We start from the raw sequence: 72089 nt of genomic DNA, 5'->3' as shown, positions 1-72089 counted from the left end.
TTTCACTCAAGGCTAGTGCTCTACCACTTCAGACACAGTTCTACACCTGGTTTTTGCTAATTAGAGAAAAGAATTTCTCAGTTGCATTTGCCCAGACTGACTTAGAACCATGATCCACAAATCTCAATTTGTGTGTAGCTAGGATTCTAGTAATGTGCCAACAGTGCCCGACCTTGGACCCAACTTATTAAGGCATCAAAAATATGCTTGGGTAATGTGATAATAAACTACTCTTTATAAAGTCAAGTAGGTGGAAAGAAATAAATACGTTTGGAGATAGAGCTGTGTAGATTTAATAAAGACTAAGCTGTATATTGTGGCAGATGACAATAATCCCAGCACTCAGGAGTCAGAGGCAGAGCGACCTCAAGTTTGAGGACAATCTAGCCTACATAACAAGTTCCAAGACAACCTGGGCTACACAGAAAGACATTATCTCAAAAAGTATGGATTGATGAAAAAATATGGATTGGTTATCATACACTCAGTTTCAAATGACAGGTTGAAAACTACTACCCTAAGGGCAGCACATTGAAATCTTCAAAGACTGTGGTTTTTTCATTTTGTCCCTTTTACATCTCTTTTTGTATTCTCTGTTCTGTACTATCTTCAGACCTTTAGAGACACAAACCAAGAGTCGTAGAACAGAATGAGGTTATGTCCTAGTTGTGCTCATTTGTTATTCTCCACTGGCTGAACTACATCCATTATCTGCCTTCCTCTACCTTCTTTGTGACTGAGAATCAATCTTATTGCTATGGACTGCATCACCTGGACTACTTTGCTGTCTCATTCTGTTTTGACATAATTTATGTGTCATATAATAAAGTTTAGTGCTATTTACTAGCACATATATTCTAATTACTATGTTTTATACTTACTGAAAATAAAAAATGGGAATATTTACTTAAATGAGCTACCGTAATGTAAGGATCAAGGAACACGAAGTAAATATGTGCCTTACAAATTATAAGGAATGAAGCATACCAGTGGGATCAAGATAACTAGAGAGCAGTACAGAATGGTTCTGAGCATCTCGATTTCATCAGCCTTCTATAGATTTGGAGTCTACTGTTTTACTTTTTTTCTCTTTTGTTATTGAATTGTTTTTCTTAAAAGAAAGCATTACCAGAAAGCCTGATATGGAAAGTAAAAAAAGCTCTGGAAAAGTTGAAATAGAAAGTCCAAAGTCTATGTAGTTGTCACTAGCAGATCCTAAAATCAGTGATTTGTGATGTGTAGCCCAATAGTATGGGCTTAAAATAAATTCCCAGGGACAAGAACTGCACTTTAAAAATAGAACAGAATAAAAAAGAAAATGAAATATCCTCATGCAACACACAAAGTGTATGATTATTTCATTTCACATATGTGTGTCCAATAGGACAGATATAAAATATATTTCACAAATGGTCTAGATATTTGAAGATCACTTCACTTGGAGACTCTATTGAACTCAATTTGTAACAGCATGTTTTGATAGCTAGTGCCAGAGTTGTATACAACCAGATATAATGAAGTAGATCATGAACAAATGCTTGAGTGTTAGCCCAGCATAGCAAAAGCTTCATCTGGTCAGGAGATAACTTTGACTGGGTCCTTGAGGAATGAATGGACTTCTCTGATAAAAAAGTAGTCAGAAGTGGAGTGTGGAAGAAGGCATTCCTAGTACCAGGGAAGAATGGTGTAAGGTTTGGCAGGGTATATGGAGTAGGTGGTAGCCTTCATGAGAACCAAGGGATTTCTCTGTGATTTCTCAAATGGAACTGAGAGATGTTCAGATATATTCCTATCACTAAATCTGATAACAAATGCTTTCATTCTCTATATTCCTGGATCCTCTCCATGACCTTGGAAAGAGGGGTATGGGAGCAGAAGATGAATCTATGGCTTCAGGGAACGCAAACCAGTTCTTGTCAGTAGCACCAGCAGAGAAGTCTCTAGTAAGCATCAAGGGGAGAACAGTATGGAAACATAATTTGAAGGACAAAGACTTAAAACTGAAATGATGAAGTTGATGCTTTCTTTTCATAATTTTTGTGTAAATGGGGCCAATTATGGAAAGGTTTGGCTATGCTGGATCTGTAGATGGAGCCACACTCTTATGCCCTCCCAGTAGAAGAGGCACTGGTTGTCATGGCTTGAGAACCTGGTATTGAGGGTCCACAAGTTTTAGAGTTGGGTAATTTATTTTATCTTTTTGAGTCAGTTTCCTCAACAACATTTGAACAATGAGCTACCTTTTAACTTAATATCATGTAATACATGCTCTTTTGAGTGACCTTCCATGAATTTCTTTTCTCACTTAATCTACAGAACAAGTTTTTTTTTTTTTTTTTTTTTGTCAGTCGTGGGGCTTGAACTCTGGGCTTGGTCGCTGTCCCTAAGCTCTGCAGCTCAAGGTGAGCACTCTACCGCTTGAGCCACAGGGCCACTTCCGGTTTTCTAGTGGTTTATTGGAGATAAGAGTCTCAAGGACTTTCCTGCCTCAGATCTCAGCCTCCTCAGTAGCTAGGATTACAGGCGTGAGCCACCGATGCCCAGCCAGAATAACAAGTTTTATACATGAGAACGTTTCCTTTTTTGGGTGAAGACAGGGAAATGCGTTAACTGATTTGACCAAAGTCACACAACTATCAACTTCTAGAGCTCTTAAATTTTGCTATGTCTAGAACACTTATAACTGATCAAACTTTGTCAAAGTTTTTTAAAAACTACAGACATCTACAATGAGCAATTATATTAAATTAGTAAGAATATCTCAACCAGGAAATAATGAGACTAGAAAAACTCACTGCTGAATCCTACCAAACACTTAAAGAAGAACTAATGTCAATATGACTCAAGTTATTTTACCATACAGAAAGGAAAGACCTATAGACCAATTTCCATGGTGAACATACCAATTCTCAATAAAATTCTTGCAAACTGAATACAATAGCATATTTAACAGATCTTACATCCTAATCAAGTTGATTTCATTTCAAAGATGCAAAAAAGGTTCAATATATGCAAATCAATAAATGTAGTATGACCCATAAATAGTAGAAAAGACAGTAAAAATATTGCAGGATCACTTCTATAGACAAATATGAAGCATGTGACATAATTCAATATCCTTTCACAATAAAACCCCCAAGGAAATTAGGGAAAGGATCATACCTCGGTATAAGGGCTGTACACCTTTATACCTATAGCCAACATTACAATGAATGGAGAAAACTGAAATATTTCCTCTAAAATCAGGCACTAGACAAAGGTGTTACATTCTTTACTCTTATTCAATACAGTACTTGAATTCCTAGCAAGAAATTAGGAAAATAATATAATTCTGAAAATAAGTAGAAATCAAACAAAAGACATACAATAACCTCTAAAATGAAAACTATAAAACACTGAAGTAAGAAGCAAGAAAATGGAAAAATCAACCATGCTCATAGATATATTATTAAAAACGATCTATAGATTCAACCTAACCCCTTTCAAAATTCTGATGACATTCTGCAGAGAAATAGAAAAGGTAATCCTAAAAACCTATATGGAGATGTACAGAGAAGTTACAGTTACATATGTAAGGTAGTGAGTACATTTCTTGTCTAACCTGTCACCCCCTCCCTCATTTTCTTCCATCCCTCCAAGTTGTACAGTTCATTTCCAGCATATTGTCTTGTGAGTATCTATCACATTGGCTCACCCTTTGTCCTTTATCTCACCATTTTATTGTTCCCTTCCCTTTCCTTAATTCAGATAAATGTATATACAATACACATCACCTTGACAATCAAATTAAACATTTTAAAAAGATAGGGGCTGGGAAGGTGGCTCAGTGGTAGAGTGCTTGCCTTTCAGTATGAAGCCCTGGGTTTGATTCCTCAGCACCACATAAGCAGAAAAAGCTGGAAGTGGCACTGTGGCTCAGGTGGTAAAGTGCTAACCTTAAGCAAAAAGAAGCTCAGGGACAGCACCCAGTCCCAGACTTCAAGCCCCAGGACCAGTCAAAACAAAAAAAAGGGAAGATAAAATGGACAATAAGTACATGCAAAAATTCAACATTCTTATCTATCAGGTATATGCAAATCAAAACTTTACTGAGGCTGGGCCCTAGTGGCTCATACCTATAAGCATAGCTACTCAGGAGGCCAAGATCTGAGAATCCCAGTTTAAAGCCAGCCTGGATAGGGAAGTCCATGAGACTCTTATCTCCAATTAACCACCAAGAAGCAGGAAGTAAAGCTGTGGCTCAAATGGTAGAGTATTAACATTGAGCAATAAAGCTCATGGACATCACCAGGTCCTGAGTTCAGACTCTAGGACAGACTGACACAGACAGACAGGTAGACAGACAGACACACACACACACACACACACACACACACACACACACACACACACACACACACACACTAAACTGGCTTGAAACTTGATCTATTGATTCTCTCAAGTAAGAATGACTACCATTAAGCCAGTAACGATGATGTCAAGGAAATGTGGAACTTGAAATCCTCATACATTATTCATGGAAATATAAGTTAATATAGCTCTTATGGAAATCAGTATGGAAGATTCCACATTAACTAAAAGTATAACTACCACAATAATTCTGTTGAACCACTTCAAGAAATGTATTGAAGGAAGGTAAGTCTACACACAATACTAATACGTGCATATCCATGTTTTTCTGCAGTACTATTCATAATGGCCAAGCTATGATTCAGTCCATGAACAGACAAATGGATACAAATCTCTCTCTCTGTCTCTCTGTTTGTCTCTCTCTCTCACACACATACACACTCACATACACACTGAGATATTGTTCAACCACTTATAAAACAAAATGTCATTTGTAGGAATATAAACTAGATATTATCCAATTAAAGAAAATAAGCCAAACTAAGACAAATATTCACATGTTTTCTCTCATATACAGAATGTAACTAAAAAATATAAAAGTGGAAGGAGATTATTTGTGTGGAGGAAAAGGATCAATAGTGGGAGAGGAGTATAATGGGGGCATATATGATCAAATTACATTACATTCATATACAAAAATGTCATAAGCAAACCAATTATTTTGCATCATTAGTCTAGTAATAATAAAACACCAAAAATTTAATAGGATTTCACTAGAAATTGCAATAAAACTGCAGATCAATTTGGAATTAATTTACATCTTTATTATATTGAGTCATTCTAACCATGAACATAGTGTCCCAAAGATGAGGTTTTCTTTAAGAATTTTGTAATTTTCGGCATCCTTTCTTGTATATGTTTGCTAAATATATAACCAGATACTATATTTTCTTTGGAATTACTTATTTTCTTTGGAATTATTCTGTCTGTAAAAATGTAAACTGGCTTCCATGTGTAGATTTTGTACCTTGAGACCTTGCTGAAGTCATTTATTATTGTAGAGATTAGTTTGTAGATACATTTGTTGGTCTAGGAAAACAATGATTTCATCTATAGATTAGAGCAGCTTTGTTTTTATTTTTCAATATATTTCTTTTCTGTCTTGTTTCATTGGGTAGAATTTTCATTACCGTGTTGAATGTGTGGTGAGGGTAAAATTTTTGCCCTCTTCTCAGTCAAAGGGGAAACATTTGGCCTTTCATCAAGTATGATGTTAGCTGTGGAAGTTTGGACCCACTCTTTAATGGCTAGTATTAATTTGTTGAGCATTTTTACCGTGAGTGGATGTTGGATTTTGTTAAATAGTTTTTTTGGTAAGTTGTGAGGCTTGAACTCAGGGCCTGAGCACTGTCCCTGAGCTCCTCTGCTCAAGGTTAGCACTCAACCACTTGAGCCACAGTGCTACTTCCAGTTTTCAGGTGGTTAATTGGAGATAGGAGTCTCCTAGACTTTCCTGCCTGGGGTTGGCTTTGAACTGAGATCCTCAGATTTCAGCCTCCTGAGTAGCTACGATTATAGGCTAAGCCACCAGTGCCCAGCCAAATTCTTTATCTGCATTGTTATTACATATGAATTTTCTAAGTTAGTCTTTTGGTATTAGAATAGCAATGATTAATCTTAAGTTTTGAAACAGTTTTGGCTACTTGTAATGAATTGAATTTGGCTGCCAGCCTTCCTTTTTTCCTTCCTTTCTTCCATACAATCTTTTGTCTGCTTTTGGTAACAATTGAAAGTGCTTTGCTCTCTCCTAATTTTTGGAAAACAATAAAGAATAATATGAGTTCATTTTCAATGTTTGATAATAATTGTGCAGTGAAAATATCTTGGCCAGACATATAATTTTCTGAGCTGTTGGATTATTAATTTTATGTGTTTAGTAGTTATATAACTGTTGAGAATACCTGTTTAATCTTTATAGAGACTAGGTGGTTTGTTATTTCCAAGGAATTGGTTCATGTATTACATTGTCATATTTACAGGTTACTTATTTATAGCATTTTATTAATATATTTTAAATTATGAGTTATTACCCTTACATACTTAGACAAAGGAGTCAACATTCAACACATCAGTTTATGAATACAATGCTACTTGACCTATGAAACCCCCTTTTAATATACTTTTAATAGTTGTGAGATGTGTACACATATTTCTTCTTTTATTCCCAGTGTTGTTAATGAGACATTTTCTTTTACATTCGCAAGTCTTGCTACAGGTTTTTATTGATGTTATTCCAAAACACAACTGTGTGTGTGTGTGTGTGTGTGTGTGTGTGTGTGTGTGTTTGTGTGTGTGTGTGTGTGTGTGTACTTGTCCTGAAGCTTGAATTCAGGGCCTGAGGTTTTTTGCTCAAGGCTAGTGCTCTACCACTTGAGTCACAGTTCCACTTCTGCCTTTTTTGGTGGTTAATTGGAGATAAGATTCTCATGTACTTTGCTGCTGAAGCTGCTTCAAACTCTGATGCTCAGATTTCAGCCTCCTGAGTAGATGGGATTACAGGTGTGAACCACTGCTGTGCAGCAAATAACATTTTGATTGTTGATTGTTTTTCCTCTGCTTTGCCTATTTTAATTTCATTGGTTTCAGCTTATTATCTCTCATCCTTCTTCCTTAGTCTTTTTTCTCTAGTTTCTACATCTAAGAATTTGTTATGTTCCTTTGAGACTTTATCTTGTTTCTAATGTAAATATTTGGTATTATGATTTTTCCTCTCAGCACTACCATAGGTGCGTCACACATATTTTGCTACAGTTTACTTATTTTTATTTTTTTTTTCTCAGTCATGGGGCCTGAACTCTGGGCCTGTGTGCTGTCCCTCAGATCTTCAGCTCAAGGCTGGCACTCTACCACTTGAGCCACAATGCCACTTCCGGCTTTTTCTACTTATGTGGTGCTGAGAAATTGAACCCAGGTCCTCATGCAGGCAAGGCCAGCATTCTACCAGTGAGCCACCTTCCCAGCCCACAGTTTATTTTTATTCTGAATGATTACATTGTATTTCGGTCCTTTGAGATTTTCTGTTTGGCATATAGATTATGCAAATATGTGTTAATTTCTATGTATTTATGTGCTTTCTTATTATTTTACTGTTATTAATTTCTTTTTTTGCTCTCAACCCTTAAGTTGGAGCTTTTTTTTGTGATACAAGATATCATTTTCTGTTAGGAAATGTTCCATGGGAACTGAAAAAAGCATATTCTTAATGTGTACTCAAAATAGTGAAAAATAAGCATATTCTATTGAATCAGTAACATCTTGTACTGCTCAGACCTCTGTCCCTACTGACTTTTTGTCCATTAGATCTGTCAGTGGCTAAGAGGGTCTGAAGTTCTACCTATAATTGTGGATTTGTTTCTCCTATCAGGTGGTATGCTTATCTTTAAATCCTCTTGTTTAATATGTACATATTTATGATTATTATATCTACCTGGTAAATAATCCTTTTATCCTTTTTGTCATTATGTAATATCTGTCTTCCTTACCTCCACAGAAGTGATTTTGCCAAACATTAATTCAGTCCCTCCTGTTTTTTTAATTAATGTCAGTTTGTTATATCTTCTTCCATCCTTTTGCATTCAAGTTACCCATATATTTGCAAGTATGTTTCCTGTAAATAGAATATATTTGATTATGTTTTTGTCTACTCTGCCCATTTTTATCTTTTGACCAGAATAGTCAGGTGATTTACATTTAAAGTAATTATTTATATATACATTTGAACACAAATATGCCTTTTATAATATACAGTTCGAGATTGAACCCAATGCATGTTAGGCAAACACTGTGACTCTGAGGCACAGCTCCCAACCTTGTCTGTGTTTTTATTGTTTCTTCTTTGTTTCCTTTTTGCTCATTTCCCTTTTTATCTCTGCTTGTCTTCCCATGGGTTCCTTGAACATCATTGGAATTTTATACTGGTTGATTTATAGCAGGCTTTTATTTAGTATAATGCATTTCATAGGTTTTTATAGTGGTTGTTCCATATATTACTATAAATCTTATCAGTCTTTTTACTGATATTAAGCAGTATATTATGATTTCAATTCAGGTGTAATAACTTACAATTTAGTCATATTACCTCCTCTTTTACAAATTGCTACTAGGTTGATTCCTTCTGGTAATCTGGTATTATAATTTTTGTTTTAATCATACATTTTAATTTAAAAATCATGAGGTGGAGGATAATACAATGTCTGAACTCAATTTCTGTTGTTTCTTCACTAATCTTCTAGGACTAAAAAAATCATTTCCATTTTGCTTGGAGAACTTCCTTTTCCAATATTTAAGGGTATGTTTGCTAGTACAAAACTCTTCTAGTGTCCTTTGTTTGACTGTGTCTAAATCTTCTTTTTATTCTTGAATAACAGATGTAAAAAAGATAGAATTATTGAATGATAGATAGTTCTTACACTTCATCACATTAAAAACGTCAGGTTTTTCTGACCTCCATGATTTCAGATGAAGATCTGTTGTTTGTCAAACTAGCCTTCAGTTAATGCATTCTTTCTCTGAGTTGGTTTTAAAGAAATTTTGTCTTTGCTTATAATTCTTAGAGGCTAAATTATTTTTGTTTTTCAGTCACGAGGCTTGAATTCTGGGCCTGGGTTCTGTCTCTAAGCTCTTCGGCTCAAGGCTAGCACCCTACCACTTGAACCACAGTGCCACTTCCGATTTTCTGGTTGCTTTTTACTGGAAATAAGAGTCTCACAGACTTTCCTGCCTGAACTGGCTTTAAACCTCAGTCCTCAGATCTCAGCCTTCTGAGTAGCTAGGATTACAGTCATGAGCCACCGATATCTGGCTTGTTGGTGAAATTTTAATTACAATTTTTTCCTGATATACTTTAAGATATTCCTGTTACAAGGTCATTCTATTTTAGTTACTCCTGTTAAGAAATCTTGTTTCTTTAAGTATGCCAATTCTTGTTGCAAATTGTGAACCTGAGTTTGTCCAGTTGGAACAGAGGGGCAGGGCCTGCAGCATTAGGGATAAAAGGGGAGCAGCCTGCATACTCTGGATACTTGCTTGGTTGATTTTGGGTAGCAGCACACCAATCTACAGACTTTGCCTTGCCATGTTCCTTTCAAGTTGAGGTTGCTATTCCTGTGACCGGCCCCCAACATCCCAAGGTATATCTAACAGTGAGTATTGTCTTTGAGCTTGATCACTCAAAGCTAGTGCTCTAACACTTAAGTCAAAATTTTACTTTGAGATTTATTTTTTTGGTTATTGGAGATAAGGACTTTCCTGCCTGGACTAGCTTAGAACCTTGATCCTCATATCTCAGACTCCCGAGTAATTAGGATTATAGGCATGAGCCACCAGCGGCTGGCTATCATAGTTTTCTTTAGGTTCTTCTTCTTGTTCACCCTTAAGTTGAAACATTTAGTCAAATTTGGGGAGTTTTAATCTATTATTACTTAGTTGTTTGTGCTGACGCATGATAATTGCATGTTTGTGAGGTGAGATGTGATGTGAGATATGGGTACATATTATACAATGACCAAATCAGAGCTATTTAGATATCACTTAAAAATGATCACTTCTGTTTTGAAAATTGTCACATTACTAGTAAACTATTATTCCTGTCTGTATCCAACTTTGTACCCATTGAAAACTTTTTCCAACATCCCCTTCTTTAGTTTCCCTAGATAATGGTAGCTATTGTTCTACTTTTCACTCATCTGAAAGTTTTTATCTTTAACATATATGATATACTATAATATTTTTCTATATCTAGTTTATTTCACTTAACATAATGACCTCCAGTTACTTTCTGGTTGTCACAAATACCTTGATTTCATCCTTTTATGATTAGTTTCCCATTGTGTGTGTAGGTGTATCATTCATACATTGGCTATTGAAAATAGCACTGTAATGAACAAGGAAGAACATATGGATTAGATTTTCTTTAGACATATATCCAATGGTGAGATTATTGGATAATATATTAGTTTGGCTTTCTAGTTTTTGGGGAACATTCATACAACTTTCCATAATAGCTATAATAATTTTCATTCTTTCCCAAGAGTATGCAAGGTTCAGGGTTCTTTATTTCATCATTAGCATTTTTCTTTCTTGGTAGCCATTATAACTGGAATGAGGTGAACACAAGTAACTACTAGTGCCAAAGGCTGGTACTATAATCCTAGCTATTAGGGAAGCTGAGACCTGTCAGCAAAGTCTAAAAGACTTCATCTCCAATTAACCAACAGGAAGTGTGCCTAAATTTGTAGATCATCAGTCATAAGCAAGCAAGCTGAGAGCAAGAGGCCCTGAGTTCAAGCCTTGGAGGTAACATGAGGGAGAGAGAGAGAGAGAGACAGAGAGAGATGGAGAGAGAGAGAGAGAGAGAGAGAGAGAGAGAGAGAGAGAGAGAGAGAGAGAGAGAGACAGACAGACAGACAGACAGACAGACAGACAGACAGACAGACAGATAGACAGACAGACAGACCAACAGAGACAGAGAGGAGGGAGACAGAAAGGAAGACATAGGAGAAGAGGAGGTGGGAGAATAGGAAGGTGGGAGAAGAGGAAGGGGGAAGAGAGGAGATGGGAGACTACTTATAAACAATTATATGCCAATGATTTGGAAAACTTAGTTGAAATGGATACAAGTTTGAATCAGGAGCAGAGAATCTGAAGAGTTGAGTTCTAAGTAACAAGATTGAATCAATAATAAAAAGTCTCTTATGAAAGGAAAGTTTAAGACCTGATGGCTTCATTGCTGATGTCACCCATTTTTTTCTTTTTCTTTTTTTTGCAGAGCTGAGGATTGAACTTAGGGCCTTGTACTTGTGGGAGAAGTACTCTTCCACTGAGCTAAATCCCCAACCTACATGATTATTTATTCTAATACATTTTTAGCGTCATTTTGATTTCTCTTTTAGAATTCCAATGAGTGCCAATGTAACTTTCAATTTTTCACATGTCCTTGAAAGTCTACTCATTAGTTTGTTATTGTGTGTTGAGACATTTTTATAATGGCTCTTTCAATTCTTGTTAAAGATTTTTAACATCTCACTCATTGTTTTGTTAAATCAGCTGGTTTTATTTTTTCATTAAAATTGTGATTTTTTTTTTACCTTGGGATTACATTTTCTCGTTATTCTTTTTCATATATATATATATATATATATACATATTATAAAAATGTTTTACAGAGGGGTTACAGTTACATCAGTAGGGTAATGAGTACACTTCATACTGAGCATTGGTACCTCCTCCTTTGTTTTCCCCCTAACATCACTTTACTCCCCACCTCCCCAACTCTCTCTACCCCCCACATTGTAAAGTTTGTTTTCATCATAGTGTCCTGTACATCTCCTCATCACAATGGGTCAGCCTGCATCCCCATTTAAGCATTCTGCAATATCCCTTCCCCTCCCCAAATTACAAAAATGTATATACAAGATGCAGAACACCAGCATCAAATCCAGTGAAAACAAGGGTTATACAATGGGAGAAGAACATACACAAGAAACAAAAGAATCACATAGTGTATTGTAAGTACATTAAAAACACTAGCAAGAAAGAAAAAACCACTTGTGTTCCTGTCTTGGGGTATATTTTGCTTAACATTATTTCATGTGGTTATATGTACATAGCCTTTGATCTTCTCTGCTTGTTCTAGACATGTATAATCATTGCAAACAAGGGAAACCATGGGACTTATGTTTCTTTGGGCATGGCTTACTTCACTTAATATAATTTTTTCCAAATCTTTCCGTTTCCTAACCAATGAGGCAATGTCATTCTTTCTGATGGAGGCATAGAATTCCATTGTGTATGTGTGTGTGTGTGTGTGTGTGTGTGTGTGTGTGTGTGTGTGTGTATCACATTTTCTTCATGCATTCATCTACTGTGTACTGAGGGGCATCTGGGTTGGTTCCATATCTTAGCTATGATAAATAATAATGCAATAAACATGGTTGTGCTAGTAACTTTGGTATGACCTTGTTTGTGATCATTTGGGTAAATGCCCAAAGTGGGATTGCTGGGTCATAAGGGAACTCTATGTGGAATCTTTTGAGGAACCTCCATACTGATTTTCAGAGTGGTTGAACAAGTTTACACTCTCACCAACAATGCAGTAGGGTTCCATTTTGGCCTCTCCAACATCTGTTGTTATTAGATGTCTTGATTACAGCCATTCTAACTGGGGTGAGTAGAATTTCAACTCATCAAAAAAATCATATACCACGATAAACAGGATTCATTTCAGGGATGCAAAACTGGTTTGATATATGGAAAACACAATATAATTCATCATATCAATAACAGCAAGTATAAGAACCACATAATTATCTTAATAGATGCAGAAAAAACATTTGACAAGATCCAACACCCCTTTATGATGAAAGCTCAGGAAAAATTAGGAATCCATGAACATTCCTCAATATAATAAAGGCTGTATATGACAAACCTACAGCTAGCATTATACTTCATGGTGAAAAGTTAAAGCCGTTTCCTCTAAATTCAGGAATGATAAAAGGGTGTCCACTCTCTCCACTTCTCTTCAACCTCATATTAGAATGCCTAGCTAGGTCAATAAGACAAGATGTAAACATAAAGGGGATCCAAATAGGGAAAGATGAAGTAAAACTCTCCCTCTTTGCAGATGACATGATCTTGTATTTAAAGAACCCCAAGGACTCCACTTCCAAGTTACTTGAGCTGATCAGAAACTTTGGCAAAGTAGCAGGGTATAAAATTAACCCTCAGAAATCAATGGCTTTTCTGTATGCCAACAATGAGAAAAGCATGTCTGAAATTAGGAAAGCAACCCCTTTTGTAATAGCCTCACAAAAAATAAAATACTTAGGAGTTAACAAAAAAGGTGAAGGACCACTATGACAAAAACTTGAAAAACCTAAAGAATGAAATTACAGCAGAACTAAGCAAGTGGACAAACCCCCATGCTCCTGGATTGGGAGGATTAAGATCTTGAAAATGGCAATACTGCCAAAGGTGATCTACAAATTCAATGTGATACCTATTAATATTCCATCCTCATTCTTCAATGAAATAAAAGAAGCAATACAGAAATTCATATGGAACAATAAAAGACCCTAAATAGCAAAAACAATCCTTTGTAGAAAGAACATCACTGGAGGGATATCAATTTCAAACTCTACTACAAAGCCATAGTAATCAAAACAGCTTGGAACTGGCACAAGAACAGACCTGGAATAGGACTGAAGATCCAGAAATGAACCCACAGACCTATACCAACCTACTCTTTGACAAGGGAGCTAAAGAAGTAGAATGGAAGAAAAACAGCCTTTTCAGTAAATGATGCTGGAAAAATTGGTTAAACACTTGTAGAAAACTAAAGCTAGATCCTTATAAATCACCTTGTACCAGAATCAACTCCAAATGGATCAAAGACCTCGAAATAAAAGCAGACTTCATGAAAACATTACAGGAAGGAATAAGAGAAACTCTAGGGCTCCTTGGCATGGACAGAAATTTTCTTAATAGAGACCCAGAAACACAACAAATCAAAGAAAGGTTGGACAAATGGGATCTCATGAAACTGCAGAGCTTCTTCATGGTAAAGGACATAGCTAGCAAGATCAATAGAAAGCCCACAGACTGGGAGAAGATCTTTACTAGCCATACAGAGGACAAGGGTCTCATATCTAAAATATACTTAGAACTCAAAAAAACTAAATCCCCCAACAACAAATCCTCAAAGGAACAACTTAAAGAGAAACTTCTCTGAAGAGGAAATAAGAATGACTAATAGACACATGAAGAAATGCTCAACTTCTCTAGCCATAAAAGAAATGCAAATAAAGACAATGTTGAGATTCCACCTCACCACAGTTAGAATGGCTATAATTTATTACTTTTATGATGGATTATTTTTCATTGTATTTTGGACATTTTTCCAGTTATATAGTCTTATTTAATTATTTTGTTGTAGAGGTAACTACTTGTTTTGATTCTCCATGTGTCTATGATTGCAATGACAGCTTAATATTCAGAATCTTTATATTATTTTTTTTTCTTTTTTTTTTTTGTGATGGGTTCTACTGAGTCTTTCTGATGTGGTTGAAGGGGCTTCCCTAGTTGTTGCTTCTTTGTTTTGTAGAAAATCACTGCCTCTGGAATTCATAGTTTTCTAGGTTGGATATGTGTTTATTCTGCCTGGATGCCAGGTTAGCCTTATAGGGGAAAAAAACCTTTCCACTTCTCTACTTGTTCTCAGGAGGGAAGATAGTTTTAAATAGGATCCTCTTCTTTTGCTGTCATTAGGAATCAACAACAGAAACACACAATCTCACAGGTGATGGAATCTGCCACTTTTAAAATTATTAATAAGTTTTTTTAAATTGTGAAAATACCATACAGAGGGGTTACAATTACATGAAAAATGTAATGAGTACATTTCTTATCAAGCATTGTAGCCTCCTCCTTTGTTTCCCCTATGATCCCTGAGCTCCCATCTCCCCCGCACCCTCCCCACCAAAGTTGTAAAGTTCGTTTTTTTTTTTTTGTCAGTCGTGGGGCTTGAACTCTGGGCCTGGGCGCTGTCCCTCAGCTCTTCCGCTCAAGGCGAGCACTCTACCACTTGCGCTACAGCGCCACTTCCGGTTTTCTGGTGGTTTATTGGAGATAGGAGTCTCACGGTCTCTCCTGCCCGGGCTGGTTTTGAACCGCGATCCTCAGATCTCAGCCTCCTGAGTAGCTAGGATTACAGGCGTGAGCCACCAGCGCCTGGCCGTAAAGTTCGTTTTTTGACATAACGTCTTATACATCTCATTATTGCAATGGGTCCATCTGGGTCCCTATTTAAACAATTTGTTTTTTCCCTTCCCCTCCCCAAATTACACTAACATCAAATACAGTGAAAACAGGGGTTATACCGTGGAGGAGGGACATACAAAGCAACAAAGAAATCATCTTATAAATATGTTAGAAACAATAGCAAGAAAGAAAACCATTTGAGTCCTTATCTTGGGGTTCATTTTGCCTAACATCAACTTATCTTTCTGTTTGTCTCAGACATATACTAGTTATTGCAAATAAGGGAAACCATGGGACCTATGTTTCTTTGGGCCTGGCTTACTTCACTTAATATAATTGTTTCCAAGTCTTTCCATTCCCTAACAAATGGGGCAATGTCATTCTTTCTGATGGAGGCATAGAATTCCATTGTGTATATGTACCACATTTTCTTGATCCATTCATCTACTGAGGGGCATCTGGGTTGGTTCCATATCTTAGCTATGGTAAATAATACTGCAATAAACATAGTTGTGCTGGTAGCTTTAGTATGGTCTTGTTTTTGGTCATTTGGGTAAATGCCCAAAAGTGGGACTGCTGGGTCATAGGGGAGCTCTATGTGGAGTCTTTTGAGGAACCTCCATACTACTTTCCAAAGTGGTTGAAAAGTTTACACTCCCACCAACAATGCAGTAGGGTTCTCTTTTGTCCACATCTCCTCCAGCATCTGTTGTTATTAGAGTTCTTGATTATAGCCATTCTAACTGGGGTGAGGTGGTATCTCAGTGTTGTTTTGATTTGCATTTCTTTTATGGCTAGAGAGGTTGAGCATTTCTCCATGGGTCCATTGGCCACCCTTCATTCCTCTTCAGAGAAGCTTCTCTTTAATTTTTTAGCTCATTTATTTATTGGGCAGTTGTTACTTTGAGGATTTGTTGTTGGGGGATTTAATTTTTTGAGTTCCAGGTATATTTTAGACATGAGACCCTTGTCCATTGTATGGCTAGGGAAGATCTTCTCCCAATCCGTGGGCTTTCTATTGATCTTGATAGCTATGTCCTCTGCCATGCAGAAGCTCTGCAATTTCATAGAAAACATTTGCTCATTGAATATGGAACTAGAGCTAGTCGAGCTTGATACCAAAGCTGCTATTGAGAAAATTAGAATGGGTCTCCAAATTAAATCTAAATATGTAAAAGTCTTTGATAGTATATTGCTTTCCCATCTAGATGTGTTCCTATCAACTTCACTGTCTCCTCTTTCTTCTGGTACCGATAATCTTCTCAAACCCTCCACACACCATCCTCTTTTGAATGGTCACCTTCTTTAATTGTATGCATTCATTCAATTGTCTTCCCCTTGTCTGTTAAAGTGGAAGATTTAAACTGGATTGGATAGTGGTCTATTTCTGACTTTTTATTTTTGGTAATTTAATGTTTTCTTATAGGAAGTAAAAGCATAGCTATTGTCCAATTCTTATGAAAGGGTCCCTGAAAGTTTAAGCAGGTGATCCAGAAGTCTCAGAAAAACAATTAGTTTTTATTTTCTACTTAAAGATCATATCTTATTTCCAGAAGTTAACAGAGATCTATATAGCTAACATCTGTTGACTCTAAACATAATGAAAGGACTTTACTAAATGACGTTTAATTTACATCTGGAAATATTCTCTTTTGATATTTTCCTCATTCTTCTGTGATATATATTTTTTAACCACAGTTGAGGTCCTTACCTGACTAATCATTTTTTATTTACATAACACCACATACTCCATTTTGTTTCTGCTTCTTTTTTATTGTGAAAATACTGTACAGAGGGGTTACAATTACATGGGCAAGATAATGAGTGTATTTCTTATCAAGCATTGTAGCCTCCTCCTTTGTTTCCCCTTCCTATCCCTTCTCAATCTCCTCCCCTCCCTACGCAATCCTCCCCCCCCCATCAAAGTTGTAAATTTCGTTTTCGACATGACTTGTGCATCTCATTGTTGCAATGGGTCCACCTGTATCCCTATTTAAACGATTTGTTTTTTCCTTTCACCTCCACAAATTATACTGACATCAAATACAGTGAAAGCAGGGGAGGGACATACAAAGCAACAAAGAAATTATCTTATAAATGTGTTAGAAACAATTGCATGAAAGAAAAAAAACATTTGAATACATATCTTAGGGTTCATTTCCCTAACATCAACTTATCTGACCTTTTCTGCTTGACTCAGGCATATATTAGTTATTGCAAATAAGGGAAACCATGGGACCTATGTTTCTTTGGAAAAACTTAGAAAAATTATATTAAGTGATGTTTCTGCTTCTGTAGTAATTTGTTCTCTCTTTCCTCTTCTCTCTTTCTCTCCTCATCCTTTCTCTCTGCCTCTGTCTCTATTTTGGTCTCTGTCTCTGTCTCTCTTAGATGGAACCTAGAAGCTGAATGCTGGTGGCTCACACCTGTTATCCTTCCTACTCAGGGGCCTGAAATCTGAGGATTGTGGTTCAAAACCCTGCCAGGGTCTGGGAATTTGGCTTAGTGGTAGAGTGCTTGCCTTGCATGCATGAAGCCCTGGGTTCAATTCCTCAGTACCAAATAAACAGAAAAAGCTAGACGTGGCACTGTAGCTCAGGTGATAAGAGCGCTAGCCCTCAGTAAAAGAAGTTCAGACACAGTATCCTGAGTTCAAGTCCCAGGACTGGCAAAAAAAAAAACCTGAAGGGTCCCACACTTCCGTCCCAGGGACCACACAGAGGCAGGCAGGCAGAGGAGAGAGATTATTATAAGGTTTATTAGAGGAGCCATATTTCCCCCAAGAGGGAGCACATGGCCTCCATCCCCATCCAGGTAGCAGGAGGGTCTGAGTGTCAGAAGTAAGGTGAATGGGAGCCCAGGTGGATCTGGGTAGAGAGATGGAGGGGCCATGTGTATGGTGGGAACTCCAGGAATGGGAGGGGGCCCAGGTGTGGGTGGAGCTGAGGACCAAATGTGAGCATAATACTAACACAAACAAACACCCCAAACAGGCCATGCAGGGAAGTCCATCAGCCTTGAGCAAAAAAATCAAGTGAAAGCCTTAATCCCTGACTTCAAGTCCAAGTACTGGCACAAGTCAGACCCAGAGAGACAAAGGATGCAAGTTTTCTCTCATATGTGGAACTGAAATGTACAAGTAAACACATGAGTTTGTATGCAAATTTACACCAATGTATTAACTGAAGTATGGTTTTTGCAGGGGAAAATTCAAATTATGTAAGTCATTAGAAAAAGTAACAGTCCAACAAAATAAATACCAGGAAACTGACAATTAAGAGGTATATGGGGGAGGTCAAGGGGAGGGGCGTAGGTGAATGAAGAGAGGAACTGGGAAAAATGCCGTCATAATACACAATGCATAATAAGAAAATATTGAGGGTTGGGTTGGGTTGGAAGGGATGGGTAAGAATGATGAAACCGATGACACTGATTGATGCATTCATACTCATAAATAGATTGGTTGAATGGTAATTCCTTTGTACAACTACTTGAAGATAATAAAAGAAAAGAGAAGATGGAATGCATCACCTTGTATAAGTCAAGAAAGTAATCTACCTCTAGGAAACTTCCTTTTATGGTTCCTTGTCATTATTCTACTCTTGTAATGGTAAAATGTCCTTTAACCTTTTCATTTGGTCTATGATATTTTGTTGAAGAGCTATCAATTTTAAGGTGACTTAAAACTTTCAGATGATGATCTCATTTGTGGATCTGGGGGGTTTAAGCCCAATGTCATGAGGTGAAATGGAGTTCAGGAAGCATTCTTGGGCAAAAGTCCAAGTCACATTCACCAAACATTGTTCCAGAATGATGTAAGGGAATCTTGCCAGCTGCTGGCTCCTATTTGTCCCCTCTCAAATGGGGCTAAGACCAGACCCAGGTTTCTTGGAATGCTTCTCAGATCTTTATCTTCTTTAAACTGAAATACTCTTATCAAGGCTGGTTATGTTACCAAGTTATAACATTAAAAAATTTGCAAACTTTTTTAAGTCCCTACCTGCTACCCCCAAGATCATATATAAAATATTCATGTACCTACTGGAATGTCAGATAATTTCCAAATTTTTCTCTCCATGTAACCAACATCAAATGCCTCTACTTTAAGCTGTTTTCCTATGAGTCTAGCTCTCCCTCATATTCTTGCACTGTCAGGAATAAAAGGAACCTGAGCCAGAGGAACCATGTTATTCAGCATCATGGAATGATTTAGTGTTGGACTAAACCAGAAACAGGATTGTTAACTCCCAACCAAAGCACACATCCAGGTAAATGTTTATCAATGGGTAAATGATGGCACAGGCCCTTTCCAACTTTTTTTCTCTCTCCTGTACCCACTTGTAACTTGCCAGGATCTTGTGATTTCTTCCACTTGCTACTAAGGGGAGAAGTATGAGAAGAGAAAACCGAGGAATAATTAATATACAAGGTATAGGTTAAGGGGGAAACAATTCTCTCGCTGACTGGGTTTTGTCGGACTACCAGGGTCTGAGCATTTTGTCTCAGGGGTCCCTGGGATAGTCCAGCCTAATAATTGTAAGGCTCACCCTGGGAAGGTGAGAGAGGCTCCTCCCTCCTCAAGGCTAAGTCTCTGCCCAGTACCTGTGGCACCTAGGTACCTGGCACACCTGGACCTGACACATCTGGAGGTCATATCCTGGGCCACCCATTGGACCAGGGGAGGGTTCCAGGCCCTGAGGTCTCAACGCATCCAGTGTGGTCATACCTTCCCTCACCTGGCCCCAACTTCTCCCCATCCCTTCCCTACTTAGACCCAGGTCAAATCTCAGCTGGCCCCTTTCCACCATGCCTCTCCACCATGCATTTCAGAGACAGCAGTTTGGTAAATAAACTTCTTTTCCTGCTTGAATACTGCATGGTGTTCTCTTCATCAGCTACCTAATGAAACCTACCTATTTAATATACCTTACAACAGTGACTAAGTTTAGCTCTGCAGGGCACCAGATTGCCATCTACAGGATCTGAGAAATGTAGTTTTGCCACCTGGTTGACTATGAAATCCTCTGGAAGATAATACAATTGGGAAGAATCTAAATAATCTTTTCTAACCATTAGCATATATACTATACACCAAATAATATGAGAATTTTATTAAGGATATTTAATTCATTAATTTTTCTCTGCACTCAAGTAATGTTAATAACCCCAACAAAAATACAAATATTCCAATTAATGGTTTGTCCTTACATTGTACAGTCAGTAGAAGACATAATTGGGACTGAAATCTAAAGGGCTGACTGCAATGTCAGTAATAACTGACATTTACAGTAATAAGAACAACCATTCATAGAATTTTGTACTATGTCCCAGACACTACAATAGAAATTTTGAGTGTTGTGTTAATCAAATACAATTAGTATGTCATTACACTATGATACAGGGGAGTAAATGGAGGCTCAGAGAATAAAATGACACTTGATAAGCTCATATATATATCATGTATTGAGCCAGGACTTCAAGCCAGGTCTGTCTGAAATCACAGCCTAAAATTCTCTACCATGCTGCATCTTTCAGAAATTTGAGAGCTTTAGAGGTTGAATGAGACTTTCAAAGGATAGGCAATTCTGGGTGGCTTTGAAAACATATTCCAGGGCTTAAATGTTCCATCTCTGATATAATTCTAAAAGGAAAGAAGAAATTCAAGAAATAAATATGGACTTTTCACAATGAAATGTAATTAAATCATGGTAATTCAAAAGTGAAATACATTAAAGAAATTCACAGCATAAAAATTAAGTGACTTTGCTGTCTAAATTCCAGAAAACTGATTAGTCCTAAACTTCTTTCTGACATTCCAGAAATATTTAGATATAATGAAGTTTATAGAACTTGGTGAACTAAAGATCAGTTCCTCGCCTGGAGAAAGGTGCTCATTGTGCTTTTAGGGGACCTGGAGTGATTTGTTATAAGTGAGAAAACTTGTTGCTGGGTTTTCACTACTTTATTTGGCTGATCCTTTTATTTTGAGGTACTAGGATTTGAGTATAGGGCTGGGCAGGTACTCTACCGCTTGAGTCATGCACCAGCCTCCTCTCCTTTATGCTTTATGTTTGGAATAGGGTCTTGGATTCTTGCTCAGAAAGGACTGGACTATGATCCTCCTACATATGCCTCCCATGTTAATAGATTACAGATGTAAGATTCCACTTTTGGTTTGTTTATTGAACCAGGGTTTAGATAACTTTTTTCAAGGTCTAGCCTTGAATTTTGATCCACCCATTTGTGCCCTCTGAGTACATTAAAACCATCAAGCCTATGTTTTTCAGTTTGTAAAGTATCATCTATTACTTCAACTTGCATAAGATCAGCTCAGGTCAGAGGCCAGCTGTGCTCTACCTTTTTTGAGTAGAACCTAAAATAGAGAGAGCTGTTAGTTCTGTTTGCTTACACATTTCCATCAATTTTGAGAAATCCACCCCTTTCAATTTCTGCAGGAAGTTTTGGGTTTCAGTATGATCCTCTAAAAATTATGGGTGAGAATTTCATGGTCTTATTAGCTTGAAGACTTGTGCCTTGGATTTGCACAAATGTGCTTTACTAGCTTAACATAATTTCCAGCCCCTAATCACACCCAAGAGGTAGTAGATAAATGAGCAAAATCATCAACAGTCTAGTAGGCACAGTAGAAGAGAGCAGAAGCTCAGAGCTTAACAAAATTTCCAAAGCTAGCTCATCTAAACTCTAACATTCATTTCAAGGAATTCTACCCAATTTGTCTTCAAGCCCTGCCTGTACACTTCTAGTTATAGAAACTCATTATGAGACAGCTTTTTTATTTTTATTTTTTGTGTTTTTTTATCGTGAAAATACCATAAAGAGGGGTTACAATTACATGAGCAAGGTAATGATTACATTTCTTATCAAGAATTGTTGCCTCCTCCTTTGTTTCTTCTTACCATCCCTTCCCATCTCACCCCCCCGCCCCGCTCTTCCCCCTCCATGCCAAAGTTGTAAAGTTCATTTTTCAACATAACGTCTTGTACATCTCATTGTTGCAGTGGGTCCACCTGTATCCCTATTTAAACAATTTGTTTTTTTCCTTCCCCTCCACAAATTATACCAACATCAAATAGAGTGGAAACAGGGGTTATACCGTGGGGGAGGGACACACAAAGCAACAAAGAAATCATCTTATAAATATGTTAGAAAGAATAGCAAGCAAGAAAAAAACATTTGAGTCCTTATCTTGGGGTTCATTTTGCCCAACATCAACTTGTCTGACCGTTTCTGCTTGTCTCAGACATATACTAGTTATTGCAAATAAGGGGGAAATCCATGGGACCTATGTTTCTTTGGGCCTGGCTTACTTTACTTAATATAATTTTTTTCCAAGAGACAGCTTTTTTATAAAGGTCTTCCTTGTGCAGAACAGAATACATCTCAGTGTGGCATCTATTATGAGTCATAGCCTGTTCCTCAGGACCTCAAACATCATGCATTTTCTTCCATTTTCCCTGTACAGTTCACTCAATGATACCATATGAAACCTGAATTCTCACCTATTATTTGTACTACTGAAACATTCATATTCACTGTAGGTTGTCTATACCATTTTGAAAAATGGAAACAGGGCTAGGAAGGCAGCTCAGTGGTAGAGTGATTGCCTTGTATGCACGAGGCCCTGGGTTCGATTCCTCAGCACCACATAAGCAGAAAAAGCCAGAAGTGGCTCTGTGGCTCAAGTGGTAGAGTGCTGTCCTTGAGGTGAAGAGCTGAGGGACAGCACCCAGGCCCAGAGTTCAGGCCTCATGACTGGCAAAAAGAAAAGAAAAATGGAAACAGATCTGCATACAGGGCCTCTTCTGGGTAGGACAAAATAGAAAATAATGTCACTTTTGTTTTGAAAACATATCTCCATTGTGGCAGCCTAAAATTAATTTCCTTTTTCCTTCATCCATTCCTCCTTCCCTCTCCCCTTTTTTTCCCATCCCTCCTCCTCACTCCTCACCTCCATTCTTTATTTCCTTATTTCCCTTTGTTTTTCCTTCTTCCTTCTTTTCCTCCTTCCTTCTTTGCCTTCTTTCCCTCCCTCCTTCTTTCCTTCCTTCCTTCCTTCCTTCATTCCTTCCTTTCTTCCTTCCTTCCTTCCTTCCTTCTTCCTTTCTCCTGGAAGTCACTTCACTTTTTTAACCAGTGATCTGATATTCAGACTGGGAACTATAGATCAAATATGGACTACTCTCTGTGAAGTTATGTTGGAACACAACTATGCTCACTTGTTTATATAATGTCTGTTGTTGCTTTAATGATACAAGGTCAGAACTACCTGCTACAAAGTCAATATGCTTTCACAACACTTAAAATATTTACTATCTGGTAATATAGAAAATTCATAGACCCCTATTCTTGACTAGCAGTGAGATTATTAATAAAGATTCTGTTGTCATATCAAACACATTGTTTAAAAGTAAAATAAAAGAGATACAAGTGATATGGAATGATTTTTCCAAATTCATATACATTGAACATGATTAGAGATGAGTTCTGAACCCAGTCTTGCATGGTTCACTTTCTATCTAGTGTTTTTTTTAGGGGGGCGGGAGGTCCAGTTGTGGGGTCTGAACTCTGGGCCTGGGCATTGTTCCTCAGCTCTTCAGCTCAAGGCTAGTGCTCTATCACTTGAGCCACAGCGCCACTTCTGGCTTTTTTCTTTTTGCTCATGTGGGGGAATCAAGCCCAGGGCCTCATGCATGCAAGGCAAGCACTCTACCACTGAGCCACCTTCTCAGCCCTCTATCTAGTGTTTCTTCATCATGTGGACCACTCAGTGTAGCTACTTCAGGCTTGGATGTACTGTGTTTCTTTGACTCCAGAGGATCTTTCTGATCCAGTTGGGGTTTTACTAAAAGCCAATTACTCCCCAGGATACTCTCTTGATCTTTCTATGGTCAGCATGCATGTGGTTGCTGGCATTTTTATCTCCTTGGCCTATGATCAGGATAAGCGTTCTCAAAAAAAGAAGCCATTCAGAGGCCTTTACACTGCTGATGTAGGCAAACTGGGTTAGCTAAACCTCAGGGCACACTGGAGAAGCAGAGGAGGAACCAGTGAGCTGACCAATTGAGTGATCTGTCATTTACTATCCTTGAATCACTTGTCCTTGAATCTGACAATCTTTCTAAGAGAGAGAGGGAGACAGAAAAGGAAGATAGAATAGATTTTATAAGCCAGGCACCTGTGGCTCATGCCTGTAATCCTAGCTACTCAGGAGGCTGAGATCTGAGGATTGTGGTTCAAAGCCAGCCCAGGCAGGAAAGTTCGTGAGACTCTTATGTCCAATAAACCCACTAGAAAACCGGAAGTGGTGCTTGCTGTGGCTTAAGTGGTAGCATGCTTGCCTTGAGCTGAAGAGCACAGGGACAGTGCCAAGCCCAGAGTTCAAGCCCCACGACCACCACCACCAACAACAAAAAGAATAGATTTTATAATCAAGAATAAGTACCCTCTTTTCCCTCTTTTTTAAAAATCAATTTTCTTATTAATTAGTCCTGCCTTTTGGAGCGAATAATTTATTTAGAAACTTTTGTGGTCATTAAGAACGGCTATAAACAACTTTCTAGGCATTTCTGCCCATCTTCTGAGAAGACCTAGCTGAACTTCAATGAAGGGCCCTAACTCTAGAGCCAGTCCTAATCCAGGACACATAGATAAATGGAAAAGCAAGGATGTAGGGAATGTAAGCCTCAGGCCCGAGCTCATCTCAGTCCCACAGCCAGTCACAAATGGCCTCAACACTGAACTGTAGGAATGCACAGGAATATTGGAATGTAAGTCAGGATAAAATAATAAGCACTCACACACCCATGTTTAGGGCAGCAGTGCTCATAGTCAAACAATGGAAGTAGTCCTTATGCCTTGGAACTGATAAATGAATCAAGAAAATGTGACACACGTGTGCACATGCACACACACACACACACACACACACACACACACACACACACACAGAGGAAAATAATGCAGGCATAAAGGACAATGAAATTGTGTCATTTGCAGGGAAATAGATGGATCTAGAAATTGTCATAATCAAATATGCCAGAAGGACAAAGGTAACACATTTTCTTTTCTATGTGAATGTTAAACATACAACATAAATAAATATATGTAATTAAATACAAGATTATATACATATGTGTATGTACATATGCACATATATGTATATATTCACACACACATATATATGATCCATATGACTAAAGCTTGATGTATGTAGGTGTGAAATACACTGGTGAAACACCTTTGAAAAACATACATGCCATTTAAAAAAGAATATTAAGAAGTTGAAATATGTCTGGCCTGGGTGGGTATGGATACTAAGATGAGAGTGCGAGGGAAAAGGGAAAAGGTGGATATAGTCATAATTTGTGTTCCTGTGTGGAAATGAAATATGGAAACCCAAAGAGATTGGCTTTGGAAGAGGGAAGGGAATAGAGGAGGAATGAGAGGGTGGTCTGATCAAGATTGTATCATATCCATAAATGGTCATGCTAAAATTAAACCCCATTGATACTAGTATAAAAATAAGCAAGACATTATAGGTATATATCTACCATATGAATTGGATTATAACTAGGGATACAGGTGGACCCATTGCAACAATGAGATGTACAAGTCATTATGTCGAAAAACAAATTTTACAACTTTGGTGGGGGGTGGGGGAGAATCGGGTGGGGGAATGGCGGTGGGGTAGAGTATGGGAAGGGGAAACAAAGAAGAGGCAACAATGCTTGATAAGAAATGTACTCGTTATCTTGCCCATGTAATTGTAACTCCTCTGTACGGTATTCTTACAATAAAAAATATTAAAAAAAAAAAGCAGCAGAACTCCTTGGGTCATGAGACACCATTGCATAAAACTATCATTTTTCAAATCTGGAACTAATGATCAGTGAAGATAAATGTTACACTTAGGGTCCCATATCACATTAATTCACATGCACAAAATTACCATGTTATTAAAACTGAATATTTTTTTTGTTGGTCTTGGGGCTTGAACTCTGGGCCTGGATGCTGTCCCTCAGCTCTTCAGCTCAAGGTGAGTGCTCTACCACTTGAGCCACAGCACCACTTCTGGTTTTCTAGTGGCTAGTTGGAAATGAGTCTTCCAGACTTTCCTGCCCAGGCTGGCTTTGAACCACGATCCTCAGATTTCAGCCTCCTGACTACCTAGTATTGAAAACTCCATAAATTTTTATCGAACATTTGTCTAAATCCTCTTTTTATAAATAAGAATACTGAGGCACTATGTCCAGGATATGAATTATGCGTGATTAATTCATATATCCTCACACCCCATATAGAATTTCGCACAGAACAAGCATTCAAGAAATGTTTACTGAACTAAAGCAACATCAAAGCACGAATTTTTTTTTTTGGTGCTAATACCAGGCCTTGACCTGAGGGCCTGGGTGTTGTCTTTTAGCTTTTTGCTTGAGGCTAGCTTGAGCCACAGCCTACTTCTGGCTTTTTGCTGACAAATTAGAGATAAGAGTCTCAGACTTTTCTGCCAGGGCTGATTTCCAGCTATGATCTTCAAATCTCAGCCTCCTGAGTAGCTAATGTTTCAGACATGAGCCACCAGCTACAAAAAGGATGTTGGACTTTTTGTTGGCCTATCTCTTATTTTATAGGATAGGTCCACAGAGAAAATGATGTGTACTAACCAGGATGAATTAGAGTGAAGACTCCACCCCATGGGCTGGGAAGGTGGCTCAGTGGTGTAGTGCTTGCCTTGCATGCATGAGGCCCTGGTTTTGATTCCTCAGCACCACATAAGCAGAAAAATCCAGAAGTGGCGCTGTGGCTCAAGTGGTAGAGCACTAGCCATGAGCTGAAGAGCTGAGGGACAGCACCCAGGCTCAGAGTTCAGGCCCATGATGGAAAAAAAAGACTCCAATACAGCCATCCTGAGATTAGGTAATGTGCCAGTCTCATTCATATATGGCTCTCCAAAATTTTTTTCTCTATATGAGTCTTGTGCACTTGTTTGTCTTCCTCTCTTTCTTTATCACTCACCCTGTTCTTTAATTTCTCTTTTCCTTACTACCTTTCCTCTTTTCTCCTTTCTCTAACATTTTCTGTGCATGGTAAAACTATACACAGCGTACCTCATAATGTATGGATCCATTTTCTGTAAAGAAATGTCTCACATTCTCCAAACATGTAAGGAAGCATTTACAAATGCATTTCTACTGATATATGAAGGTTACAATTATATAGAAGGGTTTGCCTTTGTTCTGGCTCTGGTGAGACAGTATGAGCTTACTGGGAATGTAAGGTAAAAGAGGGCATCTTATTATCAATAGTATGTCCAAAACCCTATCATGTTTGGTAAAGCATGGCTGGTACATAGGATTACAAGGATTAAAGTAGAGGAAGCTGTAAGGGGTAGAAAAATGAGTGAGACAAATTTGTTTGGGCTATTCATTATAGATTAGGAATATGTCATCTGCTTGAAGGTCAATAGAAAACAAAACAGTTTTTAAAACAGAGAATTGCTGTAATCCATCCTTTATGGAGTATGAACTGATCAGGAGCATATCTTACCTCTATTACAAGCTATCCATAGCTGGGCCCTGGTCACTCAATCCTAGTTACTCAGAAGACTGAAATCAGAGGATCAAGGCTCTAAGCCAGGCTGGGCAGAAAAGTCCCAGAGACTCTTTCTTTAGTTAACCAGCATAAAGTTGGAACAAGAGCTGTGGCTCAAGTGATAGAGTGTCAGCCTTGAGTAGAAAAGGCTATGGTGGAGAATCTGAGCCCTGAATTCAAGCCCCAGTACTGGAACAAAAAACAAAGAAGATATTCTTGATTCTGCTTTTACAAACTCTTCCTTAAAGATCCCTGAGCATAGCAAATATTGAGTCCAAGATTCTCCCTCAGCTTTTGAGCATTTCACTGGCCACCCAGATATTTATCTCGTCTTATGCTCTCCTCCTTTCCTCTCAGACTCAAAGTTCTGGTGCAATGGAACATGATGTATGAAACACACATAGGAAAATAATAGAAAACTTGGCTGCTAATGCTGTTTTATTTATTACAGATGTGGCCATAGGGGTTCAGAGGCAAAGAATAACTTCACAGAGGGCAAAGTTAGGAGTGATGGAACATAATGGTCTAAAACCATTTCTCTCAAAGAGTAGAATATATATTTTCCAAGGAAGTGTATTATCAGTATAGGGAGTCTTTGCAATTCCTGTCCTGTAAGATTTATTTATCATTGTAGACCAACAGACATGTATCTTGGTTTCATTTCCTGAAGGGAAAATTTTATTGTAGTTATTCTGTTTTTATCTTGCCATTATCTTTAGAGTATTGGCAAGAAATAGATAACTTATCATTTTGTTAATAAACTACTGGGCCATGGAGGGTCATACCTGGAGTTGATGGGAATGACTACAAGTTGCCCAGAGATCTTGATAGGTATAGTAACTTGATAGACCTTTGTGTTGTATGCCTTGAAGAGATGAATATGGTCTGTGACTGTAGAAGTGTACATGAATGATGAGGGGTGGATGAAGTGGGTAGATATGGCCAAGTTTGCTGGTTATCCAACGATCTTCATTTCCCTCTACTTTTAAGAAAACAAACCCTAAAACTTAATTGGGCATCTGGCCACATACTGAGAGATTATATTTTCTAGTTTTTCTGAGAAATTATCTTTATTTTAAAGAAGAAAAGAAGTATTTTAACAAAAGTTATCTAGCTATTAAGTTAGCTGAGCTGGGATCCAAGAAAAGGTTTCTCTTATGCTTATGAGCTTTTATTTACAAGTCTGAGTTAATTTTGGGAGGGGGGGCTCAGTGGGTGGGGCAGGTGGACTTAATCAGAGACTAAGGAGCACTTACTTATTGTAATATTTTAATCTTTCTTCCAAGTCCAAATTGCTTAACTAATTTTTCTCCAGATGGTGATTCTCAGTTGTATACTGACTCTCATAATGCAAATGTTTGCAGGACATATTTCATTACTCTTGCCTAGGTGGGAATTCTGAATCTGGAAGAAAGAGTGTAACTTGCCCACAGTCACAAAGAAGTTTTAATAAACACAGCTATTGCTAGGTCTGAAACTTCAGCCTGGTCATTATTTTTCCTCCAGTTTAGCTGCCATTCTAAACAGTTAGAACTGAAAGGACCTTCAAACTAGTGAGTTCAACATCCTCAAAACATATACCTGATAGGTGTTATGCACGCGTGTGTGTGTGTGTGTACACACACACACACACACACACACACACACACACACACACGCGCGCGCACGCACTCACAAAGTTTATTTAGTGACATAAACTTTTGAAATTCCAAGTTAAACAAGATTCAAGCAAAGAATAATGAATTTTCTTCTCTATTCTGCTGTATTCCTATGAACAAATTGCTAAACATCTTTGTCTGTTTCCTGAATTCTAACTAAGCTACTAAAGGTACCCACTATTAAAGCAACATTTATGAAGCTTAGTTGTTCATAGGATTAAGGAAGGTAACAGTTGAAAATTTATTTCAAAATTAAGTATATATAAAAAATATCACATATAGGCCAGACATCAATTGCTCACACCTGTAATCCTGGCTACTAAAGAGATTAATATCTGAGGATCACAGTTTAAAACCAGCCTGGGCATGAAAGTCAATGAGATTCTTACCTCCAATTACCTACCCTCTCCCCAAAGCCAGAAGTGGGGCTGTGGTTCAAGTCGTAGAGCATTAGCCTTGAGCAAATAAACTCAGGGATAGAGGCTGGGCCCTGAGTTCAAGCCTTAGGACTGGCACCAAAAAATAAAAAAAATAAAAACAAAACAGAAAAAGAAGAAAGTGAACATCACATATCAATAAAACATTATTAAACAATTGAATAGTACCTGGTGATGATCAACAGGTATGGCTGCACACAATAACATGGATGAGTCTGACACCTCAAATGTTATGTGAATGAAGTCAGAAAGAGTACAGACTATAATTCCATTTGACAAGTATTCAGAAACAGGCCAAGCTAATCTGTAGTGAGAGAAGTTGAAATAATGCTATTGCTGGGAAGAGGTAAGGTTTATTACTGGAGAGCTTCCAGGATTGTCATAGCGTTCTATTTCTTGAAATATGTGCTGATTGCCTGGGTGTGTTCATTTTGCAAGCCCTTTTAAAACTGGGCCCTCATGATTTGTATGTTTTCAATAGCATCTATCAATAAAAACTTTATTTTAAAATAATACTGTCGAGAGCCCTAAATATGTTCACATGCATTATAAGTCTCTAATAGTGACAGATGATACTGAAAACTTGACCACAGATTTAATTTTAAAGGATAACAGGTACACGAGATGAGACAAGAGTTGAACATGACAAAACTCTTACCTTGATGGCAGTATTGGCCCAGAGGGAAGCAGACAACTCTCGTCACATTTTCGGCATGCATTCAAGTAAATAAAGCAATTTTTTAAACCAAGTAGGAAGGGGTACTAATAACTCCTGCATTTGGCAGGACTGAAGATGTCACCACACAAAAGAAAGCATTAATATTGATATATTGAACTGAAACCCCTTTGTACAACTACTTAAAATAATGATAAAATAAATGGAAAAATTAAGTAAATCATAAAATCCAGACAATAACAAAAAAAGAGAAGAATGACAGATGGATTTAGAAGGATGGAGAAAGTTTAGTCTTATTAAAGGCTAGCTGTCAGAAAAGAAGAAATTGAATAAATTATGGCTCAGAGCCACTGTTATTCATATGGAAACAGTGGAATGGCTGCTTGGTTCTCCTTTCAGCCATTTCAGAGTTGGAGAGTAAGCTGGCCTGTGTCTACACAACCTTTGAAGATGGAAGGTTTTTTAAATTATTATTATTATTACTATTACTATTTTGTCAGTCACAGGGCTTGAAGTCTGAGCCTGGGCATTGTCCCTCAGTTCTTTAGCTCAAGGCAAGCACTCTACCACTTAAGCCACAGCACCACTTCCAGTTTTCTGGTGGTTTATTGGAGATAAGAGTCTCATGGACTTTCCTGCCCCAACTGGCTTTGAACTGAAATCCTCATATCTCAGCCTCCTGAGTAGCTAGGATTACAGGCATGAACTCCCAGCCCCCAACTGAGATGGAAGGTTTTCTGATGTGGTTTCTCATCTTATACAAAATGAAAGCCAAAGTCCAGCATGATCTTAACTTCACATCTCACCAATCACGTTAGTCTTCACTGATTCTGCTACCTGGGATGCTATTTCATCCCATAAATGTATCAACTTGCTTCCTTAATTTCTTTGTTAAGTAAAGTATTTCATCCAGTAAGGCTTTCTCTGGGAAGTCCATCTAAAATTCCAACTTTACCCTACATACACAATTGTTATTTTACTTTGTAGTCTATATTATTAACATATGTTTATTCTTTCAAAATATCATTGTAGTATATTTTACTTTGGTATGAAATGTGATTGATGCTTTTGTCTAGTTCACTACAGCGTTTTTAGAGCCTGCAATATAGGATGTATTCTGAATTATCTGTCAATAGAATGCATGGAAAGTAAGTAGATTTGAAACATAATGAAGCTGATGAAGATGCACATGTGTGAGTTGGAAAGCATACCAGGTAGCAGAAACAACATATATGAAGGCCCAGAGGTTAAAGAGAGCATTAGATTAACTACAATTAGTTCAGTCTGGCTGGAAAATATTAATGTGAAAACAAGAGAGGACAGCAATGAGATAAGGGTCATATTTTACAGCACACTGCAAAAATCTATGAAAAAGTATAATCTTTGTCCTGAAGGCAACGTTGAGCCAATGATAAGTTTTAAGTAAGGAAGAGACAAGATGAGATTGGCCCTGTGATACTTGTAATCCACTGACTGATTTACACAGGTGAAGATATAAATTTGCATTGCCATTTTTATATATGGTTTAGAAACTGGGGTTTCATGTAATAATAAGCATACCAACTCAAAGGAACTTGGCAAGGCAAAGTTTACTTCTGTGCAGAAGGATGCAACATTAGCCAAAATCCTGGCAAGCAAGCAGATAGGCTGCTTCCCTTTTATCCCTAAAGCAGCAGGCCCTGCTCTCTTGTTCAAATTGGCCAAGTTCAGGTTCACAATCTTCTCATGATTGGCAATTGGTATTTGAAGAGGGCACAATGTCTTAATTACTCACACCTTCTGCTACTTTCTTGAACAACATGAGGTGTGTCTTAATGACTCACACATTCTGCTAATTTCCTTACTTGCTGATATTGCCTTGGCAGAATAATCATCAAGAGCAAAGACATCAGCCAAAGCAAGAACTTTTAAGCAGCCTACTTTTTAGAAAAGATGGTTTTTCTCATACTATAACTAAAACACACTATTATGATCAGAGAAAATTAAATCCTAAAGTCAAGTTTCCTCACCTGTTAAAGGAAGAAAATGATAAAAACCTACTTTATACAATTATCACAAACTTTACAAATATCAAATGGAGCCATATGACTTGAGGGTGTAAGTGATGCTGGGAAATATGGGGGAGAACAATGGAACCGGTGACATTGACCAAGATAGTTGTACTTATAAACCTATTTGTTGAATTAAAACTCCTCTGTAGAACTACTTAAAGATAATGATAAAAGCAAACAAAGAAACCTAAGCAAACTCCCAGTTCAAATGCAAGATACTCAGTGTTTAATGTTTCCTAGTTTTCCTTTGGTAAACTAGTACAGTGCCTCAAATGGATATCTCTTCATTGCATACGATTTTCAGGAAGTCACTTCTCTGTAACTCTCAGCTTTCCTCCCTCAGAAAGGAATTGTAAAACATGACAATTCCCAATTGAGGAGCTGATGAATTTGATGCTATTTTTTTATGCCTCATTGACTAGCTTAACAGGGATGTAGTCCCAGAGGAATAGTGATGCCAAGTGTAGTTGAAGATACATGTGATCTGCTTCTCTTTGTAATAGTCCCTCCCGGCTAAGATTACAACACATAGTGCTAGAACAGCCATTACACAGTTTTTATTTTTAGTTTTGCTTTTCAAAAGATTTTGTTAGCATAAATTGACTGCACAAAAGGATTTCATTGTGATGCATATAATATACTTTGACCAAATTCATTACATCTATATATTTTTTCTTAATGTTTTTTCTCTTCCCTCCTTTTAAATAGTTTTAGTGGGTTTCATTTTGCTCTTTTCATATGTAATAATGGACTTCTATCATATTCATATAAATCTTGTCACTATCTACACTGCAGCATTTTTATCACCAAACTGTAACAACCAAAAGAGAGCACAAGGATTTAAGTGGCTCATTTGAAAAAATGTCATGGTGTGACTTCAAGATTTCAGCCATAATTAGTGATAGTAATGTTGGAGTCAGTCCTGCACACATATATTGAATCTTATGACCAAGACTAAATGCTTGCAAGGATCATCAAAAACTATAAAACAGCAAAAGTGTTTTGGTCCCAGCCCCAGAACTGCTGACTTAATTGATCTGAAGTTAAACCTATGCTTGTGTATTCCTTCTGCTCTGCCCCACTTCCCATGAATTAGATTGTTTTCTAGTTGCAAGTAATTAATTAATTAATTTGTTGGTCATGGGGCTTGAACTCTGAGCTTGGGCAGTATTTTATTTTTTAACTTTTTATTAACAACAGTTATTTACATACAGGAGTTTAATTTTGACGTGTCTATAGATTAATGCAATGTACCTCGATCAGATCCAACCCATCACTCTACTTCATCCTCCCCATCCTTTCCCAACTAATCTCAACAAGCTTCATTGTTCCATTTTTACCTATCCTCTCCAAATACCATACAGGGCCTGTTTTATATTAATGCCATTTATTTTTAATTACATGTTAATTGTTCAAAGAGGTTTCATTGTGGTATTTGACATATGTATATACTGGCACTTTAGTAAGTTTGACCCCTTCACTGACTCCCACCTCCCCCTCTCCCTCATTATTCCACATCTTTCAAGGGGTTGTGTTTGGAAATCTTCACTCACAGATATAATGTATTTCAATATTGTAAACCCTCTAAAATTCTCTTTTCATAACCCTTCAAACAGATCCATAATTTATATCTATCTATCTATCTATCTATCTATGAACCTATATGTGTTTACACATATGTTTACCTTTTAGATGTAGCATCCACATATAAGAGAAAACATGTGACCTTTGTGTTTCTGAACCTGGCTAGATCTACTTAAAATGATAATCTCAAGTTCTGTCCATTTCCCTGCAAATGTTATAGTTGCATTCTTTCTTATGACTAAATAATACTCCACTGTCTATATAAAACATTTCTTAATCCATTCATCAGTTGAAGTGCTTCTGGGCTGTCTATTGCTTGGATATTGTGAATGGTGCCGTAATGAACACGAATGAGCAAGCATCTCTCTTTTATCTTGACTTACATTCCTTCAGATATATGCTCAAGAGTGCTATCACTGGTGTGGAAGTTCTACTCCTAGTATTTTGAGGAATCTCCATAGTAGTTGCATTTATTTACCTCATTTACATTGTTAAAAACAATGTGGAGTTTTTTCCTACATTCTCATCAGCATCTCTTGTTTTATTTTTGTTGTTGTTTGTTCTTTATGATCATCATGCTGACTGGAGTAATATGTAACCTCAACGCCATTTTGATTTGCATTTCCTTTATGGCCAGAGATATTGAACATTTCTTCATGATTCATTTGGACATTTGTACTTCCTCTTTTGAGAATTTTATGTTCAGTTCATTTGCCGTTCATTATTGGGATGTTGATTATTTAGGAGTCTAATTTTTTGAGCTCCTGTGTATTCTAGTTATTAATAGCTTGTTAGGTGCTGGCAAAGATATTCTTCATTCTGTAGGTTGTCTCTTCAGTTCAGGGACTATTTCCTTTCCTGTGCAGGAGCTTTATAGTTTGATGCAATATCACTTGTCAACCCTCGTTCTTATTTGCTGAACTATTGGTATTGTAGCCCAAGAAGTTATTTCTTATGCCAATATGTTCCAGTGATGTCTCTGTTCTTTCCTGTAGTATTTTCAGTTTCAGATCTTATAATAATTTCCTTGATACATATTAAGTTGATATTAATACAGGATTTAATTTGTCTTCTACATGTAAAAATCCAGTTTTGCCTGCACCACTTATTGAAGAGATTATCTTTCGTTCTGCTTGTTTTGGGCTCTATTTTGAAAAGTCAGCTAGTTACAGCTGCATAAATTTATTTCTGGGTTTTCTATTCTGTTCCATTGATCTTTGCCTCTGTTTTTAAACCAGTACCATGTTATTATTTTTGTTAATACTGTGAGACTTTAGCAAGATTGCTTTGGCCATTCAGTATCTCTTGTGATTCCATAAGAATTTGTTTGATTTTGTATTTTTGTGAAGAATTTAATTTACAATTTTGGTGAGTATTGTATATAATGTGTAAATTGGCTTTGGGTAGACTGGTTAATTTTCATGCCATTAATTCTGGCAACCTCTGAATGTGGGAGGTCTTCGATCATCTGTTTTTCCTCCCTTCAGTTACCTTCTTCAAGGTTTTATAATTTTTCATTGTAGAGGTCTTTCATATCCTTGGATAAATTTATTCCTTGGTGTTTTATATTTTTAAGATGATTGTGAATATAGTTCTTTTCCTTATTTTCTTCTCAGTCTGTTCATTAGTGATATACAGAAATGCTATTATTTTAGTATGTTACAAAAGGTGTTTAAAGATCTGGAAGTTTGAGGCTGTGTAAGAAACATATATTACTGACAAAAACAAATACGAGTTTTGGGATATCTGAGACAAGCAGAAATGGTCAGATAAGTTGATGTTAAGTGAAATGAACCCCAAATTAAGGACTCAAATGTTTTTTCTTTCTTGATATTGTGTCTAACATATTTATAAGATATTTTTTTGTTGCTTTGTATGTCTCTCCCCCACGTTATAACCCCTGTTCTCACTGTATTTGATGTTGGTATAATTTGTGGAGGGGAAGGGAAAAAACAAATTGTTTAAATAGGGATACAGGTGGACCCATTGCACCAATGAGATGTACAAGATGTTATGTCGAAAATGAACTATACATTTTTGGTGCAAGGGGTGGTGGTGAGGGGGTGGTGGTGGGAGGGGAGGATGGGAAGGGATGGGAAGGGGAAACAAAGGAGGAGGCAACAATGCTTGATAAGAAATGTACTCATTACCTTGCCCACATAATTGTAACCCCTCTGTACGGTATTTTCACAATTAAAAAAATAAAAGAAAGTTTGAAAAAAACCTAGAAAATGGACTCCAAAAGCAGGTGGGAGTGATTATACTCATACCAGGTAAGTACATTTCAAATAAAAACTAGTAAGAAGAACAAATTGCTCATTTCACATTAGTGAAGGGAGCAAGCCATCAAGAGTGCATAACATTTTTTTTTCATTTTTTTATTGTGAAAATACTGTACAGAAGGGTTACAATTACATGGGCAAGATAATGAGTACATTTCTTATCAAGCATTGTAGCCTCCTCCTTTGTTTCCCCTTCCCATCCCTTCCCATCCTGCCCCCGACCCCCCACCCAATCCTTCTCCCCGCCACCAAAGTTGTAAAGTTTGTTTTTCCACATAACGATATGTACATCTCATTGTTGCAATGGATCCACCTGTATCCCTATTTAAACGATTTGTTTTTTCCCTTCCCCTCCACAAATTATACCAACCTCAAATACAGTGAAATCAGGGGTTATACCATGGGGGAGGGACATACAAAGCAACAAAGAAATAATCTTATAAAGGTGTTAGAAACAATCACCTGAAAGAAAAAAAAAACATTTGAATACAATTTTTTATTGTGAAAATATTGTACAGAAGAGTTACAATTACATGGGCAAGATAATGAGTACATTTCTTATCAAGCATTGTAGCCTCCTCCTTTGTTTCCCCTTCCCATCCCTTTCCATCCTGCCCCCGACCCCCCACCCAATCCTCCCCCCTCTAAAGTTGTAAAGTGCAATTTCGACATAACGACTTGAACATCTCATTGTTGCAAAATGTCAGTGCACCTAACTTTGCTAAACGAACACTATTGAACTTAAAAACACAGATTAATTCTAATGGATTGTAGTAGGAGATTTTAATAATCCACTCTCACTAATAGGTCATCCAGGCAAAAAAAAAAAAAGCCTCAGAAATAAATGACACTATAGACCAAATGAACTTGAAAGACATCTATGGAGTATTTCATGCAGAAGTTATACAATGTGCATTTTTCTCAGCAGCCTATGAAACTTTATCTAAAATACCTTGTAATTTAAGACATAAGGCAAGTCTCAACAACTATTGGAAAATTGGAATAACTCTGTGTATTCTTTCAAACCACAATGGAGTAAAAATAGAGCTCAACAGCAAATGAAACTACAGAAAATATTCAAATACATGTGTTGAATGATGAGCAGAATAAGAACATATATATATATATATATATATATATATATATATTCTAAAGTCACCTCACACTGCTTCTGTTATCTCTGAAGGTATGGCTTTGATTAGAATAACTAGTCTAATACTAGACAGATTCTACTTTAATAGGTATTGTCACAATGTTGTATCTGACCTGGAAAGGCAACCAAGAAATCAATGGCACTTGAACAACTCCAAAGTTATCAGATGATAATGAGCAAACAGAATATGTGGAAGGGCATATGGGAGAGACAAAAGATGGTACTTCTAGCTTTGAAAGATCTGGGTCTGACTCATTTAAAGAGTGTCAGTAAGACAAATTTCTTTTCTTTTCTTTTAATTTTATTGTCAAGGTGATGTACAGAGGGGTTACAGTTACATAAGTAAGGCAGTGATTACATTTCTTGACTAACCCTCCCTCTTGGGGGGGGGGGTAGGGAAAGAGGAAGATAATTTTCTATACGTCTTGTTTATCCAAAGGGAGAAAAATGAGATGAAATTATGAAAACCACAAATAAAAAATCATTGGTTTCACTTATAATAAGCCTAAAGAGCAGAAATGATTTTTTCAGTGTCACACAAATAGACAGGAGGGACAGAATTCTAACTTAAGTCTAACTAAATTACAAAGTCCTCCAGCTGCTTACTATAAAATCTTAGGAGCCCATCCAGAGGAGAATTTAGAGCTCAGGGAAAGTTACTTAAAGTGGTTTTATAGCTAAAGACAGTTACCTGGCATTTAGTGAAGTCTCAGTAAATAATAATTTTATCATTAGCACAGTTAATATTTCTTGGTTATTCGTACAGCTGGGAAAAATCTTAGTAACTTCCTTTCTTCTCAGCATATTATTTTCGTATAGCATTTAAAAAGACAGACATTGAAGGGATCCAAATGTGGAGCCACTATTTCCAAAACTATAATATACTACAAGTATAATGCTACACTCCTAATATATTACCAGGTCTTCTGTGGAAAACAAAATATTTCCTTGACCAAATAAATTTTAAAGTACTAAGTTAAGCATTAAACATGTGCTTTTATGCAAAGATTGCTCAGAACTATTTTTAAATGTGTTTTTATGTATTTAATGGGAGAAAAGAAAACACAGGCTTTTCCAATCATATTTAGCATGACTTTGTTCATGGATACTTTTTCACATTTGCAGAAACCCACTATTCTACAGAATGAAATTTGTAAAATGCTGCCCCAAACAATTGCCTCAGATTTGTAAGAGAGATTTTGCCAATCTTTCCTGAGTCTACAATTTCACTGCTTGACTGGCAGACAGGTGAAAATGAGCTAGGAGAGTGTCAAATACTTATACTGGACCAAGTTCACAGATGAGTCAATCAAGTTCAAAATCCTATGAGTCTTTCAAAAGCAAATTCACCAGCTGTGCTCCAGTAGCTCATACCTGTAATCATAGCTACTCTTGGAGGCTGAGATATGAGGATCTTAGTTTGAAGACAGTCTAAGCAGGAAAGCCTGTGAGATGTTTATTTCCAGTTAACTACCAAAAAAGCTGTGGCTCAAGTGATAGAGTGCTAACCTTGAGCACAAGGGCTCAGGGACAGAGTCCAGGCGTGGAGTTCATGCCCCAGGATGGGCAAAAAATATATGGTTTAGCAGAGATAAGAAAGGGTAATCAGGAATTAATGGTAAATGAAAGAAGCCAAAAATCCAGGACACTCATGTCTAGGAGCACTTAGAAAAAGAAGCCAGTCCAGGAATAAACTAGAGATATTTCTGGAATCAACACACACAAATTTTACCTATTTGTTTTAATTCCATTTAATAGCTTGATGGAAACATGACTATCTAGTGAGAGAGACATCTAACACTGAGGGAATACTGCCATTTGAAGACTGCACTGAGAGAGTTTTAAGAAGCTCTTATCTACTAGTAACATAACAATAAAAAATGAGAAATGTAATCCTATGTTCATGGATTAGTTAATTTAGTCCTTTTCAAAATATTAGTTGCATTCTTCACTAAAAAAAAATCTAATTTATATAGAGCCACAAAAGCCTTGAATAGTTGGCACAATCTTGAGTACAATGAATGAAGCAGGACCATCATGAAACCTGTCTAGAAGATACCACAAAGCTTTAGTAATCAAAATAACATGGTTTTGACATAAAAATTAACAGAAAAATAGAACAGAATTTAGATCCTACAAGTGAACGCATACACCTACAGCCAATTGATTTATAAGAAATGGATTGAGATCGTGCATTAGAAATAAAAGAGGTTTTTTAAAATACATATTGTTGGATAATTTGGCCATCCACATGGAAAAGAATGAAACTAGACCCCCCCCTATCTTTCAATGGTTATAAAGTTAATTTAAAATGAGTTAAAGATGAAAACTTAAACATGACACCAAACTGAAGGTATAGATGAAAACACTTAGAAATTCTTCAGGATATTATACTGGGCAAGGATTGTTTTTTTTTTTTTTTAAAAAAGATCTCCATAACACAGGAAACAAAAGTAAAACTAAATAAATAGGACTGCATCAAACCATGATTACCTCTGCATTGCAAATGAAACCAACTGTAGAGTGCAAAGAAAATCTATGAAATGGGACAAGATGTTAATATCTAGAACTTTTAAGGAACTGAAAGTCTCAATAGCAAAAAAACAAACAAAAAACCCAATCTCCTTGCTGGAGATTTTGGCATGTCTCCTAAGTACCTGCTTTATTCTTGCTTTGCTTTCTGTCAGGTCTATTCTTCTATTTGTTCCCATCCTGGGGTTTGAATTCAGGGCCTGGTCACTGTCCCTTAGCTTTTTGGCTCAAGACTGGTGCTCTACTACTCGAGCCACAATTCCTTTTCCATCTTTTTGGTGGTAAATTGCAGATAAGAGTCTCAAGGACTTTCCTGCCCTGACTTTGAATTTTGATCTTCAGATCTCAGCCTCCTGAGTAGCTAGTATTATAAGCATGATCTACTGGTATCTGGCCAGGTCTCTTAGGTAAACTTCCCATAGCTTTTAATTCTAGTACACTTATTTTATTTGTGCCTCTGCTTGTTTCCCAATGTTATTGTGTGCCTACCTCACAACTGAGCTATTATGAGCTATTAACTTTGCTCATCCTTTATGAGATTTCCATGTTCCTGAAAACAACTCACTACCACTCTTTTTACCTCTTCCAGGTTGCCTACTTAAATATGTTCCTCTATGTTTATGTTCATCTTCACACTTATAACATTGTGTGGAAAAGTATTCCTACTATGATTGTCTCAATCACTGTAATTTATTATCTATCACTAAGTGTAGGGACATTGACAGATGGATGAGTGCCTTGAGTCAATGGGGAAGCCTTCTGCTCATCTCACTTGGTAAGAACATGTCTGTAGCCTATTATCACTTCATTTAAATTTAATCAAACTTATGGATATCAGAGATCATCAATATTCTCCTTTTAGAGAGAGGGAAATATTTTTGTAGCAAGAAAGAACATTGTATTCACCAGAATTCCAAAGAGGTTAGGGAAGGCAGACTGGTTTAGCAAGATTGCTACCAGAGTAGGGAACAGAGTGTAGATGATAGGAATAGTTTTACCAGGAGGTGGTGGAGAAGGTCACATTGAAGACTTAGAAACCTTTGGAAAAGAGCCAAACCAATACAGCATGGATTATATAGAAATGGAGATGAATGAATTTCAGGTATTTCTTTTCATATATATGTCAAGATATAAACACAGAATATTTTGCATATCTCCTTATAAGTAAAATATATTCAATATTTATAGAACTGACTATAGGTATTCTATACATATTTACTTACAGAAAGATAGACTACATAGATATTATTATATAAAAAATATTTTTAAAATAGTGTCAGTGAAAAGTCCAGCACTGATTTCAGCTGATCTGGAAAAATGGTCACTTATTTTTTAACTGTCCTTAAGAATCAAAAAAGATAGCTTCAAAGATATTATAGAACCTACATTTTAAGGCAGATCATCTTGAAATCTCAAAACTTAATAAAATTCTGGCTATCAGTATTTTCTCAAATGTAGCTCAAAGCACAAATAAGATTTATTCTGATTTTTCATTTTAACCTTCCTACCAATCATATGGAGATACTATTGTGTCTCATCTCACTTAGAATGGCTATTATCAAAGAGACAAAAAATGCTGGCAAGAATGCAGAAAAAGACAGTTTTATTCACTGTTATTGGGAATGCAAATTAGTACAGCCATTATGGAAAAGAGGTAACAGGTTGTTCAAAAAGATAAAAATCTTGATCTGCCATAAAATCCTGCAACCCCATTTCTGAGTATTTGTGAAAGGAACTGAAATCAGCATATCAAAGAGATGTCTAAACTCCCATGTTTATTGAAGCACTATTCATAATATCTAAGATAAGGAATCACCCAAGTTGGACGAATAGATAAAGAAAATGTAGCACATATACACAATGGAATATTATCCAGCCATGAAAGAATGAAATCCTAAGCTGGGCACCACCGGTGGCTCACACCTGTAATCCTATCTACACAGGAGGCTGACATCTGAGGATCACAGTTCAAAGCCAGCCTGGGCAGGAAGCTCCATGAAACTCTTATCTCCAATAAACCACTAGAAAACTGGAAGTGGTGCTGTGGCTCAAGCGGTAGAGCGCTAGCCTTGAGCTGAAGAGCACAGGGACAGGGCCCAGGCCCAGAGTTCAAGCCCCACAACCAACAAAAAAGAAAGAAAGAAAGAAAAAAGAAGGAAATCCTGTCATTTTCAACAACATGGATAGAACTGGATAACACTAAGTGAAATAATCCAAGTATCTAAAGACAAATACCATATATTCTCACTCATTTGTTGAAACTAAAAATGTTGATCCCATAGAAAAAGAGGGTACAATATTGATTACTAGAGTCAATGAAAAGGAGAGGTGGTTAGGAGCTAGATAATGGGTATGGAAATATCATTACAATAGAATAATTAGCTGTTGTACTAGAGCCAACTATAATTTCAAAATAGCGGGAAAAACCCCAAAGATTTCCAAGACATAGAAATTGTAAATGTATAAGAAGAGGAAAATGCAAATTATCTTGATTTTTTCATTATTTACTATATTCATTTATTGAATTATCATACTATGCCTCATAAATATACTCAAATATTATGTGCCAATTAAATTTTTGTGAAAGGTTTTTGAGACAGAGGTGTACTATAACCCAATGTGGTCTGGAACTCATAATCCACTTTCCTCAGCCTTGAGAGTACTGGGATTGTATGCATTCTAAATTGAAGGCCCATGCAAAACTGTTTAAGGATAATAAAAATAAGTAATTTAAAAATCATATAAAGTTGTGACAGGGAATTACCTTCTTTTCAACCTGGGTGCCATTCATTTATTTATTGTCATTAGCATATATTACTTGTATAGACTAATGGGTTTCATTGTGATTTTCCACACATGCCTGTATCATGCAATGATTATGTCCTTCCACCCCTCTTCTAGGTTCACTCCTGCCAGTGCCCTCCTAGATCCTAGTAATTAGTCTTCTACTTTCAGATTGACTTTTGAGTTTCTCTATGTGAGAGAGAATATATGATGTGTCTGTGTCTAATTTATTTTATATAACAACTTTCTTCCTCTTGTCTAATTGCATAATCTATCTCTTCCCATAAAAATACTTTCATTAGGTAATAATGGAGATACATTTTATTCATGTCTTTTTCTATTTTGATATAATTCTAGTATCTTCACACATGTGGCACACACACACATATACCCACCCTCTACCCCCAACAAACACAATCCATATTCCAGTACTGAGGTTTCCATTTATATTGATTTTTTTAATGACCTGATTTTATTATTCTTATGGAAAATTAAAACTCCATTGTGTCCGGGAGGTTGTGAGTCACACCTTTAATCCTAGCTTCTCAGGAAGCTGAAATCTGAGGATCATGATTCAAAGTCAGCCTGGACAGGAAAGTCTATAAGAGTCTTTTCTCTAATTAAGCATCAAAAAAGCCAGAAATGCAGCTGTCATAGACTGAGCCTTGAGCACAAAAGCTCAGAGATAGTGCCTAGGCCCTGAGTTCAGGTCCGAAGACAAGAAAAAATAACAACAGAAACTTCCATTGTGTTCATATACCATGTCATTTATCCACTAATCTGTTGGTGAGTACGTAGGTTGTTAACATATAAAGTCTTTCATCATTTGGTCTAAGCTTAGGTGGCTAGCTTGATCTCCAACCACTTCTTCCATCCAGACACTTTACTGGTAGAGGCACAGGAATCTTTCTTTCTCTAGCAAATTTCTCCTCAGCACTAAAAGGACCAAGCTCAAAAATGGACTGTTCTACCAGGCTTTATCCTCATACTCTATCACATATTAAAGGCTACCATTGAGGGCAAAAGTGTTTCAAAAATATGGAATGTTTTGGATATGAAGTAATTTAGACACAAAATATTATATCTTCATTGGCGATTGTGCAAGATTCCAATTGAGGTCTGAAAAAATATGACATATTCAAATATTTTAATATTTCAGTATAAAAATATTTAAATAGCAGGAATAAGGATAAATAACCATTGATCAGATCAGACCAGGCTACCAAAATTAGCCAAGTGATATACGTTTTAATTTTTGAAAGTTTTGAATATTGTAACTGATAATTATGCACTGTAGGTCTATGTTTCTGGGATAATTGTATCACAACCAAATTTATTCCACAAAACCAACAATAGCTTAAGAATAAGAAACATACCCATGACAACAATGAGATGTACAAGCCGTTATGTCAAAAAATGAACTTTACAACTTTGGTGCGAGGGGAGGAGGGAGCGGGGAGGAGTGGGGGGCGGCGGGGGGAGGATGGGAAGGGATGGGAAGGGGAAACAAAGGAGGAGGCTACAATGCTTGATAAGAAATGTGCTTATTATCTTGCCCATGTAACTGTAACCACTCTGTATAGTATTTTCACAATAAAAAAATAAAAATTAAATAAAAAGAAACATACTCATAGTCTATGCTATTTTATAACTCATTATAATGCTTGAGTGGTAATTTAGAAATTTTGCTTTATTATTTATTTATTTTAACTATATTTGCTGAAAACTGTGTACAGTAAATCCACAAATAAAGTGGGCTTATTGTATGCCTGTGAAGCCAAGTTATATGAGTAAAAACTATTTAAATAGACTTCAAATACAATTTAGTTATATGATGACTGCACATTTATTAGATCAAATAAAAAGCTTTTCTATATATGATCAGAAAATACAATGAAATATCTTACTTATAATAACATCCAAACAAGGTAAACTTTCTTAGGGATAAACCATACATGTGCATGGTCTATATAAAGAAGATAGAGTCTTAAATGATTATATAAATAGACTGTCCTGGGGATAGGAAGGTGGCTCAGTGGTAGAATGCTTGCAGTTGTTTCTTTGAGGATTTGTTGTTGGGATATTTAATTTTTTGAGTTCTAAATATATTATAGATATGATACCCTTGTCTGTGATTTGGGTAGTGAAGATCTCCTCCCAATCCTTGGGCTTTCTATTGATCTTGCTAGCTATGTCCTTTGCCATGCAGAAGCTCTGCAGTTTCATGAAACTCATTTGTCCAATCTTTCTTTGATTTGTTGATTCTGAATCTCCATTAAGAAAATTACAGCCTGTGCCAAGAAGCCCAAGAATTTCTCCTATTCCTTCCTGTAATGTTTTATGGAGTCTGCTTTTATTTCGAGGTCTTTGATCCATTTGGAGTTGATTCTGGGGCAGAGTGATATATAAGAATCTAGCTTTGGTTTTCTACCAATTTTGCCAGCACAATTTACTGAAGAGGCTGTCTTTCTTCCATTCTATTTTTTTACCTCTCTTATTGAGGATTAGGTGGCTATAGGTCTGTGGGTTCATTTCAGGTCTTCAGTTCTATTCCATTGGCCCTCAGGTTGGTTCTTGTGCCAGTAACAAGCTGTTTTGATTACCATGGCTTTGTAGTAGAGTTTGAAGTTTGGTAATGATATTCCTCCAGCACTATTCTTTCTTCCAAGGATTGTTTTTGCTATTCAGGTCTTTTATTATTCCATATATATTTTTGAGTTGCTTATTCTATTTTATTGAAGAATGAGGTTGGCATTGAATTTGTATATATATAGCCTTTGTCAGTATTGCCATTTTCACAATGTTAATCCTCCCAATCCAAGAACATGGGAGGTTTTTCCACTTCCTTTGCTCTGCTTTAATTTCCTTTTTCAAAGTTTTTAAAGTTTTCATCAGAGAGACCCTTCACTTCTTCATTAACTCCTTAGTATTTTATTTTTGTGGGATTATTACAAAAGGAGCTGCTTTCTTGATTTCAGCCACACTCTTCTCCTTATTGTCATACAGAAAAAACCATTGGGTTTTGAGGGTTAATTTTATATGCTACTCCTTTGCCAAAGTTTCTGATCAGCTCGAGTAACTTGGGAATGCAGTCCATGGGGTTCTTTAAATACAAGATCATGTCATCTGCAAAGGAGGAAGAGTTTTATTTCATCCTCCCTATGTGGATTCCCATTTTGTTTTCATCTTGTCTTATTTCTCTTATGTCTCTTATTTCAAGGCATTCTAATACTAAATTGAAGAGAAGTGGAGAGTGGACATCCTTTTCTCATTCCTGAACTTAGAGAAAATGGCATTAGCTTTTCACCATTAAATATAATGCTGGCTGTAGGTTTATCATACACAGCCTTTATTATATTGAGGAATGTTCCATGAAATACTAAATTTTCCAGAGATTTCATTATAAAGGGGTGTTGGATCTTGTCAAATGCTTTTTGTGAGATAATCATGTGGGTCTTATCCTTACTGTTGTTGATTTGTGTTCACTGAACCAGCTTTGCATCCCTGAAATGAATCATGTTTGATCATTGTGCATGATTATTTTGATGAGTTGTTGAAGTAGATTGGCCAAAATTTTGTTGAGAAGTTTTACATCAAAGAAATGGGTCTAGAGGAATGTAGGAAGGGAAAAGGAGAGAGGAAATATAACCAAGACCTAAATTCAGAGTGAGGAAAGGGATAGAATGAAAGAAGAAGAGAGATAAAGGAAAATGAAAAATATAAAATTTAAAAATGAAATATTAAAAAAATTATATGTTTAGGGGCTGGGAAGGTGGCTCAGTGGTAGAGTGCTTGCCTGTCATGTATGAGGTCCTGGGCTTCATTCCTCAGCACCACATAAGCAGTAAAAGCCGGAAGTGGTGCTGTGGCTCAAGTTGTAGAATGCTATCCTTAGCTGAAGTGCTGAAGGACAGCACACAGGCCCAGGGTTCAGGCACCATGACCAGAATATATATATATATATATATATATATATATATATATATATATATATATATATATATATATATATATATATATATATGTTTAAAGGAATAATACTACAATTAAAGGAGTTAAGGGTGAGACTTTGTGAATTGAGTAATCAATATGTGAATTAACTATGTATACAATGAATGATAAGGTCTAATAATTGAAGATGGGTATATATCAGGGGATGAATAGAACAGCAATTAAGTAAAGCAAAAAGAAAAAAGAAAAAAAGAAAAGGACCAAAAGGGAAAAGAGTATAAAGATGAAAAAAACCCACAAACAAACCTAAAATAAAAACGATTAAAAAATAGAAAACAATTTTTTAAAGTTAAAAATATTATGTAGAAATAAGTTCGATTTTTTGGGGGGGAAGAAGGCATCTTGTGTTTCCTCTGTGTCTATAACCAGTCTCTTGGTGAAGTCTGTGGTTTGCTTGTCCCTTGGTTTCTTAAATGTTTGTTTGGGCAGGCAGAATGAAGCTCTGCCTTACCAGGGACTTTGTGACCCTCCTCCCAAGCTACTTCAGTGGGAGTGCGATCTGCTTTGAGTATTACCAAAGAGGGAGATGGCTGTTTCCTCCAGCTTGGAGTTGCTGTGATGGAGCTGGATTGTAGGTAGGGCTGTGGCCTGTCAGCAATCAGTAGCTTTACCCTGAGCTCCTGAGAGACTCAAGCAGCCCAGCCTGAAGCCATTCTCAGGATTTATGTGTAAGGGATTTCCAATAGTTTTTCTTTTACCCTCCAGCAGCTGGAGTTGCTGCCTGTGCTGCAGGGGGGTGAGGAAGCCTCTGGGTCTGTTTACTCACTGAGGACAGTTGCTACACCCTTATGGAGCTGCCTCTGCTTGGGAAGGGCAACTTTCCCCAGTGGTGGAGCTGAGCCCGGAAGGTCAGCTTCCTTTGACCTGTTGAATGACTCCTATTGTCTTCTTCCAAGGTCTGAGTTATATGGTAGCTGCCTTGGCCCAGTCTTTGTCAGTATCAAAGATGGTGGGGGAGGGGCTACCTTCCCAGTGCTGCTCCATGAGGAGTGAGGATGTCTTGGGGGTACTCATGCCTTTCCCTTGGTTTCTGGGCCATCCATGGTTTGAGACTGGTCAGCAGGATGAAGATTTCCGCTCCTTGTCATTCTTTCTGGTGGTGAGTAGAATCCAATTGCACATCATGTCTTGAGCCTTTGTCCCGGACTCTCTCTGTTGATATGGAGGCTGCTGCCACAGCTGTAGACACCAACAAGTGTTCCAATCTGTCTCCTTAACTAAGCTTCCTGAATATTTCCTCTCTGGCCAAACTATCTGTAATATTATGGCATACTTAGCCTGTCTCTCTAGCCTTAAATTTTCCACTGAAATACTAAAACTGGTTTCTATGTGAGGGCTTGTTTAGCCCTCAGCTTCTCCTCTGCCATCTTCCTCTGGAATCCTGAATACTCTTTAACACTCTTTAATAATGGACTATTTGTAATAAAATCCTTTCATTACTTACAGAAAGATAAATCCCAGATGTATTAATGATAGGAACATCAAATTATAAAATCATAAAATGACTTAATTCATGATGATTCTTGATTGAATTACAATTCTTAAATGCCTGCAGTAGAAGGATTTCAAGTTTGAGGCAGGCTGAACTATCTACCCCTGCTAAGGCCAGCCTTGTCTACTAGAAATTACTTGTCTGGAAAAACATATAATCGTGAAATGTCATAACCTAACACAAAATCCTAAATACATAAGTAGAATTGATATATTAAATTATACATTAAAATGATTTTTTGTCAGTCATGGGGCTTGAACTCAGAGCCTAGGCACTGTTCCTGAGATGTTTTACACAAGACTAGTGCTCTACCACTTTGAGCCACAGCTCCACTTTTAGGTTTTGAGTAGTTAGTTGGAGATAAGTGTGTCTCATGGGGACTTTTCTGCCTGGGCTGGCTTTGAACCTTGATCCACAGATCTCAGCTTCCTGAGTAGCTAGGGTAACAGGTGTGAGACACTGGTTCCTGGCTTAATATGATAATTTTAAAATCTCCTTCTATCTGACAAAATAAACAAAACTGTAAAACAAAGTTAAATATGCAACTACTTGGGAGGCGGAGGCAGCCAGATTGTGAGTTCAAGTTAAGCCCAGGCAAAATGAATGAGATCCTATCTAAAATCAAAATACTGAAACTGGGTGCTGGTGGCTCATTCATCTAATCCTAGCTTCTCAGGAGGCTGAAATCTGGAAGACTGAAGTTCAAAGCCAACCTACGCTGAAAGGGTCATGCAACTACATCTCCAAATTGATAAACAGAAAAAAGCAAGGCTGGAGTTGTTGCTCTAGTGGTACAGCACCAGCTGTAAGTAAGTAAGCTGAATGGACACAAGTCCATGAGTGGTATATTGCATGCTCTAGGCATTGGAATCAATTCCCAGTACCACAAAAAGGAAATAATGAAGAAAACAAATAGAAATTATGAAATAGAGACTGTATTTGCTAATTCACATACCAAATAAAGGGCTAACTTTCATACGTTGCAAGGAGCTCCTGCATCAATAGAAAGTGGCAACCAATTTTGCAACAAAGTAGATGAAAGGTAAGAACAGGTTTATGACATAGAGAAAGTAATTGGTCTACAAATGTTGGAAAAGATGTTTTAATATTTCTTCATGTAAAATGCACAAACTGATTTAAGAAGATACAATTTACACCTCTCATAATATTAAAAACTAAAACATAATGCTCAATACTGGCAATGGTACTCTCCAGTCCCTAGAGTCCTTTAGACTTCTGTGATTATTTTTTTCAAGGAGAGTTAGAGGAATTTTATGTAGCATTGGAACTCAGAATTTATCTAGAGCTTTTTTTCTTTTTTTTTTCTTTTTCTTTTTTTGGATCTGGTCGTGGGGCCTGAACTCTGGGCCTGGAAGCTGTCCCTCAGCCCTTCAGCTCAAGGCTAGCGCTCTATCACTTGAGCCACAGCGCCACTTCCAGCTTTTTTCTTTTTGCTTATGTGGTGCTGAGGAATCGAACCCAGGGCCTCATGCATGCAAGGCAAACGCTCTACCACTGAGCCACCTTCCCAGCCCTAGAGCTTTATTTCTTATAAGTATGCTCTCATTGGATAATTATAATAATCACCAGAAGAAAGCCAATATTCTTAAAACTTACAATGAATATCATTATAAAAGACAAAGATACAACTTGAACCCACCTTTTGACACACAGTTCAAGACTCTTTTTAATAATTTAAGCTGGAGGTTACACTGAGTATTTATCAGAGATTTTTACATATCTAAATCCTATCCATTTATATATTTTCTTGTTCTAGACTTTTTGTTGTTCTAGATATCAAACGTAGAGCCTTGTGCATGCTAGGCAAGCATGCTACCACTAACCTATATCCTCACATACTCATTTCTATCCATTTATCAAAACAGTGTTTCTTAGCATCAACTATATTTTATGCAGTATTCTGGTTCCTGGGTACAGAGAAATGACTAAAATAAATTATTTGCCCTGTTGGAGCTTACATTCCAGTAGAAGTTAAGTGATAACCATCAAGTAAATAGAAAGTTTGTCAGTTGGTAATAAATGGAATTAAGAAAAATAATGCTTGAAAGGATAAAAAGTTTCAATGAGGTGGAAAATTTCATTTTCAAGTACAGTAGTCTACTTAGAAAGTAGCACTTAGGTAAACATCTGAAAAAAGTGAAGTGAGCCCTATGAATATATGAATGAAAATCCTGACCCTGCCTAACAAGGGAGCATCTTTGGCTGATGTTTTGGAAACAGCAAGAGCACCAGTGACTAGAGAAGTATAAGAAGGAGAGAAACCAGACTTATACAAGCTGGTAAGCAAGACAGTGCAAGGTCTTTGGCTACTGATCTGATTGAAATAGGAAGTCAAGCTGGGTGCAGTGGCTCACACCTGTAATCCTAGTTACTCAGGAGGCTGAGATCTGAGGATCACGGTACAAAGCCAGCCTAGGCAGGAAAGTCCGTGAGACTCTTATCTCCAAAAAAACCACTAGAAAACCAGAAGTGGTGCTGTGGCTCAAGCGGTAGAATGCTTGCCTTGAGCTGAAGAGCACAGGGACAGCAACCAAGGCCAGAGTTCAAGCCCCACAACCAGAAACAACAAAAAGGTAATAGGAAGTCATTGGTAGCCATGTTCTCCTAAGACAATATATAAGCAAGAAGGTTCATCAAGTTCATGGCCCTTGAGGGCCCTTCCAAGTTATAAGTCTCAAACAAAACGTACTATTCTACCTCCCAGCATGCCTCCTTACTTCTCTTCCAGTACTAGATCCAGTCATAGGAGCACCCAGTCTCTTGGTTTTGTACCCATGAAACAGAGCTGTCCACCTGGTGAGACTGGAAATCATCTGCTTGACAGGCAGAGTGGTTCAAGCAGATGGTAGCAATCTGATAGCAGGCAGAGGATTCCAGAGAAACAAGCTGGTGAAAGGAAAGGACGGCTGTAATGCTCATAAAGTCAGAGAGTTTATGAGGGAAAAGGTGCTAATCTCCAACCCAGCTGGTACTCAGTGTCTGCAAAAGAAGATATTACTTTTGCTGGAGAGTTGCTAGTGTGGATGAAAGAGAAAGCAAAAGTATCCATTACAGGGGATGAGATCTGTCTAAATGCATCCTACTCTAGGAGGAGATGGGCAGGATCAGACAAAATAAAACCCTTTTGGACCTGTGGGCACAAAAATTACTCTGGCACTCTAGCTATATGATGTGTATCTCATTTGCACCTCTCCTTTTGATAAATCCTAGGATTGTTGGTCTGAGAGAAGAAAGGGATTGAACTCATTTCCTGGCATAGTGAAAGTCAGCTTTTATAACTGTTGCTGTTGCCTTTTCTCATTGCACTTAAAAGTAACCAGTGAGCAATTGAGCCTAGTTTTAACAAATTGTTTTTGTGATTGAGACTGTTGTATTTTGTTTTGCAGTGAAATTTTTGGAAAAATTTTATTATGGGCCAGGCATGGCACCTATGGCTATAATCCTAGATATGTGGGAGGTAGCAATCAGAAAGATTGAAGTTTGAGGCCAGAGAAGTCAAAACTTTACAAGACCCAATCTCAACCATTAGCTGGGTGTGATGGCATGCATCCATCATGCAAGCTAGGTGGGAACAACATAGGATGATCACTGTCCAGGTTAGTCCAAGTAAAAATAGAAGACCTTATGCAAAAAAAAAAAACTAGAGCAAAAAGGGCTGGAGGAATGAGTCAAGTGGTAAAATACCTGCTTATCATGTATAAGGCTCTGAGGTCAATTCTCACATTCATCAATTCACATAGTACATTAAAAACAACAACAACAAAGAAAAACCTCATGTTTCCATATCCTGGAGTTCATATCACTTAGCATCATCTTAGATGGTCATATCTACATAGCTATTGAGCTATTATTCTTATCTGCTAGGATTATCCTAGACATATACTAATTATTACAAATGAGGGAAACCATGGGATCTATGCTTCTTTGGGTCTGGCTTACTTCACTTAATGCCATTATTTCCAAGTATTTTCATTTCCTTACAAATGGAGCAATGTCATTCTTTCTGATGGAAACATAGAATTCCATTTTATATATATATATATATATATATATATATATATATATGTATACATAGATACATATGTATATATACATATGTATATAGATACATATATATAGATAGATAGATATACTACATTTTCTTTATTTTATTGTAAAGATGATGTATAGAGGGGCTACAGTTACATGAGTAAGGCAATGATTACATTTCTTGTCGAACATTGTTACTCCCTTGTTTGTTTTTCTCCTACTATCCCTTCCCTCCCCAATATACCACAATTTCTTGGTACATTCATCTACTGAGGGGCATCTGGGTTGGTTCCATATCTCAGATATGGTAAATAATGCTGTTTTATAAACATAGTTGTGCTGGTAGATTTAGTATGGCCTTGTATGTGGTCACTTGTGTAGATGCCCAGAAGTGGGATTGCTGGGTCATAGGGGAGCTCTGTGATTTCTTCTTTTTTTGTATTTTTCCCCTTTTTCCTGTGGTTTGTCTCCTGCTGTCATTGGATTTGATTTTGGTACCCTGTGTGTTGTATGTGTATATATATATATATATATATATATATATATATATATATATATATGTGTGTGTGTGTGTGTGTGTGTATATGTATATATTTATCTGAATTAGAGAAAGGAAGGGGTACAACAAAATGGTGAGACAAAGGACAAAGGGCAAACCAATGCAACAGTAATACTCACCAAACAATATGTTGGAAATGAAATTTACAACTTGGAGGGGGGGTTGGGATGGAGGTAAAGTGAGAGAAAAATGAGGGAGGAGGTAAAAATTTGACAAGAAATGTACTCACTACCTTACATATGTAACTGTAAACCCTCTGTTCATCACCTTGACAATAATATTTTTTAGAAAATCCCCAACTTAGCTGGGCACCAGTTGCTGATGCTTGTAATCCTACCTACTTAGAAGGCTGAGATCTGGTGATTCTATTTTGAAGCCAGCCAGGGCAGGAAATGCTGGGAGACTTATCTCCAATTAACCACCAAAAAACTGTAAGTGGTGCTGTGGTTCAAAGTGGTGGAGTGTTACACTAGAACAAAACAATGCAGAAACAGTGCCCAGGTCATAGCCAAAATTTTTTTTAAAAACTTCAAGCCAGGAGCCAGTGGCTCACGCCTGTAATCCTAGCTACTCAGGAGGCTGAGATCTGAGGATCGTGGATCAAAGCCAGCCTGGGCAGGAAAAGTCCATGACTCTTATCTCCAATAAACCACCAGAAAACCAGAAGTGGTACTGCGACTCAAGTGGTACAACACTCGCCTTGAGGTGAAGTGCTGAGGGACAGCACCCAGGCCCAGAGTCCAAGCCCCACAACCCACAAAAAAGGCATTAGAAAGAATATAATGAAAGTTATTTATGGGGCTGGGAAGGTGGCTCAGTGGTAGAGTGCTTGCCTTGCATGCATGAAGCCCTGGGTTTGATGCCTCAGCACCACATAAACAGAAAAAGCCAGAAGTGGTGCTGTGGCTCAAGTGGTAGAGCTCTAGTCTTAAGCTTCTTTTTCTCAGGACAAAGCCTAAGCTCAGAGTTCAAGCCACAAGACTGGCAGGAAAAAAAACTTACACATAAAATATAAATGTGGTATTTTATTATTAAGCACCTATTTTCTAAGTTCAAATTGATAATGCTTGCTTATTATGAAGTCCAACAATGGCAAAAAGTTGTTTTGGTGAGGAGAAAAGTAAAGATACAGCAATGGGTTATGTGTGGTGTGTATGTGTGTATGTGTGGTATGTGTATGTGGTGTGTGTGTGTGTGTGTGTGTGTGTGTGTGTGTGTGTGTGTGAAGCAAATACTTGTAAATTTCTTGAAATAACCTCTATTTAAATACAAAACTTTAATTAGCACAATTTGGAAATCATACATGTGAGACAAGACTTAAAAGTGTGCTCCTCCCTGGGAGATGATGGCACACACCTGTAATCCTAGCTACTCAGGAGGCTCAGATCTGAGGATTACAGTTCAAAGCCAGCCTGGGCAGGAAAGTCCATGAGACTCATCTCCAATTAACCACCAGAAAAGAATACCAGAAGTGATGCTATGGCTCAGGTAGGGTGCTAGCCTTGAGCTGAAGAGCTGAGGGACAGCGTCCAGGCCCAGAGTTCAAGCCCAACTGACCAAAAAATGTGTTTTGGAGAAATAACCTCAGTATATCTATAAGATGAAGGGCAAGTGATGTTCTCTCTCTACTCATCCATCAGAGAGGGTCTATGTTTATTTATATTATGTGGTGGACCTCCATTGTTAATTGCAACATAGTGCTACATTGTATAAGGGTTGGGAAATGACAGAGGGAGAGGTAGAAAGAGAGGGCAAGATGAGATGAGGGAAAGGAGAATAGAAAGGGATAGGGAGATGGAGGGATAATGAGGAAGGGGTAGGAAGAGAAATTGATTAACATAAAACAAGTATCTTAGGCATAAAAGAGCTTAAAAATCACTACTCTTGTACAATCTATTCATTTACAAATGAAAAACAGTTAATCTCTTTTATGGAATTGACAGGGCTCAAGATTTATGGGCTTCAGGGAAAAATCAGTTTATAGGAGTTGTCTGTCCAAAATTCCACAAGAGCTTGGCACTCGTGTCTCACACCTGAAATCTTACTCAGGAGGCTGGTATCTGAGGATATTCATTTGAGCAAAAATGATAAGGGACACTGCCCCGGCTTTGAATTCAAGCCCCAGTACTACCACGCATGCTTGCGTGCATACGCACACACACAAACTTCCACAAGGACTCTCACCCTAGAATAAATCAAAATCCTTACTTTCCTTCTGTCATTACTTCTCTGACTTCTCGTACTCTTTCTTAATCATAACACAGCAGAAATACTGACTTAATTGTTGATTCTTGAATATGGGAAAGTTCTGTCGATCTGAAATGCTCCTCCTATTAGCTTCATGGCTCATTTGTCCTATTTTTCAAATATTTTCTCTAAAGAATCACCCTACTTAATACTAGAAATGGTCACAACATCCATAAATCCTGTTTCCCAATTTTTACCCCCTCCATTTTCTCTCTACCATATAATTTGTTATCTTCACCTGTAGAATATACTAAGCTTATTATTTGGCTTCACTAATTATTATCTTTCCTCAACACTGGGATGCGAACTTTGGAATGCCAGATATTTTGTTCTCTGTTCACATAGGATTGTATTGTTATCTATAAATGTATTTGTAGATGAAGATCTTTTTATGTTGTTTAGTATGTCTTCTAAAGTCTTTCTCTTGGCTTGCTTTTCTGAGTCCCTTGCTCAATGTTACATTTTTCTTGGCAATTACATAGTTTTGAACACTGCAGATCATATGGCATTGGTCCATAGTGAAGCACAATGGAGCCTCTATGCCATTTTTTAATTTAATCATTGTAACTTTTTCATGTGGCTTGGATACAGAATTGTAAGTAGTTCAAATAGAGTAGAAATCAGTTTTACCATGGTCTTCCTATCTAAAGCCAAACAGAACATCTCCCTTCTGTAAGATTGACCACGAAGGCCCCTGTGTGAGTCTTGTCTCTGCCCAGTTCTTGTGTTACGTAGGTAACTGGCATACCTGGAAACAGTTACTTCCTCCTTCACTGAGGTCACAGTTATGCCTCCTTCATCGGTTCCCAGGTTCTGAGGTCACTTCCACATCTGCATCCAGCGTGGCCACACCTTCCCGGACCTGGACACAGCTTCTCCACACTCCTTCCCTGGTTAAACTCCGGCCAGGCAGCTACTTGCTCCAACCTCTACTGGGGCTGAAAGTTCAGAATAATTTCTCTTTCTGCCTGAAGATTGTGTGGTAGTTTCTTCTCAGTAACCTAATTAAAATACAGCACCTTCCTTCTCCTAGAAGGCAGAAAATGTGAACTTAATTAAACAAATTAGTAGGAATAATTGTTATTTTTCATCAAGGGGGGGGGTATTCCAGCTCTCAAATGTAGCCATTAAAGGCACAATTGGAACTCTTACTAATTCTATGCATTTGGACTATGTAAGTCAAAGAAAAATAAAACAGAACCTAAAATAAAGTTATCTGATAATGGAGAAATACTAATGTCAAGGGAAAGTCTGTCCCCTGGGCTATTTCTCAATATAAGTCTATTACAATGAGTCTGAGAAAACAAAATGTCTGTGTGCCTTTTGGTGGTGTTATTACATTAAGGTAGACAAAGGTACTAATGTATTCTCATCTGTCGCTGCTAGGAAAGTAAAAAGGAAAATTGATTTGGGAATTAACACTCACCCACCTGATATGTGTTTCTGCTGCACCAATGCTAGTGTGAGTATGCCCCTATTTCTCTCTAATTCACTCTCATGAATTGATAAGTTTTGTATATTCTTTAAATGATCTGTATGCCCCTTTCAAAAGGCAGTCACCAGCCTTTCCTATGCATTCCTTCTGTGCTTGTTTCTCTTAAATTTGGTCCTATAAGTATGATCATATACTGCTGTGTGGGAATTTGAGATTGATGAAAAGCCATAAAAATCTATAGGGGTCAGGAGAAAATAAGGAAAGGAAAGGATGACTGCAAATCCAATTAGACAATCTGGTAATCCAGAAGGTCAGCAAACAAAGAGAAAGGAGCCCCCTCTTGTACTACAGTGCTAAGGTTGGAATCAGGGTAGGAAATGATGATGTGGTAAGGTCTGCCCTGGGAAGGTGGGGCAGACTCATCCCTCCTCCTGGCTAAGTCTCTGACCTGATACCTAAGCAAGTGGCACACCTAGAGGCAGTCACATCTGCCTCTGGTGTGGCCACACTACTGGCCCACATCTCCCTTTACCTGGCCACACTTTCTCCTCGAGACTCCCCCACCCCCCTACCCTAGATAAGACATGGCCCAGGGGTGTCTGGCTCTTTTGTTTCCTGCCATTTGGAATGCCAACCTTGGCCTGAGGCCAGCCTGTAGTTCAGGAATAAACCTTTCCCTTGCCTGAATACCCTGAGGTGCTCCCTTTCTTAGGTTACCAGTTTAATTTACCTAACATATTATTGCAGGAGAGAAAGTATTTTGCTTTTGCATTTCTTAAGCATAAAATTCTATCAGAGATTGGAAGAAAATGGTTCAACACAATTAAAAAGCCTTGAACCTATCCAAAGAGAATGATCACAGGGTTACTCTGCCAATGCATAAAATGGCTGAAATAAAGCTGGTGACCCCCTTAGATTCCATCCTTTGGTCTGAGGCTTCTTATCTCTATCATACATACTGGTAGACTTCATAGCCTTTATGGCCACATGCAACATATCAGATACCCTGAGTCAATTTAGCTGGAAGAGTAACCAGACAAGAATGAAAGACATGCATCCACTTCACCCCCAGGCAGTAGCTGACTAAATAGCCTTCCACTGTGGTGCTGCTTTTGTGATGGTTGTGGGTCTAATTTGTATTGAGATTGTCATTCTTCATCCACAGTAATTACAAGGTAGTGCTTATTCTTTTTAACTCAGTAAACAACAACAGGGAGATTCTCGATTCTCTGTTGAATTTGAAATATTTCCCTTAGTTGCTCTCCATTGTCCTCATTCCAGCAGCCTTTGCTCCACAAATAGTACTATTCCCAGCATTAAGAAAGTTCCTTAAAAAAATTTCCCAGGCTGGGAAGGTGGCTCAGTGGTAGAGTGCTTGCCTTGCATACATGAGGCCCTGGGTTTGATTCTTCAGCACACATAAGCAGAAAAAACCAGAAGTGGCACTGTGGCTCAAGTGGTAGAGTGCTAGCCTTGAACTGAAGAGCTGAGGGACAGCACCCAAGCCCAGAGTTCAGACCCCACAATTGACAAAAACAAACAAAACAACAACAACAAAAAAAAACCACTTCCCTTGGGATACATAGGGAGTTAAAGTGTATGTATAGGAGTTGAGCATTTGGGAAACTACAGAAAAGCTTCACAAGTTTGCCAACCTAGCCCACTGGAGGTTGTCATGCCCATGAAGGCCTAAATCAGGCTTTATTTGCGATTTAAAACCAATCATTAGTTAAAAGTTAAAGCCAGTCCCCAGCTAGGGTTGCCTTTCAATGACTTCAGGGCAGAAATCAACTCTGAATGGATAACTGCTTAATATAGGAATAGTCATTTAATAAAGAATGAGAATGTATGAGTTAGAGATAGATGTGTAGGGAATGAATTCTTCTGGTTAATCAAATATTATGGGTAACAGGGAGGCTTCTAATTAAATCTTCCCACCATTGCTGTTCTTGAATCACTGGCATTTAGGGTCTTATTTACTCTTCCTGGAATTCTACAAGGGAATATTACTATTTCAGTCACTTATTGAAGGTAACATAACAAGTAATTGACTGAACTGAGACTCAGAATCAGTCTTGTGACTCCAAATCCAATTGTTATTGCTATTTCTAAATCAACAATAGTACTGTTCCTCTAGGACATGTTTGCTATGGAAGAACTTGGGAAATCAGAATACAAGGGAAAGAAATTCTTAAAAATAACTCTGACAAAACTAGTAGAATCTGGGACTTAAAAATGGATGCTATTTTCTGACTGCCTGTGTTCTAGGTCTTTTGCATTCATTATTATGAATACTGCCATTTTAAAGAGGAGGAGCTGATGTAACTCACTTTGCAATTTATTATGTCTATATTTTATTGCTTGTTTCCACATAGAAGATTAGTAGATTATAAACTCCAGGAACACCTATTCCTAGAATATGAGAACTACATTCTGTATGTCCTAAGCAGGTAGTAAATCCCCTATTGAAAAATGTTTTTCAGGGTTGCTGGTATAGTTTTGTGGTAGTGGATTTGCCTAACACACAGGATGCCATGAGTTCTTTTCCTAGCACAGGAAAAAAGAGGACTTCATATGGTTGTTTTCAATCAGGATTATCCAGGGAAACATAACCTATTTTTAAAGGAATTTGATTGTAAGGACTGGCAAATTTTAAATATGTAAGTCAGGTGGGCAGGCCAGGAAACTGTCAGGATTTGAAACAGTAGACTTGACTTAGAATTTCTTCTTTTTAGGAAACTTAGCTCTTAGGATCTTCAATTGATTGGATGAGACCCACTCACATTATTGAGGGTAATTTTATAAAGTCAACTGCTTGTAGTTATTAACTACATCTGTGAAATACCTTAGCCAGCAATACCTGGCACTTGATTAAATAATGAAATACTGTATTTGTACAAATAAAATGAATGATCAGAGTGCTTAAGTAAATAGAGCTAGAATTTGAATTCATGTCCTCATGATACTAGAGCCCATGACCATTCCAGTGTACATAATATATATTATGAAAATATCTAATCTGGAAGGAATCTTAGTGGTCACTGATTTCAACCCTACCATGGTAATATTGAATGAGAGTTGTGGGAAAGAGGGGTTCATCACTGGTGTTTGCTCCAGTACCCCTTCTGTGTTTCCTGGGATACCTCAGGGCCTATTCTAAATCACTTTTTAAGGATCAGACTTGGTAAGACACTGGAGAGTGCATCATAGGCTGGGAAGAATATGTATGGGGAGTGACTCAGGACATACATTGGAGGTAAATTTTATAAAAAGTCACTGAAGTTTTGTTGAAATTTTCTTTCAAAAGCTAATCACAAATACTTAAAGTCACTGAGTTTTATGTTTTAAAACAGACAAGGTGGTCCATTTTATGAAAATATTGTTTAAAAACATTTTAAATTGTTATGATAAAGGTGATATACAGAGGGGTGCAGCTATATAAGTAAATAGTACATTTCTTTTTGGACAATTTCACCTCTTCCCTTGCTATCCCATTTTTTCCCTTCCATCCTCCACCCACACATTTTACAGTTTGCAAATAGTGTTTTATGCAATTAAAATAAGATTTAAAATTTGATTAGAGTGGAAATACAAACTTGAAGCAATAAATGTAGTTATCAGTATTGGGTACTTAAGTAGACAATAGAAATAAGATGGTTGCTGGTAGCTCATGCCTGTAATCCTAGCTGCTCAGGAGGCTGAGATCTGAGGATTGTTGTTCAAAGCCAGCTTAGGCATGCAAGTCTATGAGACTCTTATCTTTAATTAACCATCAAAAAGCTGGAAGTGGATATGTGGTGCAAGTCAAAGAACATCAGCTTGAGCAAAAAAATAAAGTACGAATGCATTACCTTGGATTTAAGACCAGTGCAAGCACAAAAAACAAATCCTAAACAAACAGAATTTCTACATACAATGTGAGGCAATAGCTATCATAAGGAAACTAAGGATTAGGAAATTAAATAGTTTGATCCAGATGACATCATTAGAAGAGAGGAGATCTGTTTGATACCAAGTCTGTATATTGATTTCTATTCCAGATGTATTTACCTATTTATTTATTTTTTATTTATTTTTGTGCTGGTACTAGGGCTTAAACTCCGAGCCTGGTTATTATTCTTTACCTTTTTGCTCAAGGATGGCTCTCTCCCACTTGAGCCACATCTCCACTTCTGGGATTTTGGTGATTAACTGGAGAAAAAAGTCTCACAGACTGTCCTGCTGAGCTGGCTTTTTACCGCAAACCTCAGATCTCAGCCTCCCAATTAGCTAGGATTGCTAGCATGAGTCACAGTCACTTGGCTTCCTGGTCTAATTTAGTAGTATTTTGATGATCAATATTGGTCATAGTAATGTCATTGTATATAAATAACCACTGTTCAAAGACTTGTTAAGGATAGTGTTAGGACTGTATTTTATCATTAAATATATGCCATTAATTGTAATAATTTATTATGTAGTAATTATGCTTTTAACATAAATTTGTTTTTCAGACTTGTGAAGTCACTTGGCAAGAGCCTGAAAAGATGACACATTCGACAGGAAGGTCTACAGAGAACTCTGAATTACAGAATGATGGCAAGGAAAGGTCTGACAACATTCCCTGAGGGAGGGCTGGACAGTTAATATAGCAACTCTGTACCTTTTAGAATTGACAGAATTAAGGCTTTGAGCTCACTCTCATCAGAAAGGAAATAATATTGATGCGATCTTGCCTGATTTTTAGTTTTTGTTCTGACTGCCAACCTATGGACCTTTGATAAATTCATTCATCCCCTAGAGCTTTTTTTCCCTGCCTTTCCAAAAGGAAGTAGAACTATCATTAGTCTTAAGCTTTTGAAATTGTGAAACGTACTGAGACTGGGCTAAACAGTTAAATATATAGCTGTCAGTTGTGAGGCTTGAACTCAGGACCTTGGTTCTCTTCCTGTACCTGTACTTTTTTGCTCAAGGCTAGTGCTCTACCACTTTGAGCCACAGCACCACTTTCAGTTTTCTGGTGGTTACTTGGAGATTAGTCTGCCAGCTTTTCCTGCCCTAGCTAGCTTCAAAATGTAATTCTCATATCTCAGCCTTCTGAGTAGCTAGAATTACAGCATTAGCTACCAGCACCGGACTAAATTTACCTCTTTACCAAATTTAGCACCCTGTTCTAGAAAGTCCACTAGATCCTTTTATCATATCCATGGGTATGTACTTCATATAAAATTAAGTAAAGATACCTGGGACCAACCGGCTTTCTGAGCTCCAAATCATACCCACAGAGTGATGAATGTGAAGCTGAATTTGCTGGCTTAGGAAATGAGATCCTGTATAAAGGAATAAATCACTTTGAGAATCAGGCAAAAACCAGTAACCTGGTTTATCTTCCAGACACCCCCATAGCTGTACCTTTAATTCAACTTAGTTGCCTCCTTTAAAATAGAAAAAAATAGCAGTAAGTTCCTTGTATTATTTTGGCCAAGTAAAAAAAATAAGCTTATGGTGTCTGGTGTTGCCTCTTCCCATAGATATTGCGCAGTTATCATAGTGCCAATTTGCTGACCTGGCATGTGCACATTGGTAAGAGAATGAAAGTGCTTTGCAGGGAACTGAGGTTGTGGAATAAATCAACATCTCATTAGATGAGAATGACCGACTTGGTTTAAACTGGGGCCCTAGCATATGGTAAAATATGACTTGGTAAGTCAGGGGAAAACAGACCACAAGCACCTGATTAGGAAGCCCAAGATCTCTTGATTGCTGATTGAGATCTGGGCTTTCATTTATGTGTAACATGGACAGTGATAACTCTGCTATTGGTTAGCTGTGTATCCTTGGGCAAGGCTTTATCTCTCCTTGTGTCTCAGGGACCATTTCCTTATATTCATAAAGCGTGAGATGAACTGATTACCAAGGATCCCTTCAACTCCAATAGTATGCCACTCTCCATCTGCGATTCAAGAAAGCCTCATTTCCAGGAAACACAGAAACAGATGCTTCCATACAGTGGGCATCAACAAATGCTTAGGGATTGGGGAAAATAAAAAAAATAATAACACATTGAACACTTATGTGGCAGAATTGAGCTTCAGTTTTGATGGAGAGACTTTGCAGAGAAAAGCTTGGTATAATTTCACTTTATGCCTTTGAAGTCATCAGTAAGGCCACAAGATAAATGATTAACAAAGCTTAGACTAAATTCAAGGTTTTGTCTAGGAGTCTGCCTCTAGAATCCATATGCTTCATTTGTTCTTCTTAAACTTTTAAGTGTTAACTCCTCTTCATAAATGGCTGCTACTTGATAGGCACACCATTAAGATATTTTGAATTAAGCAGACTAGCACTGGTAAGCATTTTAAGGTATCTTATGCCCTGGCTATTCAAGTGATTTTATGTCACCTGAAGTGATAGAATGAGTTATAAACATAGAAGTTGAGTTTTGTGTGCATAGAGGATATTTCCTAAGGTATCAAGTGAGTCAAATAACTAAACCTTCACAAGGCTGTACACATACTAAAATGGCAAAACTGGAAGCCTTTTTCAGATGCTTCACCAAATATGAGCCTACTCCAGAAACATGAATTTCTTTTTCTTCCTTAAGTATTATAAAATCAAAACAATGAGGAAGTGGGAGTCAGCTTGTATATGTGGGGAGAAGCTAAGGTGTGTGTAGACAGAACTGTGACCACTAATAAAAGGCCTATAAGGTCTTTTGACTTTAACCTTCCTCTGAACAACAGAGAACTGAACAATTTTCCAAGCTTACAAATTCAAAGAGAGGCTAAGCTGGAACTTGAACCTGGGGCTGCACCACCATTATATTTCTTGTCTGTAGAACTGCCCATTATTTATAAATCACTGCTGTATGGAATGTATAAGATACATCCATGCATCATGGCTGAATCACAGGGCTCTTGGTCTGCTATTCCTTTACACATCAGATTTGTTACATTTGGTGTTTGCAGCTACTGTATTGATTGTATCAATTAACAACATAATTTTCTTCATTTCTGTAGACCAGAAATGTCTAATAGAATGGGCTATTCACACTACTCGTTATAGTAAGCATGTCACTTCCGAACACTTGAACTGAGGAGCAAAATTTCAAATTGTATTTATCATCAGTTTGTTGAAATTGTAAAGTAAAATTTAAATTGTATTTAACTTTGATTTTTATTTCAATTTAGATAACTTTCTGAGTACAGTGTTTACTATACTTGTCAGTAGAGCTATAAAATAAGGAGGAAAATCTCTGTTTTGACTCTCTTCTACGACCAATAAGAGAAGATGAGCTGGCTGTTGGTGGCTCATATCTGTAATCTTAGCTAATAAAGAGGCTGAGATATAAGGAACACAGTTTGAAGCCAGCCTGGGCAAGAAAGTCCATGAGACTCTTATCTCCCAGTAAGCAAAACAAAAACAAAAACAAAAACAAACCTTCACACAGTAAGACCAAAGGATGATATTCCTAGGAGAGGATCACAAAGCTCAATAGCTATGTGCACATAATCAAATAAAATGATGTTTACTGAAATGAACTCCAAGAAATGGAAACAAGAGAGCATTTTGTTATTCTGTTATTTGTTTTTGTTTTTTTGTTTGTTTGGTATTTTATTCTCCTTTGTCACTGTTTCTGATTTCTGTGCATTTTGTCTTTTATGTTTGTTTGTTTGCTTTTTTATTCTCCTCTGTCACTGTTTTTGATTTCTGAGCATTTTGTATTTTATGTAAATTTATCTGTATGGGGGAGGGTAAGGGGATGCACAGAAATGGTGGGACAAAAGTTGAACAAATGCAACAGTGATACTCACTAGACATTATGTTCAAAATGAACTATACAGCTTGTGGCAGAGGGGAGGATGAGAGGGGAAAAGCTGGGAGAAAATGAGAGAGAAGAGATGACACTGTTCAAAAAGAAATGTACTCATTACATAACTTATATACCTGTAACCCCTCTGTATATCACCTTTACAATAAATTTTTAATTTTTTTAAAAGCTAAGGGACTGTGTAATGAGTTTAAGCCCCAATACCAGCACACACACACACAAACACACACACAAACACACACACATAAATAAATAAATAGGAATATAGGGAAGATAGATTTCTTTTTTAATTTTATAATTTTTAATTAATTTATTTTTTATTGTGAAAATACTGTACAACATGGGCAAGATAATGAGTATATTTCTTATCAAGCATTGTAGCCTCCTCCTTTGTTTCCCCTTCCCATCCCTTCCCATCCTCTCCCCCTCCCCCCCCCACCCAATTCTCCTCCCTCTTCCCCTGCCCCCCACCAAAGTTGTAAAGTTCGGGAAGATAGATTTCTATTAGTTTAGAATAGGAGAAGATTTTCAGAATTAAACAGATTTGAGTTAAGGCTTCCTCTATATTACTTTTTGGCTGTTTGCACTTAAGTGAGTCTTGTTATAACATGGGAAAATTTAGTTTCCTCATCTGTAAAATGAGGAACTTAATCCCTAACCTAAAGGGACTTTGAAGCTAAAACCATGAGACTGTTTAGCACAGGGTCAGGCATAGGAATTTGCTTAATACCTGTGAATTCTTTATTTCCTCTGCTTTAAACCCATCAGTGATCAAATGAAGGGAATACCACTGACTGCAAGAATGATGTTGGAGATAAGCATTCTCTAGGGGACAAAAGAGCACACAGTAAGAATGGAGAGTTAAAGGTAGAGATAAATGAGCAGAGCACTGGTGGCTCATGCTTTTTATCCTAGCTATTCAGGAAGCTGAGATCTGAGGATTGCAGCTGAAAGCCAGCCTGGGAAGGAAAGTCTGTGAGACTCTGATCCTCAATTAACCATCAGAAAACTGGAAGTGGCACTGTGGCCCAAAGTGATAGACTGCTAGCATCAAGCAAAAGAGCTCAGGAACAGTACTCAGGCCCTGAGTTCAACCCTTACAACCAACAAAAAATCAGGTAGAGATGCAGGCAGTAAGATTCTGAGCACACGGGTATAAATACTATATTAAATATGTAAGGATTTTACTTTGGAAAGCAGTATGGAGGTTCCTCAAAAGACTCCACATAGAGCTCCCCTATGACCCAGCAATCCCACTTTTGGGCATTTACCCAGATATTTTCAAACACAACCACACTAAAGCTACCAGCACAACTATGTTTACTGCAGCATTATTTACTATAGCTAAGATATGGAACCAACCCAGATGCCCCTCAGTAGATGAATGGATCAAGAAAATGTGGTATATATACATAATGGAATTCTATGCCTCCATCAGAAAGAATGACATTGCCCTATTTGTTAGGAAATAGAAAGTCTTGGAAAAAATTATATTAAGTGAAGTAAGCCAGGCCCAAAGAAACAAGTCCCATGGTTTCCCTTGTTTGCAATATTTAGTATATGACTGAGTCAAGCAGAAAAGGTCAGATAAAGTGATGTTAGGGAAATGAACCCTAAGATATGTATTCAAATGTTTTTTTTTTCTTTCATGCGATTGTTTCTAACACATTTATAAGATGATTTCTTTGTTGGTTTGTATGTCCCTCCCCCACAGTATAACCCCTGCTTTCACTGTATTTGATGCTAGTATAATTTGTGGAGGGGAAAGGGAAAAACAAATCGTTTAAATAGGGATACAGGTGGACCCATTGCAACAATGAGATGTACAAGTCGTTATGTCAAAAACGAACTTTACAACTTTGGTGGGGGGGGACAGGGAGGATTGGGTGGGGGGGATCGGGGGAGGATGGGAAGGGATGGGAAGGGGAAACAAAGGAGGAGGCTACAATGCTTGATAAGAAATGTACTCATTATCTTGCCCATGTAATTGTAACCCCTCTGTACAGTATTTTCACAATAAAAAATAAATATGTAAGGTTTTTAATCTATGTGTATTTGATTACAGAAACTAATACTTTCTAAATAATGAAATAAAAAAAATCCATGCATATTTGCACTATAGAAGAGCCATGCAATAAAAAGAATTTTAGGGTTGAGTTATACAAGCCCAGGATTGAGAGTCCAAAGATTTTATGGGACCAGTGGCTTATACCTGCAATCCTAGCTACTCAGTAAGCTGAGTTTGAAAATCATGGTTTGAAGCCAGCCATACAGGAAAGTCTGTAAAATACTTATCTTCAATTAGCCACTTAAAAGACAGAAGTAGAGCTGTGGCTCAAGTGGTAAAACACCAGCTCCAAGTGGAAAACCTGATGAAGTGCCCATGCCCTTAGTTCAAGCCCTAGTACCAGCAAAAATAAGAAACAAAAGAAAAAAGAAAAGAAGCTAAAGACATGACCTTGGTAACTTACTCACTCTACCAACTCCTGGGCTTCTCTTAGCCTCTGCAGCAACTCTTAGCTGGGGAGATGTAGTCATTGAATTGTAAAGTTTCAAAATCTCTTTTGGCCTTCCAGTTAACCAGTTTATTCCATCAATAAGACTAGCAATTTTCCTTTACATTTAAAGCCCAGCCCTACAATCTGGCCTGAGATTGGGTCTTATCAACATTGGCTTCCTTTTCTACCAGCACACTTTCCTCTTCAAACTTCTTAACATTTACTTATTCTGTATCATGAAGTTCTGCCCCAGTATTGACTTCCTCAATGTCAGCCTACATTAGTCACCTCCTTTGTAAACCTTGACTGAATTGTAGACAAAATTGACAGCCCCAATGGGCCTTAGTGGCTCATGCCTGGAATTCTAGCTACTCAAGTGGCTCAGATTTGATGATTACAGGCTGAAGCCAAGTAGACAAATGTGAGAGATTCTTATCTCTAGTTAACCAGCTAAAAGCCAGAAGTGGAGCTGTGGCTCAAGTGTTAGTGTACTAGCCCTGAGGAAAAACTAATCAAAAAATGAGATCATGAGTTCAAGGCCCAGTCCTGGTACTCACAAAAATGACAGCCTCTTTTTCTCAAAGAAAGACAATGGAGCTCAGCGAGCGCACAAAACTTGGACAAAAGTAAAAAAAAACTCAAGTAAAATATTTCATTTCCTAGGGTCTCACTCTTTTTCTATTGTAAAACAAGGAGGGTGGTAGCATCTAATTTTAGGGCTGTTGTGAAGATTAAATGAGGGAATAAATGTGTCAGCACTTTGTAATGTCTGAAGGGCAGTACACACAGGACAAATTAGCAAATGAACTTTGATTCCACTTTGCTTATACCTCTAGGGAACAATTATTTGTACACTGTGTTTTAGAGTCAGATATTGACCTATCTGTCTCAGTTCCCAGATTGTGAGCTCTTGGAGGGTCTAGACTATATCTTAGTTGTTTCAGTATCCTCAATATCAAGGTCTGACCCAGAGGAGTCACAAAGTTAGTCTGCACCAGTCCATTTAAAAGAGCTAACCCTCACAACAAGGCAATTTTACCTACAAAATTCTGTCCTAGAATAAATCTTTGTTTTTGCACAGAAACCACTAATACTGCTCCTTTTGTCCTGGCTACTAGGAAGCTCAAGATAAAGCAGTTAGGTTTACTATAACTGTCTGTATCATCTATTTTTTCAGTCTTTATTTTTTCCACTCACAGTACATGAGACATTGCATATGTTTGAGGTGTGTGTGTGTGTGTGTGTGTGTGTGTGTGTGTGTGTGTGTGTGTCTGTCTGTCTGTCTGTCTGTCTGTCTGTGTCCTGGGCCCTGAACTCAGGGCCCTGAACTCAGGGCATGGTCACTGTCTCTGAATGTTTTTGCTCAGGGCTAGCCCTCTACCACTTGAGCCACAGCTCCACTTCTGACGTTTTGGGGGGAGATTAATTGGATATAGAAGTATCATAGACTTTCCCACTCGCTCTGGCTTTGAACTGTAGTTCTCAGATTTCAGCTTCCTGAGAAGCTAGGATTATAGGTGTGAGCTACTGGTGCATGGCTTTGCACATGTTTTGTAGGTCAAGTAGAGTAACTCTTGTGTGAAACTGAACAGTTGATTATATACTTGGGTTCTGGGATCAGACACACCTGCAAATCTTGGCTCTGTTATTTCCTGGCTGGATGACTTTAGACAAATTATTTCATTCTTTTAAGCATAATTTTCTTCAGTCATAAAATAGTGATAAAATTTTGTACCTCACAGTGATATAAAATCAAATGAGGTAATACACAGTGTCTGTCTTTCCCTGAATAATGAGTTGATATATAACATACATATGTATATGGCTTCTCTTCTTGTCTTTTCTCAAAGATGTATGTATAAGTAATGTACATATCCATAATCATGTTCAAGTCTTTAGCAGAATGGCCATTCACCACAGTGGAAAAGAAGTGCATAACTCTGCACTTAGGTCCCCTTTAGGGCATTAAAACAGTGGTAGAAAAACTGCAGCCCATGGAATAAAATCTACAAGCTAAGAATGGTTTGCCAATATTTAAAGAAGAAGCAGGGGAAGGAGGAGTAGAATGAAAAGTAGTAGCAGCATGAATAGTAGTAGCAGCAGCATGGGATTGGAGGTGGGGCTCAAATAGCAGAGCATCAACCAATGAGCGAAAACAATAGCAGCAATCATTTATTGTCTCCATAGCCTAAGTTATTTTCTCTGGCCCTTTGTCTAAAAAGTATTGCTGACTACTGACCTAGAGGAAGAATGCCGTCACTATTAAAAAGCATTCGGTACTACTAGAATAAGGCTCTGAAATTTGAAGTCTTGCAATCATAAGTTCTATGGCCCACAGTAATTGCAAGGGTTAAATAGGGTAATGTATTTTGTATACAATGGAGTGTAGCTTTCTTTTCCCCTTTATTTCTCTGTGTAAATGATTGAGTGTCGATAAATCTGGGTAAATAATTCAGGGGCTGCCAGTTGTATGGTAAACAGGCTACACATTTGTATGGCAATTCTTACCAGTGGAACAGACTATTAGGGGATAGTGGGATATCAATACTCTCTTCTATTTAATTTACCCTTTTTCTAAGTGACATTCTCATGAGACTGTAGAGTGGCTTGAATATTCTAATTGCCATTGCTGAGGGAGGAGAAATTATAGACCCAGAGTTCTCAAGCTTTTCTTCTCAGAATGTAATTAAACTGATAATTTTGGAGATATTGGGTTAAAGAAGCAACTCGAGACCAGAGGTAGCCATTGTTTTCCTACAACCGGAGAAATTAAGAATTAAGATTCTGAAAAACAGATGGATAAAGAGTATAAATCTCCTTACATTAACATGGCCCTTTTAAGTCTACAAGTTCCCTCCATATTCACTATCTGATTTTATTGCTCAATACAGAAGCATATAGGATAGATATTTACTCCATACAAAGTAGATCCACACCAGAGAAAGAGAATGATACTCAGAAAAGGGAATTTTCTAGTTTTATGTTAGACACAGATCTCTAAGAGAGTCATGTAGGATTTCCCCCTTTGTTGTCCTGAAGCCCAGTTCTCTTGCTAGGACCCCACAGGGAATTTCACAATCAATAGCCTTCAAGTGTTAGGTGAGAGAAGAGAGTCTCTTAACATATGCTGGAGAAGGTGATTATTTGGGTAATTTTCAGACTTCCCTTTCTTAACAACAGAGCCAGCTCCATTACCTATCCCCTCTTGGCCCAAGAAGTCCACAGTTAATATTTTTTGTGAGGGTTAGGTCAAGTATGGGAAGGTTTGTGCTTATCTGTAAGTCAGGGCATCAGCTGCAGAAGCCACTTTCTGAGCTCCCCAGTCAGAGACCACAGATTCAACCTGCCTATCTGATTTGCCTTATAAAACCTTCTGAAAGATGCCTAAACAAGAAGGAAATACCTGGCCTCTAACTGAAGAGGCTATCTCATTGTCTCCAGAGGGAGTACCTTCAGACAGCTCTTGCCTGGAAGTTTTGACTGCAGCGTGTTTTCTATCCTTTCATTATATTCATATTTATTACAAGGGCATAAGCAATGTCTGAGAGTCTGTCTGCTCAGAACAGCAATGAGATGTTTTACTTTCAGGACAAAACTTGACAATAACTCTTAGTAAGAATGTGTGCCTGTGTATAAATACATAGGAATGTAAGTGGAAATTTTGCACGCACGCACACACACACACACACACACACACACAAAACTATGCTTATAAACATCTCTATGTGTTGGACTCTTTCTTTGAATGTGTGTGAAGCTGGGTTAGTTTACCTCTGATAGGCTTAATTTCTATTAGAGTTTTTAAATTATTGTTAAGTTGTATAAAGGGGTTTCAATTCAACATATCAGTTTATGAGTACAATTCATCTTGAACAATGTCACCCTTTCCATTGCTCTCCCCAATCTGTTCCAACCTTTGCCATCCTCTCACATTAATATCTATTTTTTAAATTAAAAAATATGGTACTGGTGTTCAAACCCAGGACCTTGCACATATAAGGCAAGTGCTCTACTACTTGAGTCATGCTCCTAGCCCAGATCTCTGAAAAAGTTCTTACAAAGTCTGCAAGGGGCTGTTTTTGTACAATTGTCTTTTTTAAACTTCAATAAAAAGATCATGAGTAGCTGGGTGCCGGTGGCTCATGCCTGTAATCCTAGCTACTCAGGAGAGTAGCTGAGATCTGAGGATCACAGTTCAAAGCCAGCCCAGGCAGGAAACTCCATGAGACTCTTATCTCCAATAAACCACCAGAAAAACCGGAAGTGGCGCTGTAGCTCAAGTGGTAGAGCACTCACCTTGAGCTGAAGAGCTGAGGGACAGCACCCAAGCCTAGAGTTCAAGCCTCACGACTGACCCCCCCAAAAAAGATCATGCGTGATTCTTATCATCAAAGATAATTATATTCATGTATATTTTTTCGGATGAATGAATTAATAAAAAGTAAAACATCATCCTTAATACAATTGAAGTAAGCATGATGGAAAACTCATTCCATTCTCAGAACATACATGTCAAAGGGACACTGTTTTATCCTCATTTTACTATGGAGAAATCGAGGGTAAGAGGGGGATTATGTTTCTTTTTTTAAAGTTTACCACACAATACTGGCAAGGTCAAGATTCTATCCCAGGATTTTGGTATCAAGTATCTCCACTTGTAATCATTTTACACTTTTAGATTCAAACTAAGCTGCCATCTGAAATTTAGTAAAAATAGAGCATCTTTTGAGACTTTGAAAGACCCTAGAATGTGTAGTTTAGAATATGGAAGACCTTAGAAACCATTGACATTTCTTGAACAGGGAACTTCATAGAAAGTATTGATTTGAGAAAAATGGATTTCTAGAGATCAGAGGCCACACCTTAGACCAAGTATTCAAGACTTTAGGAAAAATTCCAAGTCAACTTGCTGCAATTGCTAGAGGCTGGGTGCCAAATCAGTTGACCTTTTGAAGCTTCTAGCGGTTCTGACTTTGCTTCTTGTACATTATTTGAGTCTCTTTGCGTCGTGCTTTAGCTCTGCTTACCAGATATTCACACTTACTCTCTTGTA

This window comes from Dipodomys spectabilis, unplaced genomic scaffold (assembly GCF_019054845.1).
Source record: "Dipodomys spectabilis isolate Male_0828 unplaced genomic scaffold, ASM1905484v1 ptg000176l, whole genome shotgun sequence".
Classification (NCBI taxonomy): Eukaryota; Metazoa; Chordata; class Mammalia; order Rodentia; family Heteromyidae; genus Dipodomys; species Dipodomys spectabilis.
Note: the sequence above shows the minus strand (reverse complement) of the source record.